The sequence below is a fragment of the Vitis vinifera genome, chromosome 6, assembly GCF_030704535.1.
Source record: "Vitis vinifera cultivar Pinot Noir 40024 chromosome 6, ASM3070453v1".
NCBI lineage: Eukaryota > Viridiplantae > Streptophyta > Magnoliopsida > Vitales > Vitaceae > Vitis > Vitis vinifera.
This window is the reverse complement of record NC_081810.1, coordinates 23,031,670-23,089,403: the sequence shown is the minus strand read 5'-3', so window position 1 is coordinate 23,089,403 and position 57,734 is coordinate 23,031,670. Positions and strand designations below refer to the sequence as shown.

General features: G+C 32.2%; 5 protein-coding genes across 6 annotated transcripts; 3 read left to right on the top strand and 2 right to left on the bottom strand.

Annotated features, from left to right (window-relative positions):
• Positions 1–10,065: 10,065 nt before the first annotated feature.
• LOC100265548 (protein TRANSPARENT TESTA 1-like) lies at positions 10,066–13,327 on the top strand. Its single transcript, XM_002277009.4, has 2 exons — positions 10,066–10,898; positions 12,471–13,327. Exons 1-2 carry the CDS (start codon positions 10,293–10,295, stop codon positions 12,906–12,908), a joined length of 1,044 nt encoding a protein of 347 aa, XP_002277045.1. The 5' UTR covers positions 10,066–10,292; the 3' UTR covers positions 12,909–13,327.
• Positions 13,328–19,591: 6,264 nt separating this feature from the next.
• On the top strand, positions 19,592–24,665 carry LOC100251949 (protein ADP-ribosyltransferase PARP3). The gene is made up of 18 exons (XM_002274561.4): positions 19,592–19,956; positions 20,199–20,497; positions 20,581–20,776; positions 20,878–20,991; positions 21,067–21,124; positions 21,211–21,280; positions 21,647–21,821; positions 21,931–22,064; positions 22,149–22,386; positions 22,496–22,623; positions 22,720–22,796; positions 22,895–23,055; positions 23,140–23,349; positions 23,454–23,556; positions 23,647–23,729; positions 23,817–23,960; positions 24,053–24,235; positions 24,340–24,665. The coding sequence occupies exons 1-18, from the start codon at positions 19,951–19,953 to the stop codon at positions 24,406–24,408; spliced, it is 2,448 nt and encodes an 815-aa protein (XP_002274597.2). The 5' UTR covers positions 19,592–19,950; the 3' UTR covers positions 24,409–24,665.
• Positions 24,666–25,916: 1,251 nt separating this feature from the next.
• On the bottom strand, positions 25,917–27,837 carry LOC100260331 (beta-1,6-galactosyltransferase GALT29A). The gene has a single exon (XM_002277096.5). The coding sequence runs from the start codon at positions 27,399–27,401 to the stop codon at positions 26,232–26,234; it is 1,170 nt and encodes a 389-aa protein (XP_002277132.1). The 5' UTR covers positions 27,402–27,837; the 3' UTR covers positions 25,917–26,231.
• An 18,068-nt stretch (positions 27,838–45,905) lies between these two features.
• Positions 45,906–49,006, top strand: LOC100246816 (UDP-D-apiose/UDP-D-xylose synthase 2). Of its 2 annotated transcripts, XM_010653604.3 has the most exons (10): positions 45,906–46,318; positions 46,421–46,513; positions 46,839–46,946; positions 47,422–47,536; positions 47,618–47,751; positions 47,851–47,952; positions 48,038–48,130; positions 48,233–48,365; positions 48,459–48,572; positions 48,846–49,006. In XM_010653604.3, exons 1-9 carry the CDS (start codon positions 46,058–46,060, stop codon positions 48,566–48,568), a joined length of 1,149 nt encoding a protein of 382 aa, XP_010651906.1. In that variant the 5' UTR covers positions 45,906–46,057; the 3' UTR covers positions 48,569–48,572; positions 48,846–49,006. The 2 variants fall into 2 exon arrangements, with proteins under 2 accessions (XP_010651906.1, XP_010651905.1); XM_010653603.3 differs by lacking the exon at positions 48,846–49,006 and having other exon boundaries at positions 48,459–48,779.
• A 1,024-nt stretch (positions 49,007–50,030) lies between these two features.
• Positions 50,031–52,889, bottom strand: LOC100241698 (uncharacterized). Its single transcript, XM_002274625.4, has 5 exons — positions 52,537–52,889; positions 52,262–52,368; positions 51,121–51,628; positions 50,487–50,605; positions 50,031–50,396 (listed from the first exon to the last, which is right to left on the bottom strand). Exons 1-5 carry the CDS (start codon positions 52,798–52,800, stop codon positions 50,195–50,197), a joined length of 1,200 nt encoding a protein of 399 aa, XP_002274661.1. The 5' UTR covers positions 52,801–52,889; the 3' UTR covers positions 50,031–50,194.
• Positions 52,890–57,734: the final 4,845 nt, after the last annotated feature.

Here is a 57,734-nt window from a genome sequence, read left to right as displayed (position 1 = left end):
AATTTTCTAAAATATTTATTTCCCAATTGGAAAATGTTTTGATGAATAAATTATCTTCTTTTAGAATTTTCTAAAATATTTATTTCCCAATTGGAAAATGTTTACATGAAATTTTTAAAATTTCCATGATAGTATGTTATCAAAAAATAAATTTTGATAAAATTTCTACTATCAAATTTTAAAATCTATTTTCATAAGATTTCTCCTTATTTACACTATTCCAATTAATAAATATTTTATCTAGGAATCATTTTTAAAGAAAATTATTTCCATCAAATTACTAGACTTTTTGGTAATAACATTGAATCATAAATTATTTCTAATGAAAATTTTCATCATATTTATTTTCCAAATTGGAAACTTTAGTGTAATAAGGAAACTTCCAATTTAGAGGTTTGGATAATTTTAGAGCATGCTATCCTAATAGAGGAACTTTAGTTCTCATAATCAATATTTCTCATAAATTTAATTTCCTTTTTCCTATACATTTCCAATTTAATAAATATTCTTTGACATGAAAACTAATTTTCATAATAATTCATTCTAGTAAGCACTACTGAAAACACAACCTTTAATAGTTCTAAAGGGATAAAATATTCTCTATGAAAAACTTCCAAAAATGTTTATTGCCTAAAAGAAATTAAACACTCCATTTTGGACAACACTTTCAAAATATTTTATTCCCATTAAATTACTATAACTTCCAAAATATATTGGTAACATTTCTTAAAATAATCTATTTTTTATGAGATTTTCTAAATCCTTTATTTATTTCTTAAATTGGAACGCTTGTGCTAGAATAGAATTACTCTTATTTTCCGTCCTTTAACTTTCCTTATCCAAACATAGTCTTTCTTTTATCAAAAGAAAAGAGCCTAAAGGACTTGGTGCTATTCTCCTCTTAAAGTGGGAGAGCCTAGAGGATTACTATAGGTGTTGTTCTCCCTCTCTCAAGATGGGAGAGCTTGGTGAACCACCTATCCTATAACAAGAGAAAAGTTTCAAAAGGAAAAAACAATTTATAATTAACATCTAATTTAAATAAATAAAACTTGGAAAGAATCTTCTCATGAAAATTTATTTTCTATAAGAAAATCTAAAATATTTTATTTCATGTCACATATGCAATAAACAAAATAGTATAAAATAATTAAGAAAATAATTAAACAAAAATTCCGCCATGACCTTTAGGGATCTTGTTGAATAATTGGTAATAAAATTGGATAAAATCCAAATTGTTAAATTACTAAAAATTCCTACAACCAAAAATAGGGTTAGGAAAATAGAAAACAAGCCTTAAAATACCCTAAAAGCACCAATCTGTCATCACTTGTGCTCAAGCAACAATTTTTTTTTTGAAGAGGGCAGTCAATATAACTTGGAGCAATTAAGCACTCCACTTGAATGCTTGAAGCACTTGAGCATTGCCATTGCTTGAGCACTAATCTAAGTGCTTGAGCGTTGCAACCTACTATTGTGCACCAAGGTTGCTTTCTCCATTTTTTTTAACCATTTCTCCATTGAAAACTCATATTTTTTTAATAGCTTTTGCACCATAGATATCCTTGAATGCTTGAAACCTTTGATCTACACTTTTGGGTCACCATAGACAAATAAAAATTCAATTTTTACATAAAAGGAAAAAAAAACCTATGCTTCGTTGAAACGAAGCTTACAATCCATTTATGAACAAAAAGGATTTTTACATATGAAACTAAAAAATCAATGTTCCTAACCACAAAGCTTACATTCCAGTTTCGAGAAAGCATAGTTATTCATTCACAACTAAATTCTTAATCAGTATATGAAATATTAATAATTTAAACATCTATTCTTCCCTTTAGGCCATGAGATGAATAAACACACTACAAAATAGATGTCACCTAACCTAAGGCTATGATACTAGTTGTAAAGAACTTTAGATTACTCTGTTCCTCAACCCTAGATCATTAGGGTGTATGCAATCCTATCCTAGGCTCTCTAGATATAAGGACAACAAAAACATGGTATTCAAAAACCAATACTAAACCACAAATATAGAGAATAGTGGCATATATGAGGTGTGGATGTTCCCAGATTGATTCTTGTTGGTATAGGAAGCTTCGAATTTGTAGAAATTCTCATAAACACAACAATCTTCTACCCCATGACTCCTCCTTAATTAGGCACTAGGATGGTGGATATTTCCCAAATTTTAGAGGCTTGGCTTCTTTTTCTCTTAGTGAATAGGAAGCAAAATTGAAACCCTCACCCTTAAGAGAGATATTTATAGATTTCCTATTAAGCTTAAGTGACTTGAGCCCACATTGGGTTTGAGTCACTTAATCTAGCATAAAATTTCTAATAAGGCTTTAATTAATCAATTAGCCTAGTCTAGAGATTTTATTCACTAACTCATGTGCGACCTTATGCATATAAATGAACTAAGAATCAATCCAATCCTTATAAATTGCACCATTAAAGTATATGAACTCGAACAAGGACCACTAGGACCCATAAGATGATATTGACTTCCACATAATCCAATTTTAAAGTTAACTCAACATACCACTATAGAGAATCAACTTCATTCTAATATCCTATGTACATTATAACAAAACATTAAGTGCTCGGGTCTGTGACTTGCTATTCATTATATACAGACTCCCTATGAACTGGTGTCCCTATGACCTGCTATTCACTATATACATTATCAGCCTCTCAAGATTACTTCTACCATCCTTGAATTACTAATCCTCTTATTATGTGATCAAATGACATATTTTAGCTCACCAAGAGCATATATCAAAATTCACTAAAGGAATTTCTTCAACAACACAAATTTCATCATCACACCTATTTAAGATCACCTAAGGTGACACACTTTCTCAAAGTTCACGAGATATCATGGTGCCTCTATTGAAAATATTTATTGATACAACTTTCATCAATAGTAATCGAATCCAAATGGGATATATGGTCACTTTAGAATCTCACCTTTAAGTCAAAGTCATTGCCAACTTTAGTCAAATTCAATATTCTTTGAAAGTTGAAAGACAATATAGTACAACAACTTGGTGAAGTCATGATTACTTGATAGCCTTATGTCATGATTCACCATAAACCTTGTTCAATGTCTAACCATACACATTAGTGCACTCATAATGGGAAACTCGTCTCGATGGCTAAGACTAGTTGTCCCTCCAATTAGGATGTAGTGCACTACAACCTCAAATGGATTGCCCAAGTCTATGAACGAACTATGAAAAAATCATCTACATGTAAGAAACCTATGACCTAGATCTTTCATGCAACTTCTAATGTACCCAAGTCATGTACAATGCAAGAAATACTAGGCAAAAATGCTCATAAAATATAATAAATAGAATAAGTATAAATAAAAGTAAAATTGGAATATCATTAAATGAATAATTAATTCTAAATTTGTTATATCATATCATGCTTTTAAGGGTTCTATCATAACATTAGGGGTATTTAAGGGTTTTTGTTATTTCTAACCTAATTTGTGTTGTAAGGGTATTTTGGTAAAAATGCATTTATGATAAATCCAAATTTTGGACTTACCAAATATGTAGTAAGATCTTTAAGGCCATGGGAATTTAATTTTTCCATATTTATTGTTTTTTCCTATTTTATGCAGATATGGCTTGAAATTATGGGTAAAATAAATCAAAAGGCAATTTAGATTTTCTTATGGAAAGTAAATTTCATGAGAATAAGTTTCCAAATAAAATATTTATTGAAATTAGAGTTTGCCTTTAATAAGAAAATTTTATATAAAATGAATTTTGAAAAAGATTAAGAGAATCTACTCTCTTTTTCAAAATATATCCTTAAAGCTTGTTTTTCCAAACTAATACAAATTTGAGATCTTTAATGATCAAATCTTTTTAACGAAAGTTTCTCTTATTTTAAAATCTCTATAAAATGATATCTTCCTTAATAGCATAAGATTTCCAATTTAGGAAAATAAATATAAATTTAGAAATTCTCATGGTGAAGAATTTATTCTAAGAAAGTTGCGGAAAGTTTTTTTTTTTTTCAAAATGTAGAGTGGGAGAGGGTTTTGAGCAAGCCCATAGTCTCCATGATCATGCCAATCTTGATTTTGGTTTATCAGCATCCTAAATATAGGTGTAAGAACTGGAATAAAGAGATATGAACCTTCATAAAGGGACTAGACTAATATGTTGATAGTGGAAGTGGCCAATCCTAAAGATGGAACTACTCGGTTGATAACATTGATGTCAATGATCTTGACTATACACTTAACTTAGATATGAAGTGGTAGAATCTCCTAAAGAGAAAAAAACCATCCATAACCATAGTTCTAGAGATAAAAACCATACTTGTGACCTAGATATTCCCAAATCTATTCTAGTTAGTGAAAAAACTAGTGTAGATCATGAAAACCAATGGATATTCTGCTCGATAAAAGTTAGTTTTTTTCCTTAGATATAGAACTTGAGAGTAGTAAAATCCTCTCAAAGGAGTGGAGGCTAGGGTTCCTTTCTCTAGATCTTTAAAAAATTGAAGCCCTAACCTTTAAGAAGGTTTATATAAGTTTCCCATGGGCTTAAAAAACTTAAGCCCATCTTGGGATTAGATTACTTGATCCAATATACTTAAGGCTTAATCTATTAATTGGTCTTATTAGGCTTTAGTTAATCAATAAGCTCAGTCTAACGATAACATTCACAAGCTCCTGTGCAACTTTATGTATTTACCAAAACACTCTTATGCAAACATGTGAAAACTAACTTTCAAAACTTGTGCCATCTAGGAATATAAGATCAAGTAGGGGCTTATGATATTAGAATCCCATTATGAAGTTGAATTAACATTCCATTATAGAAGATCAATTGCATTGTAGTATCTTATGATATTAGATCAAGATAGAAAACTCGGGTACATGACCTATTATCCATTGCTTCCAAACTCACCATGAACTAATGCATATAATTTAATAAGGTAAATGCTATTAACCTCTCAAGATGATCTCTCCAATCCTTAAATTACATCCTCTTATTATGTGATCAAATGACACACTTTAACTCATGGAGAGCACATGTCGAATTCCATTAAAGGAATTATTGCAACACCACATATTTCATAATCATAAGTCCTTAGGATCACCTAAGGAGACACATAATCTCAATCCTATGAGAGAGATATCATGGTGCCTCTATTAAAAATACTTGTTGCCAACAACCTGTATCAATAGTGACTAAATTTTAAGGAATATATGACCACCTTAGGGTCTCATCCATAAGTTAAAGCATTTGATGACTTCAATACATGCTCAATATCCTCTCAAGATTGGCAAACACGCAATATAGTAGCTTAGTGAATCGTGATTACTCGATAGTCAATGTTATGATTTACTGTAGGTTCTTTCCAATATATAACCATACACACTATTACACTCACCATGAGAAACCTATTCTTATAACCCAGACCAACCATTCTTCCAATTAGTAAGTGGTGTACTAAAGCCTCGTATGGATTGTTTAACTTCATGAATTGATAGTGAATAACTCATTAATCTTGTAAGAAACCCTTGATTAGGATCTTTCATGTAACTTCTAATGCACCTAAGCCATGTACAAGGCAAGAGATGACAGGCCTTAATGTTCAACACGACATCGGTGCAAACAAGGATAGTAAAGTGGAAAGTTAAGTCTAACTTTGTTACATCATGTTTTATTTTGAAGGGCTCAATCCCAATATTAACTTTATTTTGCAAGGTTATTTTATTTATCCCATGGCCAAAAGGGATGAATATATGGATTAGTTGTTCTTATTTGTTTGGTTGAATGGATGTATGGTTTTTATATTGGATGTATGAGTAAAGTTTTTTTATGATAATATAGATAACATAAGTGCCAAATGTATTCTTGATATGCTTTAAGGGCTAGTTGAAAATTGTTAGGAAAAACCCCTTAAAAACATGACATGATATAACAAGAATGGATTTATTATTTATAATATTATTCTAGTTTCCCAATTTATCTATCCTATTCATGTATTATACTTTTTGAGCATTCAAGTTTGACATCTCTTGCATTGTGACATAGGTGTATTAGAAGTTGCACAAAAAATCTAACTCATAGGTTCCTTGCAAGTAGATGTGTTATTCACAACTAGTTCATGGACTTAGGCACTCCATTTGAGGTTATAGTGCACTGCCTTCTAATTGGAGAAATGACTTGTCATGGTCATAAGGATGGTTTTCCCATGGTGAGTGTACTAATGCGTATGATTATACATTAGATATGACTTATAATGAGTAATCACATTGGATATCAGGTAGTCATGATCTCATCAAACTACTATACTGTGTAGACTCTCAACCTTAAGAGGATACAAACTTACCATAAGTGTCTTCAATGACTTTAATCTACGGGTGAGTCCTTAAGGTGGTCATATATTCCTTATGTATTAGGTTATTGTTGATTGAGGTAGGTCGCAACAAGTATACTCAACATAGACCCCATGTTATCTTATGGGTTTGTGATAGTGTGTCATCTTGGGTGATTTTAAGGACATGTAGCTAGGAAATCTATGGTTATAGTAATTCCTTAATTGGAATTGGACATATACTCTTAGTGAGCTAGTGTACATCAATTAATCATATAATAGAAGGATTTGAGACTCAAGGATTGAAGAGGTTTTCCATTCTTAAATTATGATTACTAGTTCATGGGAAGCCTACATACAATGAATAGTAGGTCATGAACCCGAGGTTAGCATCTCATTATAATATTATAGGATATTAGAGTGTAGTTAACTCTCTCCAGTAATATATTAAGTCAACTTTAGAATTAGATTCCGAGGCAACTGATATTTTCTTGAGTCCCAATAGTCTCTACTCGAACTCATATTCCTTTATGGTACAGTCATCGAAGGATTTTTGGATTCTATATTCATATGTGCACTTTGTTTGAAAGCTTTGTTTGCAGAACTTATTATAATTTTTCTTGGCTCTTCCTTTTTAATCTCTCTTTGTGAGCTTGCAGTGATCTCATAAGTTGATCAATGGTTATATAATCTAAATCTTTAGATTCTTCAATACCCACAACAATATAATCAAACTTCGAATCTAAAGATCAAAGTATTTTCTCAATCACACGAGTATCATTTAAACTCTTGCTATTTATTTTTAATAAATTCACAATAGCCAATACTCTAGAAAAATAATTGGAGATTGATTCTGATACTTTCATATTCAAACTTTCAAATTCTCTTCTAAGAGTTTGAAGACAAACTTTATGTACCTTATCAACTCCCTTGTGTGTATTTTGTAATATCTCTCAAACTTCCTTTGAGGTGGTTGCACTTGAAATCTTCTCAAAAGTGCTTTCATCCATTGCCTGATAGATGATGGTGAGAGCTTTCTTTTCTCTCTTCCTCATATCTTTCAAAAAATCCCTTTGATTTTGGGATAGAGTGATCTCATCTTGTGGCTCTTAGTAGCCTTTTTCTACAACCTCTCATGCGTCTTGTGAACCAATTAAAGCCTTCATCTTGATACTCCAATTATCGTAGTTGTCTTTGGTGAGTTAGGGAACTTGAAATGGATGCATCCCATTCGCCATCTTTTTCGTATGGCTTTGATACCAATTTTTTGGGAATACGAAAGCTTTGATAACACTTTGGTTGGAGTAATAAGGTTGATACAGAAAAACACACACAATTACAAAAGAAGATAAATTTGGGAGGATTAAAAATTTATTTCATTCTACAACTCTTACTCTTCGATTATTCAAATATCACATAATCTCCTATTTATAACTACTCAAAATAAATAAAATAGAAACTTCTAATTCTAACCTATGGAAACTTTCTAATACTTGAAAACTCAAAAATGGAAACTAGAATAACTATTCAAAAATAAAATATTCTTCTTAACCTTTTAGAAACTAAATCGAATTCTCATATTTAATAGTTTCTAAATAAAGTTTAGTTTCCAACATCGTAAACCAGAAGAGTGCAATGGAAATTAGAGGAGAGTGGATTGTCCATCAAGTCCAAGGAGATCCCTAGCGAACAAATTATGCGCAGATCACTGTTTGCTCCTTGATTCATGGAGTAATGAGGACATATGAGCAGATGAAGAATCAGGCCCTTTGAAGTTTTTATTAACGATTGTAAATTTGTTATTTATGATCAATGTGGGGGGGGAAGTATTAAATTAAACTCTAATATTTATCATGTTAAATCCTTTTAAAATTTAAGCATCGTACACAATACTTTATACGGACTAAAAAGTAAAAAGCATTAATACTCCAACACTTACAATAAATTCTTGAAATTATAATTGTAGACGTACCCCACACGGATAGAGGAGAATGACATTAGCTGTAATGAAATCCTTATGGATAGTTGGATGCTCCAGTGATTTATTTCAATTTTTAATGAATCCCCCCTCAAAATATCTGAGTAGTGTTATATGGATTCAAGAGGAGTTTGAGGTCCACCATGCATGCCTTTTCCCAAGTATAACAGTATGAAAACAAGAGTAAAGGTATGTATGCTTGAAAAATCAGTGGAAAAAGAGGGAAGGTGGTGGTGGAGAATCGCTCACAGTACAAGTAGTATACAAAAGAAAAGAGTTGAAAAGAAAGAGAAGAGCTTTGTTTTATATCCAGAAAATCCGCTCAGGATCTTGTCGGCAAGTTTTCTAAATTTAAGCTAGCCCCAGCTCCCAAAGTACCAAGGAGAGTGTTTTATGATTTGAGAAGTGTGGGGTCATCGCTCTCTCATATCTTTGTCCAGACCTCAATTGCTATGGGGCTTAATTGGAGCCAACGATGAGCTCTCAAGTGCTGGCCTTCAGCGTCCATGCCCCACTGCTATTTTACCTAGCTTATCAACTTTCCAATCGCATATATACATATGCTTATGTGGAACTACTATACATAGAGAAATCATATATATACTGATCACCATCATTATTATTATTCTGTACCTGCACATAGCCAACTCCACATGTGTTGTGTGTTCAGTGTCTTATCTTTTTGCATGTTTCTAAGGTCTGAACATGAAGTGGGTCGCTCTCAATCAAAAATTATAAGGTTCTGTTAAGTTGTGTTGTCGTATGTACTATAGTACATAGCCAATTTTATATCTTCATTGAAATGGGATTTACAAGCTCTCATAATATTTCCTGAAAATAAGGATGAGTTCATTAACTTTGTCGGTCTGGGACTGCGATTAATGTTGTTTGGAATAGTTGATCTTGGTGATATAATAAATGTAAATTTGTGATACTATACGGAAAGTGGCTGGATTTATGAAAGCACAGATGTGGAACGAGGATCTCTGACCAAATGGAGTATTCTTCTGAGCTGGAAAAACACCCAGGGAATTGGTAGAAGTCGATCAATAATACAAAACTAAATTCGAATATCCCATCACGTTTTTTTTTTTTTTTTTTGTCAAATTGGGGATACAGTATGATATCCCATCACTCGGATCCGCAGCTTATATTGAAATTAAACGCGTAGACCCATCACCTTGCAGGTATATTTGGACCACCTTTGCCCATAAAATATAGATTATCTCGTCGAAATGGGGCTGTTCTTACATTCTGTGCAAGTACCCAATGTTTTTCTTTTTCATTTTTCATTTTTATTTTTTATTTTTATAGAATTCTTTTATGGGTTTAGGTATCTAAAATTGAAGAATGCTTTCTGACCTATCCTCTCTCTGACCCCTCCACATCTCACCTTAAACCAAAAATAATAAATAAATACATAAATAAATAAAGATAAGTCCCTTTCAGCATTTGAGTCCAGTGGCACGCAATGACGGTAGCATGTATAATAACAATTGTGTGCATGTGTGTGTACAATTTCATCATAAACAAGGAAAGGAATTGAGTGGCTTTGTTTGCTTTGAAGAAGTCTAAAATTTCAGGCTAGGTCATGGTGATGCAAGAATTAATAGGCTGAATTTTGAGTATTTGATTTGCTATTTTGATTTAAGACCAAAAGAAAAGAAAAGAAAATGTATATATATGTTAAAAAACAAATAGTGTGAAGACTATTTTGGGATTCCCTCCACACAGTGAGTCTGATTTTTGCATGTCATTTTCCAAACCCCACCACTAATCCCCTAATCTCTCTTTCTCTCTTTCTCTGTGTGACCAAATGAACGCCCAAGGGAAAAAAAGTTCCTAAAAGACAAACCAAACCACCTTTCATAAATCAACCATAAGTGCAAGCTTTCCCACAAAAGTTCTGGATATAAACCAATCTGAGCAGAGATTTCAAGGAATCCCTCAGAAGATGGGCATAAGGAACTACCATGTAGGTGATATGAATCTTTGCTTTCAGCCTCCAACCTTCATAGAATGGCTCAAACCATCATCCTCTATCCCCCCTCCTCCTCCTCCATCATCATCTTCATCTTCTTCTTCTTCTTCCTCCTCTTCTTTTTCTTCTTCTTCTTCTGTGCCTCTACAAGTTCATCAGTTCACAAACTCCATGATCAGTTCCTTGAAACTGCCTCTGTTTTACCAACAACAGCAAGAGTTGGCTCAGGAAACAACCCAGTGTTTGCCTCTTCTAAGCAGGTTTACAGAAACAAAACCCTTGAAGGAGGAAGATTTTGGAGTTCAAAAGGAGAGCGCTGGAATTAAAGAAGAGAAATTAGAGAAAGTTACGGTGGCCTTGCACATTGGATTGCCTAGTAGTACTGGAGATTCAGATGCTCAGAACAAGTCTTTTAACTTTAAGGAAGATCAGGAACCCACGAAGACGAGCTTTCATGGGTATTCTTTCAATACCGAGAGTAGGTTTTGGATCCCAACGCCAGCACAGATCCTTGTTGGGCCGATGCAGTTTGCTTGCTCCATATGCAGCAAGACCTTCAATAGGTATAATAACATGCAGGTTAGTAGAATCTTCTTGATCTCTCAACTTCCTATTCTTCTTCCTCCCTCTTTTTGTTCCCCTGGCTTCAAGTGAAATTTAGCTACAAACCTTCAATGGATGTCCATGCATGGCCCAAAATTCAGAAATTAATTATTAGATCTTGTTTAACTATTGTTTGTTGGTTTAAAGTTTTTTCAGTAAAGATGTCGGTAGGGTTAATACTCTCACTGTTTCTTTTGCAATGATAGTACTAGAGGTTAATGCAAATAAACCTCTTTTTACACATCTTTTCCCCTTCTCATAAGAGACAGACTGCCTCTATAATGGCATTAATTCAGTTGGAGCTTTTTTACTTTTTGCTTTGTCAGTTGGACAGCTTCTCAATTAAGTTGTGCATTCTGTGAGGATTTTGTGATGAAAATTCCATTAACAAAAGTTTTTGATATATTTGGTAAGAGGCATGGAAACAATTGGTACAAAGTAAAAGTATGTATCTTCAAGGAAATGTGTACTAAATATATGGAACACACAGATATCAAGCATAAGCACACACAGATGTCAGAAACATAATTAGCAGATAATAAGTCCAGCAAGAAGCTTCTCTTAAACTCAGTAAGCCTTAAATATCTCTCTGAAGAAAATGTATACCGTATATATCCAGATGGGAATAAACATCCCTCTCTAGATCACCAAGCAAAGAAAGAAAACTCCGCTCTTTGCAGTTATGAATGCTAGTGGGTTAGTCATTACATTTCAAGTCAGCTCCAGTATAATAGCTTCAAGATGTTTCTTCTTCCTCACTTTCATTTAGCAAGGTACTGTTACGTGCCAATTTGTAGTTGGTCTTCTGCACTACAGTCTAAAATATTTAATGGGGTATAATGGTTCGCTCTCATGTTTGTTTCACAGGGGTGTGCCTAAATTGTAACAATGAAAGAAGTCCATGTAGAGAGCAAAACTATTAGTCTACAATAAGCCCTTTTCCTTCCATTGATCAGAACTTGTTCATATAGCTATGAAAAAAAGACTAAATCTAGCTAGCCTCTAAAATTTGGAATGTAGTTAATTGCATATTTACCATAACATCCATGTTTAATTAATCTTCTTTTTTTTTCTCCATCGTTTTCCTTTGGGTTGAAGATTCGAGCAAGCAGGTAGTCTTGGAAAGGAAGGTTAATGGTGCATACATCTATAATGAATATAAATGGGATGCACAAAATGATTAAGGGTAGAAACAAAAACATAGACTTGCCAAGTAGTTACAGGCTTCTGCCAATCCCTATTGAGGGACAGTTGAGTATTATGCCAACCAAAATAACCAGGAATCCTTCTAGTTCGTCTTTGATAGTCCATTTTCTTGATCATACCCTTTTCCTATTGTTAATTACCCTCCTGAAATGAAAATTTCTTCCAAATCTATGTTTGATAATGTCGGTTCATGGATCCCTCCATTAGTCCATGTTGCGGAACAACCAACAAAATTTAGAATAAAGTTAACTGAGACATCATTAACATTTTCTTTTTCAGTTTAAAAATGATGTTGATTCTGCTAGATGTTGAGCACTTACCACATTCTTCTTGTGGTTACAGATGCATATGTGGGGGCATGGATCTGAATATAGAAAAGGACCAGAATCCCTCAGAGGGGCACAACCAGCAGCAATGCTGAGGCTACCTTGTTATTGTTGTGCTCAAGGTTGCAAGAACAACATCAACCATCCTCGAGCAAAACCATTGAAGGACTTCAGAACACTTCAAACCCACTACAAAAGAAAGCATGGAGCAAAGCCATTCATGTGCAGAAAATGTGGAAAAACATTTGCCGTGAAAGGAGATTGGAGAACACATGAAAAGAACTGCGGAAAGTTATGGTATTGCACTTGTGGTTCTGATTTCAAACATAAAAGATCGCTAAAGGATCACATAAGATCCTTTGGGAAGGGTCATTCTCCACATCCTTCTCATGAAGGCTTTGATGATGAGAAGGAGTGCATCACTGGGTCTGAAGACGAATATGTTCGCCTGTGAAGATTGCAGCAGTACCTTTTATTTTAGGTTTATCTAAAGATTTTAAGTATAGACACTGAAGGTTGAAGGGCTTTAAGCTTATGCTCAGTAACAAAAAATTCTCAAGTGCCTTCTGTAGGGAAGCACAACGGGAGGGGTTTGCTACGGAGCATTTGCTGGACAAAGAGCTATTAGTAGTAATTTTACGGTTTGTGTGCGAAGTGGTTTGGCAATAAGATGATTACCCCAAAGTCATGAAGTAGATGAATTTTCTTCTCTCTTGGCAAGGCCAAGTAGCTCCCCACTTATTTTTCAAGCTTTTGTCATCTACCCAAGGGAGAAAATTTATCCACTTCATTACTAAAGTAAGGGTAATCTAACATAAGTACTGTACTTCTCATAAAATATATATCAGTACTCTTTCTCTTTTCCTCTCTCAAGATCAAAATTTGGATGATCAGCTATATATACCTTATGTTAGTTTTCTCGTAATTAAGGATAACTTTCCGTAAGCATGCTAGACGGATGATATCATCCCTTTCATAAAACAGCTAAGAACTGGATAGTCATATGATCTTCAAACGCGGACACACACACACCCACGCAACTATAATATTGTCCTGTGACGAGAACTTGTGCTGAATGCATAAGCCTCTTTGAGAAGTACACTCTGATCAGAAGGGAACAAGTGATCAGAGTGAACTCTTTCTGCATACTTTTGAAGAAAGCCTTTTAACTAATCCCCAAAAGATGAAGCCAGCTAATTTAGTGACAGTAATAGCAGCAACAGTAGTAATACCAGTTTCACATAATGATATGTTCACAGTTATAAACTAAAGTCTCTGCACAACCAAAGAAAGCAAAGTTATCTTCCTACAATTGTTTAGCAGTTTCCCAGATATATAATTATGCAAATTTTGTTTTATCAGCTAGTCAATACACTCAGTATGAAAAAATAATCATGTGATACAGACATCCATGCTACAGTGACATGAATGTGAACGTTAAAACATATGTTATAGTATGATATAATAATTGACTGCAAGTAAAAGTCCTTCAATTATATTTCTATACATTATTTCCACTCTGAACCTAATGCGCCGCTTGTTTCTCTAGAAGGTCTCCGCAAGGAAAAGAATAGGAATATCGCTGTTATGTATGCATTTCTTTCTCCATTCAATTCTTTGTGCTAACAAAACGAAGCACATAGCAAAATATATATATATCATATTTGATATAATATATGCTTTCCAACCTTGATGATAGGATTGTCACGGCGGAAAATGAATAAGGTGGAGACTTTTGTGAGAGTCCAAGTTGGAGGCCATAACAAACCCACCACTAACTGATCATTAACATAAACTAGAGACTGCTTTTAGACTTACATTAAGGAACTTGATCCAATATACCTAATAGCTTGAGAAGCCAAAAGGGTGTGTTCTTGCTGGTGTGAAACGGGCATATGCATTATGATCCCCCCCCATTTTTTTTTTTTCTATATGAAAGCATAAGAGAGGGTGGGGCTGAAATGTGGTTTCTTTTGAGGTAGGCTTGACCAGCAGAAAAGGTATTGGAAAAATGTGAGAGGGGGTTTGATCTTTGAAGATAAAGGTGAAGAGGAGGGGGATCCGCCACTATGGTTTGTCGGAAGAGAGAATTTTAAGGTGAAAGGAACAGCCTCTGGGTTTAACTCAACTCGAATAGGCTATGTGGGGTTGCACCCATGTGGGGAAGCTTGTATGAGCCAATAGTTAGTTTTTTCTCAATCCACCGAGGGCGTCTTCCAGGACAAAAGCTTTGCTAGCTCTGAGTGCAATATGAGCCACAAACAACAGGAAAAGTACATTTTCTGCATATCAGCAACAATAACTTATTATAAGCTTTTGTGAAAACTCAATAACCTAGATCAGATTTCTGCTTGTCTCTTGCCTTACTCCCAACGACAGAGCCCAGCCTCACCAGAGTAGTTTGAGTCATGCTTGGTATCATTTAGAAAATCTTTGGTTAACCGAAAAATTGAGGCAAAATGTGAGGGTAAGAAAATGAGGAAAAGTAGAAAGAAAATAAATTTAAAATTAATAAATTATTCTTATATTTTATTTCAAACTCATGTTACTTATTTTAATTATATTAATTATATCAATATTAAATAAAATAAAAATTTGCAACCTTTTAACTAATCTTAATTATATTTTATTTTCTTTAATATTTTTCACGATAAAATCAAATTTAAGAAAATTATATACATTTTTTAATTTTTTTTTCTTTGATACTTTCTTAAAATTACCAAACTCAATCTTTAATTAGCATGTGGAATGGCATTTTTCATGTGATGCCAAGCATACGTAACACAAGGTATAATTAATTTTATACGCAACAACTATTGCTGCAAATCATCATAACACGATGAACAAAAAAAAGTCCTACAAGATTGTCATAGTTTCTTGGTATAATAATTTTTTTAGAAAAAAAAAAAAAAGGAAGGGGAAGTTACAACGTTAAGGAGTTTTAGTTTTTTAAAAATAAAAATAAAAATATTAAACAAATGTGAAGAGTCTATAGAAGAGAACCAAAGAAAAATGCTAAGAGAGAATAGAAATTAGACGTGGAAAAGATACTTTTTAGATGTGGAAAAGAAATTTGTTTTTGTTCATCCAACTAGTAGATGGTTAGGAAGTCAAGAAAAAAAATGGAGAGACTTTTTAATTGAAACACATTAATGGTAGTGCGACAAGTGTAATTTAATGATTAACCAAAACAAAGTCTTTGTGAGTGAGAGTTTTTATTATTATTTGAGAGAAATTTACATATAATAAAATTCTAAAATAAATATAAATATTTAGTTTGAAGAAAAATTCTACATATTTAAGAAGTAAGGTTTTGTGGAAAAATATAAATATAAATAAATAAAAATTAAATTTTAGTTGTTCAGTAAAAGAATGTTGTACAAAATGGAAGGGAAAATTAGGGGAAAATAATTAGATAGAATTTATAATAAAATGAAAAAGTTTTAAGAGCAAAAAAAAATGGTGATATTTGCTATGGTTAGATAGGTCGGCAATGATTGAAGCAATAGAACAAAAAAAAAAATAATTAAGATAGTTGGAAAAAAAAATAATATGTTGATATAATTGATTAAAGCCATACTCTGCATAAAAATAGTATCAAAAATCGCATCTTAAGTTTGAGCATATCAATAAAAGCATCATTCAACTAAGCAATTATATGACATCTTGTGTATGCTCAATTTTCTCATGTTTTCTTTTAGTTTTTGATGTTTACAACCATATTTCATGAATAATGATGACCTTAATATCCTCTTGAGGCATACTAGATGTGAGAATAAACGATAAATTGAACCAAAAAACCGAAATTGCAAGGAGTTCTCGGGTATAGTTTCTGTCCAACCAATAAAATGTCTTGAGGTGGTTGAAGAGACTAGACATGTCCAATCAAGCTAAAATAAATTTTGTTGAATTTTTCACTTTCCAAACTTAAATCTCATCAAATTTCATAATTTTAAGAGGTCAAGAGGGTGTCACCAAGGGCCCCATAAGGGCACCACTCCCTAGTAGTGTCACCCTCTTATTTTAAGGAGCGCATCATTGCAACCCATAAGTGACCTTTTTTATGTTTAAATCCAAGGAAATGGGCTAGGCCCAATGGCTTACTAATTCCAAATCATCCTGGGGCCTTTTTTATGTGAATGAGAGGCTCTCACGTGGGGGAACTTAGGGCTAAATATAAAAAGAGGAATAGGTAGCCATTGAAGGGGTTCAAATCTTCTGCCTTAGGGGGAAGTTCTTGCACATTCTTGCAGTCAACCTTGGGAAGAGGAGATCTTAGATACACTTTTGTTTTTAGGTTTCTTTTAATTTTTTTTGGTCTTGCTTTAGATTATTTCATTTGTCTTGATTTGGTTTTATTTAAGGTGTAATTGAATATTTTCAATAGTCTTGATTATTGCAATTTCATATTTGATTTAAGATTTCAACTTTCAATTTCTTATTCTTCATTTCAATCTTTCAAGTTAATTTTTATTCTATGTCTATTGAGTAGTCATTTAAGGTTGAGGAAAGGGAGCCTTAGGGCATCCCTTTCCACCAGTGGAGTGGCTTTGCTCATAAGGTATTTATCGTTTTAATTTACCTATTACTTGAATCCTTTTTATCTAAATGAAGGCAATATTTCTTAATATTTGACAATTGGAGTTTAGGGGTTGCTTTAGGGTATCCCAAGTGTTTAAGGGTTAAACTCTTTTGACTTAGAATGATCATTATTGAGCCCTTAATGCTTAAATTTAACAAATAGAAGAATATAGAGCCTTTTTTAAATCACCAAACTTTTATATATTTGGAAATTGAACTTAGCAGTCTCTTTAGGGTATTTCAAGTGCTTAATAATGAAGTCATCTTAACTTGTAATGATCACTATTCAGCCTTGAATGTTGTGATTTATAGATGAGATATTGGGCTAAATGAAACCATCAAATTTTTATACCTAATTAGAAATTGGAGCGTAAGGTCCTATATAGTATTCCAAGCACTTAATGAGAAAGTCATTTTGACTTGAAACGGCACTATGTAAGCCTAGGACAATAATTTTCAAATCACTAATTTTGTAGGAAAACTGGGATTATGTAAAGGGGATCCAATTGATAAGTGAACACTTCTAGTTAAAATATTGATAACAAAGATCATTCCATGGTAAGGAAGGGACCCTAGGGAATTACCCGTCATTAACTATTAGTTACAAATTAGTTAAGATTATATTTAATCGATTCTTGTTTTTCCCATAACAACTTTCCAACAACTTTCTTGCCCAGAGCAAGAATTTAAGAAAAAGTTTTCCACCATTCCACCACTGCTTTTTTCAATATCACTTCCCTAAGGTTCAATACTTGACTCACTAGGTTTCTAAAGCTACAACTGCACCCCTATGCTTAGGGGAATGCCAATTTATACAGATTTCAAGGCATTCAATAATACTATAAATCAGGATGAAGAAGAAAAATAAATAAATTCTTAAATATAAAATTAATTATTGTAGGAATATATTAATAACATGTGATATAAAACTCCTGTTAGGTTGAAATAGGTTTTTATTAATGAGATTTATCTTATTTGTTTAGGTAAACTCTAAGTTTAATCAACTTATTTTCTCTATTTGGCTTTTTACCTTTACATCAAGTAAGAAATTATGACCCTTCAATATTTTTTGAAATGTTATTTTTCTAAAAATGTAGGAAAATATTTTTCCATTATGAAGTCAATAAGATAGTCATCGACTTGATAATACCATCTGATTTGCTAGTTCCTTCTAAATTGAAGGGTCATTTGTTTCCAAAGGTCCCACTAGTTTAGGAAAAATTTGTTTATGTTTTATACGTTTGAAGGTTATGTTATGTATTATTTTACATTTATTTTCATAAGATAACTTCTTAGTATATTCTTTATTAAGCTAAAGTTTACTATCTTTGCTTTTGAAAACCCCTTTTAGGTAACCTAGATGTAGATGACAATGAGTGACATCAAGGTTAGGAAGGGTTCTTGTTAATTTAATTTTTGTTTGACCTTAAAGCCTTTATTTAGACATATTGATTTGGATTATGTGTTATGTTTTAATTATCATATTAACTTGATCTAAATTTAATATTTTATAGTTATGTCAATTATTAAACCACCATCTTAGAAAGATACTTTCAACTCTATGAGTTCACTATAAAAGGAGAATATGTCTTTTGTTTATTTTGACTATTCAGTCATTTTGCATAATTTACCTTTTTGTGTATATTCTTTGTCTTGATTCTCAATTTTTCCTAAAGAGAATATAAAAAATTATTGATCCACAATAATGAAGTTTCATATTTGAATATATATATATATATATATATATATATATATATATATATATATATATATATATATATATAAAAAGCTGAAAAAAACATAAATTGGACTTTTAATTAGTGGTGTACATATGATGCTAATATGCCTAATGCCATGGCCAAGTGGAAGCCATGTCCATACCCTCAAACTATAATACAGGGTGTTGCCACGCCCAGCAGCAGACAAACTATTATGCAACTACATGATATTGACGCTTCCGGCTTCTCTAACCTTTAGTCACAGCCATTGGCCGCTGCTAAAAGGCCTTCTTCTTGTAGTGAAAGTGGACAAGCTCTGTTTAATAAAGGTTAGGAGTGAAATATTCTGAAGGACCAACAGAGAGATAGCAAAATGATCTTATCCAATAAATTGTAGAATCTTTTTTTAAGTGTAGGCGTTACATGGTAAGTAGATTGGTCATGTTAAAAAATAGTTCAATAGAACGAGATCCAATTGGTCAATAACTTGGACATATTTGGTCACAATTTTAGCTTTCTCTAGGCAATTTTAGCCAAAAGAATATCCAAATTTTATGTTGATAACGTGATTATATGGGGCCAAAGCCGGAGATCAGAATTCAAATTCTCAGATGGACTGGTGTTGTCTGGAAGCAATCCCATTCCCACCCAAATACAGCCAAGAGAATGAGAGACAGAAACCAAAATTTGCAACAAAAATACACCAATCTCCACCACCCAACCCCAATTCCAGAATCCACCTTGCAACCCACTACCTGCCGACACTCACACACACAATAATTCAAATACCAACCCATTCACACTCTCACACGCAGTTTCCCTAATTCAACATCCCTAGTGGAAGGCCCGGTCACCCAGCAAGCTGCCAACTCACACCACCAGCTGTCACAATGCAAGGCAGTGAATATTACCCAGTTGGCCACGTGGCATTCCTCCACTTCCATGCATGCTAACACATGGTGTTTCCTGGGCAAGACACAGGAGCCGAGCCGTTTTTACAAAAACTATCTACGTGTCCGTCCATGGAGGTTTGTCATCACTCCACCTTCATCACCTTTCTACTAGTTATATTCCTGTTTATCTACAGCTGCAATCTTGGAGTCCTTAACTTTGGTCATCTGTTTCGTTTCTTGGAAAATATTATTCACCCCATTTTCTTTCTGGAGAGACCAAAAGAATAAACACCCACCTCAGAAGATGAAGGTTTGTTCTCCTTTTTTAGTCTTGTTTGCCCCAAATGATGAGTGTTTTACAAGCTTTCTTTGGTTTTTACTAATGTTGAAAATTTTAACTTATTTTCATTTTTATTATTATTACCTAACTAAGAGGTGTGTTATTGAGATGGGGAGGGTTTGTGGGAGGTTTACCAACCAAAAGAAAGATAAAGGTATATTATTTCTATGAACAATCACGTCTTAAATGGTGGGTGCTGTGGAAACGTGAAGGTTCATGAAACAAGGCCCCAAGCTCATGCAAATGCTGAGGAGGAGAAAGCAGGAGGGAAGAAGCAGAAGGCAGAGAACAAGACACATGAAGCTGAGCAAGCCCAGAAGAAGGCCAAGCCCGAAAAGGAGGACAAGGACAATGGACAGAAAAATGGGAAATCTGCAGCTGAGATTGCTAAAGAGTTTGAGCAGTTCTGTAAAGCTACCAGTCAGCACCTGTCCATCAAGCAGATGAGGGAAATCTTGGAAGCTAATGAGCAGGACCATTCTGGGTCTGATGATGCTGTTGTCCCCAGATGGTTAGTTATCTTCCTGTCTCTACCATGCAAAAGCTTTATTCCACGGAGTACTTGTTGATGCTCTAAATATCATGTTTGGACAGCCAAGACATGATGTTTTATGGGGCACTGGAGAAATGCCCAGCCTGTGATAACACTTTCGAGTGCACTGGCGACAACTATGTCTGCACTGGAGCCTTTAGTGAATGGTCTTCATGCACCTACAGCACAAGGGACCCTGTGAGGAGGAAAGAACCAGTCAAATTACCCGACTCGGTCAGGGAGTCCTCTGCTTTTGAGGTGATCATCAGCCTAATCCATCTTGGTTTCAGCATTGATTAGCCCAATGAGTTCAGGGATTTCAATATTTCATTGAACCTTCTTTCTCTTTACTCTCATAGTTGATAAAGAACCATCAGGAACAGGGTAACTTCCCTCGCAGGAATTTAAATCCTACGGGCAAACCTTTCACTGGAATGCTGATTTGTCTCTCGGGTCGTCTTTCTAGAACACATGTAAGTAGTCCCCTCTGCATATTCTTTGGGCATGATACAATGTCTGTATGATATAATGTTTTGTTTTGTTATAAGCATTACTGGAGAACAAAGATTGAAGAACATGGAGGGAAGGATGCCAACTCTGTCCTTGGTAATTTTGTCTACTCTTTAGTGACATTTCAATTGATATTTGTTCACTGGTTTTTATTACATGCACTGTTTTGACCATCTCTGCAGGTGCGACTTGTCTGGTTGTCTCGCCTGCTGAGCGAGAGCGGGGTGGCTCTTCCAAAGTTGTGGAAGCAATGTCGGTATTAAGATGTTTAACCATATATATGCATCCAGTATTAAAATCTTGTCCAAAGTTGTAAAAGCAATGGCATTATCGTTTTGTATACATCTGCACAGGCAGTCATATGCGTGCATATAAAAGACATGTTTATTCTACTAGATCATGAAATATCGTTGTTGCTATGGAATCTGTATGTGCATAAAACAATTACTTTTTCTGAGTCCTCGCATATCAAATTTTTAAGTGTTGATAGTTGGTAGTTGGTTCCCTCTCAAACTGTCTGTTAGTTTGGTGTAAATTTTCCATGGAAACCCACAGGCCATATGATCCTCATTGCTGATACAGTACTTGAGATTTAAATACCATTTAAAATTGAAACAGGGAGAGGGGAATACCGGTGGTAAGGGAAGCTTGGTTGAGTGACAGCATTGAGAAACAAGAAGCTCAGCCTCTGGAAGCTTATGATGTTGTCAGTGACCTGTCTGTTGAGGGCAAAGGAATTCCATGGGATAAACAGGATCCCAGTGAAGAGGCACTGGAGTCTATTTCAGCAGAAGTAATTTCTCTCAACTAGTTACATGTTAGGAAACATTTAGAAATTTCATCCATTCCATATGGAGAGTGAATTCCAGGATTTTTAGTAATGACTTGATCTGTGGGTGCAGATCAAGCTATATGGGAAGAGAGGCGTATACAAGGATTCCAAGTTGCAGGAGCAAGGAGGAAAGATCTTTGAGAAAGATGGGATATTGTACAACTGTGCCTTTTCCATTTGCGACCAAGGCAGAGGAGTGAATGAGTAACCTATATAAACCCCCTTTTTGGTTAACACTGTTTTCTATTATATGACTTTGCGTTCAATTTCTAAGTTAAATTGGTTCAGCTACTGTATTCTGCAACTGATCATCGTTCCGGAGAACCAGTTGCATCTGTACTACAAGAAAGGGAGAGTTGGTGATGACACCAGAGCAGAGGAAAGGGTGGAAGAATGGCAGAATGTGGATGCTGCTGTGAAGGAGTTCGTTAGACTTTTTGAGGAACTAACTGGTAATGAGTTTGAACCATGGGAGAGAGAGAAAAAGTTTCAAAAGAAGCTATTAAAGTTCTACCCAATTGACATGGTATAATGTTTTGTGTCCCTTAGCAGTGTAGTCTTTTAGCTTCAGCAGAGGGCGTATTGCCCTCCTCTCAAAAGTGTTGCACTAATATGGGGCTTTTTTTATTGAATAGGATGATGGTGTTGATGTGAGGTATGGAGGGCTTGGCCTTCGGCAGCAAGGGGTAGCAGTCGCACACTGTAAACTTGAGCCATTGGTCGCAAATTTCATGAAGGTTTTGTGCAGTCAGGAGATCTATAGGTATGATCCTACTCTAGATTGTTCCTGGTTTTTCCCTTCATTTCTGTTTTGAAAGGGTTGCTATGGTCAGTGGCATATCATTATTTCTGAACCCAGATATGCTATGATGGAGATGGGCCTAGATTCCCCTGACCTGCCAATGGGGATGCTCTCTAATATCCACTTGAAAAGATGTAAGAACTCCCAAACCCCACCCCACTGCATCTTTCCTCTCCGTTTTTACCTCCTGTGGTCCTTTCTCAATATTCACAAGATTATCTCATGTCATCAGGTGAGGAGGTTCTCCTAAACTTCATAGAAACTGTGAAATCAATAAAAGAGATGGACATAAAGGCCAAGGCTACTTGGTCAGATTTCAGCCAGAGATGGTTTACTCTCTTGCACTCAACTAGACCTTTCATCTTTAGAGATCATCAAGAGATTGCAGATCATGTGAGGGAACTAGGCTTATCACCAAGTCACATATGACATCATGATTCCCTCACCTCTCTATTAACTAGTCCTCATGACTTGTAGGCTGCAGCTGCATTGGAGATTGTTCGAGACATAACAGTAGCTTCACACCTTGTTGGAGATTTGACTGGCTCTACTCTTGATGACCCATTGTTTGATCGGTATAAGAAACTAGGTTGCTCAATATCCCCACTGGAGAAAGACACTGATGACTATAGGATGATCCTCAAATACCTGGAGAAAACTTATGAACCTGTCAAAGTTGGTGAAATTGTAAGTTGTACCTTTACTCTAATGCAAGATTAGTCAAATTCCTTGTCCCCAACAGTCATGACCCTCTTTCCATTTTTGTGGTTTTGGTGATCTCTGTTTTCCAGAGCTATGGAGTATCAGTTGACAACATATTTGCTGTTGAACCGAGCGCATGCCCTTCCCATGATGAAATGAAGAAGTTACCAAGCAAAGTCCTGTTATGGTGTGGTAAGATTCTGCATTTTGGTTCATATTACTGTTTCCTTGTATTTCATTTTGGCATTATTTAGTCTTCAATATCTATTTATTCTCTATCAGGCACCCGAAGCTCAAATTTGATGAGGTACTTGAATAAAGGGTTCTTGCCAGCGATATGTTCTCTCCCAGTCCCAGGTTATATGGTATTTATCAGTGATCAGAAACTAAAGCTTTCACTGCAACTGTAATTTTTCATAGTATATATGCTAAGTGTATGGGCTTTCTATCAGTTTGGCAGGGCAATTGTTTGTTCTGATGCTGCAGCTGAAGCTGCTAGATATGGGTTTACAGCTGTGGACAGGCCAGAAGGTTTCTTGGTTTTGGCTGTTGTTTCTCTGGGAGACCAAGTCAATGAGTATAAGAATCCACCTGAGGTATGTGAACTTGGTTGCCAAGCTATAGAATGAACGAAATATTTTGCTCTCCCCATGGAATCCTGGAAAGCCTTACAAATTAATAAAAGCAGGAGACAAAGTCATTGGAAGAGAAGCAGCTAGGGGGGAAAGGTTTGGGGAGGAAAAAACCAGATGAAAATGAACACACTGTTTGGGAAGATGACGTCAAAGTACCTTGCGGACACCTGATCCCTTCAGAGTATAAAGACAGCCCTCTTGAATATAATGAGTACTGTGTCTATGATCCAAAGCAGGTAATTAGGTTCATGGCAGGTTTTGGTTCAATAAGCTATCCTAAACTCTGTAGGAGATATTCCAACTGAATTGGACTGAATTGGTTACACTTATGTACTTACAGGTGAGCATAAGGTTCCTGGTGGGAGTGAAGTATGAAGAGAGAGATGTTGAGATGGACACAGCAGAATGAAGAAGTTACATGGATGTGGTAAGGAAATGAAGCAGCACTAGAGCATAAAAGGGTTTTGTATGGGTCTTTCTGTCTCCCATCTTTGTGGATGGCGGATTGGTGACCCCCTTTCAGTTTCCTTTGGAGGGGTTAACTTGTTATTTTGGTTTCAATCATCAAAACCCCTCTGCCTTTCACTTTATATCCTGAGCCCAGTAAATTGACTTGTTTTGTTGTTTATAATCATCAACATTCCTCTGGCTTCAGCTTTTACACAACACCATCTTCTAAATTTCTTTTGTTCAAATAATTGGCAACTCATAGGAGATTGAATCTAAACATGATTTCACTGTCCTTGATGACCAATGATGGTTCACCCCGAAAGAGCTTTCAAGGGACCAGAATGGCTCCTCATATGGAGGTGATTTGAGAATGCTAAATGCTACAAAGGGATGGTTCTTATTTGGACCTTACAGGAAGGGTTCGGGGATTTCAGAATATCTAATGCTAGTTGGGCGTGGGGGCTGGGCGATTTGTTTGGTAGGGACGATGTTGGTAAATAACAAATTGCTACTGGGTATCTCAAATTAAGAGGGGCATTCATCTAATTATTCATTCGAGAATCAGTCTCACAGTCTCTCTGGTGTCCAAGACCCTCCACCTAGTAGCGGGCCAAGAAAGGAGTGTAAGGAGGCAGTAGGAACTTCCCTGGAGAGAGAAGAAATAACTTAAACCTTCAACTAGCAATCTGACTTCAGTAGAGAATGACTCGGAGCCAAGATTAACAGCAGCTACCTCATGACAACCTTTATGGCTGATGAGGAGCCAAAACAAGCCAGAAAAATGTGGTGCTTTCCAAAGTATCTGAGGCAAGAGAATCAAGTGGAAGACGGGGGAATCCTTCCTCTGCATAAAATACTAAATCAGCCCTATAATCGCATGGAACTCTTACACTTTTCATATTTTCTGTTACCTACCACTCAAAACCATCTTATAATCCTGCTGAAAACAAATTGTTTTTTTCTAGTTGGTTTAAGGTATGAAACTTAAAGGTAATCATATAAAAAAAAACAGTTAACAAAAAGTTGAAACAGTTGATAAGCTGTACAAGAAGACAAAAGGCAATTAGTGAGAGGCAAGAAGCAATCACAATCAATTGATTAAATTCAAATTTCAGCACAAGCAATGAGCTAGTATACAGTCTGCAGTAACTTATTTCCATTCTTGGTATGCATGTCATATACCAAACCATATGAACAGGTCATCACCTCTGAGGCAACACCCATCCACTGGGCCATACTCAGGTTCTCTTTAGTTCCCAAAAGGATCTCACTTCATCAAATTAAAAAATAAGTAACATTACTTGATCAATGTAGCTTGCATAAACAACCTTGCAGTTTCTATTACTGGTTCAGTAGGACTCCAAAAAGCTGCTAAAACCAGAAATGAGCGACTTTCTAACTTTGGCTAGTCCATGAATAGTAACTTCGCCAAAAATGGGGGTTATAAACCTCCATACAAGAAACAAAGATACAAAATAGGTACCCATAAAACATTTAAAAAAGACAAGAGTTATATACATCAAAAGCTGGAGAAAATTAAGAAAAATTCAACCTGAAGAAAAACAGCACAGAACCCAGGTCCTGAAATCATATCCCTAGATTCAGTTCTACATTGGGTGATGCCCAAACTACCTTGGGTAGTACAGGGTTCCAAAATGAAACAGATTCTTCTACAGTTTTGTACCTTTCTATCTGTCTCGTGGAAAACTAGTAGAATTACATGAAAAGGAAAATAGGAACTTCACAAAACAATTTACCAAAACCACAAGCATAGAGAAAATTTCAATGATATATGAGCACAGGAGGGATGTTGAACTTGCTGGAAATGAATGGAATTACCTGGGGTCTCTCCACCAAATCATGATAAAAATCATACTCTGCCTCATAATCATGCAAAGGGAGCTCTGCCTTTTGAGTGGTGTGATAATGGTGCTTGGCTGATGCTGATTTTCCGAATCCGAATATACTGACTTTGTCGCAAATTCCCAAAGCAAGCATGACAGCCTGCATACCCGAAGAGTAGTGGAACATAGCCCCATCATGGGCAGAGCTCCATTCGTCCACAGGCTTCTTCAACACCTCCACAAAGCGTTTCAGTGAGTAATACTTCACAATTCGGGCACACAGCATATCAAAGCGGGGATCAGTGATCAGCAAAGGCGCCTTGTGTGATGAATTGCAGAGTGCGTAGTCCAAGAAATGCAGGGGTTGACAAATGTACATTATCATTGGAACATTCACCCCATATGGATGGCAAAAACATCCTTCTCTCCGGGCACACAGATGCAATATATTGCTATTTATAAAAGAAATGCTGGTTTTGGATCCTACATTGTGCTCAAATCTATCAAGTCTCGCGTTGTTCAGCCGAATCACAGCCTCGTGGCTATCAATCATCTCTCCATAGTCACTTCTCAGCAAAATCCCACTATTCCCCACAACCGCACAGGAAGAATAACGCTTCCCCAATCCTACTAAACCATTGTGCTCATCGATTGGATGCTTCACTAAGCGAATCAAATCCGACATTATCTCCGGATGAAACCTCTTGTTTCTATACCAATCGTTCAAATTTCTCCGGAACTCCAACCAATACCGATAGAACTTGGGTGATCGGAGCTGGATAGGGACGCCTCTGGAGGACCTGGCATGATCGTCGATGTGGTTGAACCGCCGCCACGACGCGAAGGTCCGGTACCGGCCTTGCCCGGCGAAATTGCCTTCCAACATCTGCTCAATCTCATGCTTGGACTGAGCCTCACTCAAGTCAACGGCGGCGATTCTGAGGAGGGTGGAGTTGAACACGGGCACCACCCGCCGGGGTCCGGCCAAATCGTCGGTTTCGAGGTGGAACGAGGCGAAGCCGCGGCGGAGCGCCACCCTGAAAGTGAGGGTGCCGGCCGCGGCGATGAGCAGCAAGATGCTGAAGAGTGGCCGAACCGACCTTTTCATCGGCTCAACGAGGGTAAACGGCTTATGGGTATGCTAGAATCGATGAAAACAAAAGAAAAAACGGGTGAAAGAAAGGATTTGGATTGGATTCATAGTGGGTGTGGAGATGTTTGCAGGCACAGAAGACTTTCGAAAAGCAGATTGCTGGGTGGTGGGACTTGGGAGTTGGGATTTTGAGGTGGCCACAATACTGCACAATGTTGGGCGTTGGGAGTGGGAGAATGGAGAGTGTTGAAATGCTGGTGAAATCCCTAGAGCTCTGGACCAGGTCACCAGGGTAACCTCTTGACTATTGGGTACCACCTATAATCGCTGGATTTCGATTTATTTATGCTCTTCTTGTTTTGGATCTACATCTCAACCTATAGAAATTGAAATAATATCTTCTTCTTTTCTTCTCTTTTCTCTCTCATGAATCTACATCTCAACCCTATAGAAAAAAATAAGATCTTCAGTAACTGATTTAATCGATAAATACAACTTTTGGAAAATATCTATAAATAATTAATTAATCATATTTATATATTTTTATATTTATTTAATTTATTTTACCATATCAAATCATTTTAAAATATAAATATATCTTTTGGAAAAATCATTTTTTAACGATTTTTTCTAGTTTTATGGGATAAAGTAGATAGTCTCATACTCACAAATTTATCTATATTTTGGGTAAATAAGAAGCCACTAATTTATCTATTTTATCCTGATAAAATATAAGAGATAATTTTGAATTTAATTAAAATTTTAAAAATAAATCATAATCATTCTTATTTTTTACAAAAATATTTTAAAACATTACTTTCAATAATAGCAAAATAGATACTTAAAGTTCCTTCCGGGTAACTATTTTTCGAAAACAAATCTAAAAATTTAGTTTTTGAAAATAATTTTTTAAAATTGTTTTTTGTTATCTATTCGAAAATCTAAACTATTTTTAAATTTATTTTAAAAATTATTTTATATCTAATATTTTATTTTTAATTATTCTACATGTTTATATAATTATTTTTTAAAATAGTACTTAAAAAACAAGTGGAAAAAAAAAAACAAAGCAAGTAAAAGATGTTCTCTAATAACATCGTGTTTTTTACTCTTAAGAATAAAAAAAATATAAAATAATTATTTATTATAAAACATGTGTTCTATGTTTTTTTGTTTCAAAAAACAAAAATATGTTTGGTTAGCCTTCTACTTGACTTTTTCTTTTTTCAAAATAAAAAAAAAGTCAAATAACATTCAAAATACACCCTTATTGATGCCCCAATTTCGTAACAAACACACTTAGCAATTATTTTTCTTTCAATAAACGTATGATTATCATCTCATATATATTTTAAAAATAAATGAGTTTATCTCCGAAAGATGATTGATATGATTGAATCTGTCAAAATTTAAATGCTTGCAAGTTAAGTTCAAAATTAATTAGTTATTAGGAGTATCGTATGCAATGATGACCCAACCATCCTACAAGTCCATTACTCCTTTCAATAACATTTGAATTTAAAGGGGTGTTTAATAAATTATTTTAATAATTTAAAATAACTTAATAATTTAATTTAAGTGATAATTAAGTGTATATATATATATATATATATCAAAGATAAAATAATGATATAAATTAAAATAAAAAATGATTTTTTTTCCTAATTATAATTTATGAAAATAAATATGTCAATTTTATAATTTAAAATAATTTTTAAGTTAATTTTATCAAATAATTTTAATATTTAAAATAAAAATTAAGTAATATATAATTTAACTTAACTTATTAAATAATAAACATTAAGTCTTATCAAATAGCCTTTTAAAATCAACCTAATTTAAATCTTCAATTTATTTTTAATATAATTTTTAAGTAAATTTTATTTGGGACTTATTAATTGAAGGGTTTTAAAATAGAAAATCTTTTGTGGATGACAATTTTTTTTTTTCTCATTTCTTTGGCTCCGTTATTAACTATTTTTCATTTTGATGCAAAAGGGGAATACCTCCCTCTTTTCATTTTTTTTTTTATATGGGACCATTCATTTTTCCTTTTTTTTTTTTTTTTTTTTGTCATCCATGTAATTGATGTAGAAAGTTTGAATATTTCTTTTATATATGTAAATCAATTATGTTAAAAGGCATAAGTTTACATTAAAGAATCTTATCCTTAGGATCTATGTAGAAGAGTTACACACAAACAACCTTTTAAAGTAGAATTTGATTTTTGATTTTTAAAATTTGTTTTAATAAAATCTCTCAAGTAGGATTTAAATTAATAAAAAAAAAGGAATAAAAATAAATAAATATCATTTTAAAAAACTAATGAAGAGTGAGCAACAACCAACTTTCTATAATATTAAGTTCAACTAAAAGTCCTATTTAAGTGTTTTTTAAAAAATAAAAAATAATATTTGGTAAATTTTATAAAACACCTTCAAAAATAATTTATTATGTTGAAATATCAATTATAGTATTCTTTTTTAGAAAAATATTTAATAAGTGATTATTCTAAAAACACTTTTAAAAAAAGTATTTCTACAAAAACATTTCGAGTCAAACCATTGTCATATTTATAATTTTTCATATTTTTAAAAATATTTCTTAAATTTTGTTAAATACTATTTTAAAAAAACATTTTTTAAGTTAAAATGGTTTACTAAAAAACAGATGTCATTGAAGGTAAGATGGATATACAAAACAAAAAAAAACAAAAACACAAAAACAAAACCAAAAACAAAAAATATGATGGCTGAATTTTAAAAATAGAATAAAATAAACGAAGAAATGGAATACCACCTAAAAAGGAGAATGTGAATGGCATGTGTGGTGGTGGTGGGAATTCCGAATTCCAACAAGAATTCCTTCAGTTGTGTGAAAATGACGTGCCAAGTGGTAGATAGTGACTTATCATTATCATTATAAATAGTAATTTAAAATACATAAAGAAAGAAGGGGTGGATGACAAAGCATTTGCTCACTAGGGTTTACCTACAATCCAGCAGCCACACAATTGAGTCAACTTTGGAATCATATATTCCTTTCTCCCTTCATTGCTCTGGAGAAAAGTGGTGTCATTATTTTAAGTTTCCAAATAAATAAATAAATAAATTAAAAAAAAAAAAAAAAAAAGTGGCCCCATTGTGGATTAAATTCCAAGGATTTGGCTTGACTGCTTTTCAATTATTTGTTATAAAAAAAAGCCCAAAAAAAAAATTAATATGTCCACTACTTTAGATCCTTTCCTTCCTTCTAATAATAAATAATAATATTTTGTAATTATTAAAATAAGGTGAATTAGGATTTGGACATGAAATGACTACAACTCCATGGAGCTAATGGTGAACCCACTTTGGTAGTAGTGTTGTTTGGTGCAGATTTTATTTGTTTGCTTTTCAATTAATTTTCCATTTTTTTATTTAAATAAATTAGAATCAATAAAATATTTGTTCTTAAACCATGGTTAAGTTTACAAAGGGATAAATGATAATTAACCCTATTAGATAGTTTCCTACACACCAAAAAGGTAGTCTTCCAAGGTAAGAGGAACCTATTAGGTAAGTTTTCCACAAAAAAAAAAAGACGAAAACATAATATTGCGGGATTACTTTAAAACACTTATATAAAGTTAGAAATAAAAATAAAAATATTGGTAAATACGATATATCAATATTTGAATTTTATCAATATGTTAAAATATTGGTGAATATTTTGACAATAATATCGGTGCAATGAAAATTATTTAAAATTCATGAAAATGGTTGGAAAAACTTTAAAAAATAAAATAAAATTATAAAATAAGAAAAAATACACATTTTAAAGTATTTTATAAGTGTAATTGACATAAGTATGATGAAGGATAATATTTATCAATTTTTTTTTATAGAAAAAATTAACTTAAATTCCTTTAATATATTTATTTTTATTTTTTTTAAAATTTTAAAACTACTTTTATTAAAACATGTTTTATTAAATTTTAAATAAAAAATTAAATCAATTTATATAATATATTTTAATTAAGATTTAATTTCTAAAATTTTATTTCAAATTTGTTCTGAAATGTTTTTGTTATTAAAATTAATTTATTTAAATAATTAAAATTATTAAAAACTATATTAATAATTTATTTGATCAAATTCATTTTAATTTATAAAATATTAGAGTTTCATTATTATTATTATTATTATTATTTTATATTTTAGTAATTTTTGAATTAATTTATATTTTTAATATTTTAAAATAAAATATTTAAATTAAATAAAATTTAGAGGATAAATATAAAAAAAAATAAAAAGTGAAGTGAGAGTAATTTTTTAAAATAGGATTAATGAGATAAATATAAAAAATAATAAAATTTTCAAAAACTTTAATTAAATAAAATAAGTTTGCAAGTAGAGAAAAATAAGCAAACATAGAGAGTGTTTGATAAAACTTAATACTTATTACTTAATAATTTAAGTTAATTTTAAGTTAAATTATACTTAAAGTTATTCAATTAAAATTTATTACTTAATTATTATTTTAAGTATTAAAATTGTTTGTTAAATTTTATTTTAAATTATCATATTGTAATAATGGAGTTCGTAGTAATAGATAGTGAAAGTAATTAGGATTAGTTAAGGTGAAAAAGAAAAATAAAGATGTGAATTTAAAAATAAATTAATTATTTAAAAATATTTTTTATTTTAAATTATATTATTAAATTATTTTATCTAATTTATTTAATTTATTTAATGACTTAAATTAAATTATTAAATTATTAGATTGATTTATCAAATGCCTCTCCCGATAAAATCTCTATGTCGTGTTTGGGTAAACGCAAAAATTATTCTATTGCTCAACACACAAATTAAAAATTATAGAGTTCAACGAATTCGTGACATAAGTTGAATTGAGAGGTTGAAGAAAAAAGTGTCCAATTCAAAGGAGATCCAAATATTTTGTTCTTCAAAAATGAATTTTCAATTGAGAGAATCTTTCAACAAACTAGCACGCAATTGAAAAGAGTACGTAAAGTGGTAGGAAGATGGAAAGGAGAGGTCCAAACTCACCCGAGCTGATAGGAGGCATTGCAAGGAACATATGTTAGCTGGCAGCCTGGCCGGTGCAGTCCATGCTCATGGAATAGCATGATTATGGGTCAAAAAGTGGTGGTGTCTACACGTGGTCCATTTGATTATTCAAATCAAACAAAGTTTTTTTTTTTTTTTTTTTTTTAAACTTTTTTAATCGCATTTAAGAATATTTTAATCTAAAATTTGGTCGTTTGGTTAAAAGAGACCTTTGATTTGATTATAAATCTTCTATGGAAAACTTGATCTTTGATTATAAATCTTCTTGGAAAAGTTTGACCTTTGATTTGAACATATGATGGGCCTTTTTCCTATTCTTCTCAAAAGTCTTCTTTCTTTAATTCATTTATTGCAATATGATTTTCAAAGTTAAGAAAATAATTTAATTTGTGGGGTTAAAAGAGACCATTTTTTTAATTATAATTTTCACCTTTAAAATATTGTTTTTTAATTAAAATTCAATATTTAAAAATTTTGGTAAATTATTTCAATACTTTCTAATGTATTTATTTTTAATGATAATTGCTATTTATCTTTTCATTTATTAAATTCATCATTTTTATTTATTTGGCTAATTATATTATAATCACTTCAAGTTATATTTGGTTCGAAAGTATTAAGGAAATAAAAAATATCATAAGAAAAATGATTTTCGTATATTTGGTTTCACCATATAAAATACAAAAAAAAAAAAATTTAAAATTTGTCAAAAATTTATATATTTTAAAATTATTCAAGAAAAATAAGTAAGATAAAATTGAAAAAGTATATAAAAATAATTTATTAATTTTAAACCTATTTTTTTTATCTTTTTTTTTTTTTTTTTCATTTCTTCATATTTTCCTTCAAATTCTTTGAGCCAAATATAGCCTAAATTTTTATTTCTTTTTTTAATTTGAAGACATCTTATTGTCTTATCTAGAAATGGTATGATGACATATGTCACAATTTGATTTGATAGAATTATTATTTATTTTGTTAATTTCTTTTACAAGTCACAATTAGTACTATTCAAGTTGGATTTGAAATGAATAGGGTAACTTGTCCAAGAAACATCCTTACCAAATATTTGAATGAATCCCGAATGGAACCTTACATGTATACATATGAAGGAAGTACTATTGCTACATTTGCTTTGATGTGATTCACGAAATGGATTGACACTATTTGTCATGCCCTAAAACCCACTTCAAGGATATGACGATCATTTCACACCTTAATCCCAAAGTTTCAAAATGAAAATGACATAAACATTCGTATTATAACTGAAAATTTACTAATTACTAAATTCCTATTCAAAGTAGTATGACAAAATTCTAAAATCCTCAAGTATCAAGTTTTAAAAAAAATTAGTACATCAATTAAAGTATTATTGTCTAAATAACTCCAAACTCAAAATAATTCAAATGAAAATTAAGTTTTAACATCTAAACAATATTTATAATAAAGAGAGTTTAAACAAATGTCCTAATAAAGCCAAATTTCCCTCCTAACGGTCACTCCTCGCCTGAACTGAGGTTACTTGAAAGATTATCAACAAAGATGGATGAGTTCAAAACCCAATAAGGAACATTAATATAGTTTCATAGATCAAATATTTTCAATCATATTTGCAAATAGGAGATATAACATATACTTATTTTCATAAAAACTTTTGAATTCAAAATACTAATACATTCAAACTTTTCAATAAAACTGTCTCATATCCATTTCAAAATAATTTCTCATCAAAATCAAATCAAATACATTCAAAATATCTTTACTATGGTTATCAAATAACAAATGGTGACTAATTAATTGGACTTCACAAATGAGTGACTAATTTCAAATTTGTTCCATTTAAGGTGAACAAAACCAAATGTCAACAACTATAACCTGTTGACTAGGGTCATAAGGTCAACTATTATAACTCATTGACTAAAATCATATAATATCAACTATTATAACTCATTAACTAGGGCTGAAAAATGTCAACGATTATAACCCGTTGACTAGGGCTATATAATCTAGAGTCAAACGTTTTATTTCATTAATTCAAACTTACAAAACAAAATATCATATCTCAATTTTCTATTTTTCATAAACAAAAAAAATTCTCAAATATACTTTCCATACAAAACACATATTTGATCCATGCCTAACGATAAAAATAATATTTTTACACATTTCAAAATACAATATAAAAAGGAAATTATTTTCTTTTATAAAAATTTGCATTAATTTCCCTTACCTTGAAGAAGTACTTAAAAGCTTGAAGTATTTAGCTTGACGAATTTACTTTTCACTTAACATAATATCATACACAATTATATAAAGGTAAAAATTTGACAATCCTAAAAATATTTTATTTAGTATTAGAGATCCTAATTAATTTCTCATGCTAATATTATTACTACCTAATATTATTTTCAACTTACTAAACAATAATAAATTAATTTATCGAGTTTCCAAATTATTGTAAAATTTATTTTATTTCCTAATCTTACCCTCACTATTTATTTCTTTATATACTTAAATTAAATTAAAACCTATACGAGAAATTATTATTATTATTCTCATAATCCAACGGTCACTTAACCACAATTCCACCCCCACACCCCATTATATATATATCTATTACTTTCAAGGACTGTGCAACACCCTTACTCCAAGCCACTAACTACATCTATTATTATTATTATAATAATGACACCTTTTTTTTCTTCCTTATTTCCTGGATTTTCTTTTCTTTTCTTTTAAACCCCTTGCTATACAACATACATCTACATTATTATTATTTTTTCTCTTCACCGTTCCATAAAATCATACTACTCTTATTTTATTTATTTATTATTTTTTTTCTAAATCTATTCATTTTAGTAATCAAAATCTGTCGATCTCTCCACACGCATCCTTGTTTTTTTTTTCTTTTAAACTCGACTACACGACACACATCTACATTATTATTATTATTATTAATTTTTCTCTTCACCGTTCCAAAAAATCACGCTACTCTTATTTTATTTATTTATTTTTTTTCTAGATCTATTCATTTGAGTAATCAAAATATGTCGATCTCTCCACACGTATCCTTGTTTTTTTTTCTTTTCTTTTAAACCCTCTGCTACACGGTACACATCTACATTATTATTATTATTATTTTTTCTCTTCATTGTTCCAGAAAATCACGCTACTCTTATTTTATTTATTTATTATTTTTTTCTAGATCTGTTCATTTGAATAATCAAAATCTATCGATCTCCATTAATAAATCAAACTATGTTCATAAATTTTTAATCTTTTTGACCTATAAATTAATTAAACAAACTCTAATCAAAATTGAGATATTTCAAAGAATATTTAATGTGTTCAAAACTAATTAACGAATATAAAATATTAATTTAAGAATTAAAAGTTTTACCTGAAAAATTAATCTTCAAACCCTAAACCTCTAAATCTTCATTTATGATATTTCTAATATCTATGTAAAAGAGTTTTCTAAAAAATATTACAATTTTTTTTTAGAGCTATTTTAGTTTTGTTTGCATTAGTATAGAACATAATTTAATCATCAATCATCCAAGTGGTCTCTGTTCCATGTTATGAGCTTGAAGTCCAAGGTTCAAGTTTCCTAGTCCTGTGACTCTCTTCTAAACTCTTCATCATCTCCATCCCACATTAGATTTATAAAAATAATTTAATTTGAAGACATCTTATTGTCAAATGGTATGATGACATATGTCACAATTTGATTTGATATAATTATTATTTATTTTGTTAATTTCTTTTACAAGTCACAATTAGTACTATTCAAGTTGGATTTGAAATGAATAGGGTAACTTGTCCAAGAAACATCCTTACCAAATATTTGAATGAATCCCGAATGGAACCTTACATGTATACATATGAAAGAAGTAATATTGTTGCATTTGCTTTGATGTGATTCACGAAATGAATTGACACTATTGTCACGCCCTAAAACCCACTTCAAGGGTATGACGATCATTTCACACTTCAAGCCCAAAGTTTCAAAGTGGAAATGACACAAACATTCGTATTATAACTGAAAATTTACTAATTACTAAATTCCTATTCAAAGCAGTATGACAAAATTCTAAAATCTTCAAGTATCAACTTTAAAAAAAAAAAATAGTACATCAACTAAAGTGTTATTGTTTAAATAACTCCAAACTCAAAATAATTCAAATGAGAATTAAGTTTTAACATTTAAACAATATCCATAATAAAGAGAGTTTAAACAAATGTCCTAATAAAGCCAAATTTCTCTCCTAACGGTCACTCCTCGCCCGAACTGAGGTTACTTGAAAGATTATCAACAAAGATGAATGAGTTCAAAACCCAATAAGAAACATTAATACAGTTTCATAGATCAAACATTTTCAATCATGTTTCCAAATAGGAGATATAACATATACTTATTTTCATAAAAACTTTTGAATTCAAAATACTAATACATTCAAACTTTTCAACAAAACTTTCTCATATCCATTTCAAAATAATGTATCATCAAAACCAAATCAGATACATTGAAAACATCTTTACTATGGTTATCAAATAACAAATGGTGACTAATTAATTGCACTTCACAAATGAGTGGCTAATTTCAAATTTGTTCCATTTAAGGTGGCCAAAACCAAATGTCAACAAGTATAACCTGTTGACTAGGGTCATAAGGTCAACTATTATAATTCATTGACTAAAGTCATATAATATCAACTATTATAACTCATTAACTAGGGCTGAAAATGTCAACGATTATAATCCGTTGACTAGGGCCATATAATCCAGAGTTAAACATTTTATTTCATTAATTCAAACTTACAAAACAAAATATCATATCTTCTCAAATTTTCATTTTTCATAAATAAAAAAATTCTCAAATATACTTTCCATACAAAACACATATTTGATCCATGTGTAACAATAAAAATAATATTTTTACATATTTCAAAATACAATATAAAAATGAAATTATTTTCTTTTATAAAAATTTGCATTAATTTCCCTTACCTTGAAGAAGTACTTAAAAATTTGAAGTATTTAGCTTCACGAATTTACTTATCACTTAACATAATATCATACACAATTATATAAAGGTAAAAATTTGACAATCCTAAAAATATTTTATTTAGTATTAGGGATCCTAATTAATTTCTCATGCTAATATTATTACTACCTAATATTATTTTCAACTTACAAAACAGTAATAAATTAATTTACCGAGTTTCCAAATTATTGTAAAATTTATTTTATTTCCTAATCTTACCCTCACTATTTATTTCTTTATATACTTAAATTAAATTAAAACCTATACGAGAAATTATTATTATTATTCTCATAATCCAACGGTCACTTAACCACAATTCCACCCCCACACCCCATCATATATATATCTATTACTTTCAAGGACTGTGCAACACCCTTACTCCAAGCCACCAACTACATCTATTATTATTATTATAATAATGACACCTTTTTTTTCTTCCTTTGTTTCTTCCTTATTTCCTGGATTTTCTTTTCTTTTCTTTTAAACCCTTTGCTATACAACATACATCTACATTATATATATCTATTACTTTCAAGGACTGTGCAACACCCTTACTCCAAGCCACCAACTACATCTATTATTATTATTATAATAATGACACCTTTTTTTTCTTCCTTTGTTTCTTCCTTATTTTCTGGATTTTCTTTTCTTTTCTTTTAAACCTTTTGCTATACAACATACATCTACATTATTATTATTTTTTCTCTTCACCGTTTCATAAAATCATACTACTCTTATTTTATTTATTTATTATTTTTTTTCTAGATCTATTCATTTGAGTAATCAAAATCTGTCGATCTCTCCACACGCATCCTTGTTTTTTTTTTTTTTTTGTTCTTTTAAACTCAACTACATGACACACATCTATATTATTATTATTAATTTTTCTCTTCACTGTTCCAAAAAATCACGCTACTCTTATTTTATTTATTTATTTATTTTTTCTAGATCTATTCATTTGAGTAATCAAAGTCAGGCGGTCTCTCCACACACATCCTTGTTTTTTTTTCTTTTAAACTCGACTACACGACACACATCTACATTATTATTATTAATTTTTCTCTTCACCGTTCCAAAAATCACGCTACTCTTATTTTATTTATTTATTATTTGTTTTCTAAATCTATTCATTTGAGTAATAAAAATTTGTCGATCTCTCCACACGCATCCTTGTTTTTTTTTTCTTCTTTTAAACCCTCTGCTACACGACACACATCTACATTATTATTATTATTATTATTATTATTATTATTATTATTATTATTATTTCTCTTCATCATTCCAGAAAAATCACGCAACTCTTATTTTATTTATTTATTTATTTTTCTAGATCTGTTCATTTGAATAATCAAAATCTGTCGATTTCCATTAATAAATCAAACTATGTTCATAAATTTTTAATCTTTTTGACCTATAAATTAATTAAACAACTCTAATCAAAATTGAGATATTTTAAAGAATATCTAAAGTGTTAAAAACTAATTAAAGAATATAAAATATTAATTTAAGGATTAAAATTTTTACCTGAAAAATTAATCTTCAAACCCTAACCTCTAAATTTTCATCTATGATATTTCTAATATCTATGTAAAAGAGTTTTCTGAAAAATATTACAATTTTTTTTAGAGCCATTTTAGTTTTGTTAGAATATAATTTAATCATCAATCATCCAAGTGGTCATTGTTCCATGTTATGAGCTTGAAGTCCAAGGTTCAAGTTTCCTACTCCTGTGACTCTCTTCTATTTAAAATTTTTTCTTAAACTTTTAATCATCTCCATCCCACATCGGATTTATAAAAATAAAAAGGGCCTTAAAGGCCCAATTTGTTCAATCATTTATGTCAGCAAATGTGGGCCTATAGTGGAGTCAACTAAGGGATCTAATGGGTTGGGCCATGACTCTTTTTCTTAGAGGAAAATGAAAGGTATAAAGGCCATCAACCGAGAACCGGCTGGTCTGGTCTAATCATCATTTTATCCGGTTCGGTTTGGGTTGACCACTTTAAAACATTGGTTAGAAAAGTAAAAAAAAAAAAGGTTTAAAATAAAGATTTAAAATTAACAAATTATTTTAATATGATACTTCAAACTCATTTAATTTATTTTTAACCTTTTTACACAAATATCAAATAATTTGAAAAGAAGAGAACTTTGGAACCATTTGTATTATTATGAGTTGGAAATATAGTTGTAACAATAACCAAGATATCGGGATATATCGGTGGATATTTTGACATGAAATATCGATAAGTAAAAATTGATCAAAAATCATGAAAATTTTGAAATTTTTTTAAGAAATGATATAAAAAGTAATAATAGATATTTTAAAATTATTTTATTGAAAAATTTGATATATATATTATAATTTATTATATTCCATAATAATATTATATTCATCAATAAGAAAATATGAATTTTATAAGTGCACATTCATTATTAAATTACATTAATTATCATTCTACAATACTATTTTGATATTTAATAATGATATGGTCGACTTGAAAATATATTTAATATTAAAATTATGTTATTCAAATGTACTCAATGATATAAAATAAATGATATATTGCATACTACTTAAAAAGAGTGTAAAAAAAGTGTATTTTAGATAATAATTTTTATGAGTTTCATATATTTTGAGTAGTAATTATGCCTAATCACTCAATTAACACGTTGTTGCCATTATAAGAGTTATTAACAAGTTTTATGAAGTTTTAGAGTTATTTCAAGGTATGATTTTGATAAATTGGTGACAAAAGAGATGAATCAAATTGAAAATAACAAAAAATGTTGATGATGATACAAATGCATAATGAAAGAAGTAATGCAATTGGTTTGGACCAAGATTTGAGCTAATTGGAGGTAGTTAAGGTGGAATCAAAAGAAAGAAATGGAAGAAATAATAAAGGGAAACTCAAAAATCAAATATTGTAGATTCGTATGACTGTGCGAAATGGACTAGAAGATGGATTTGTCCTATAAGTCAAGGAGAATTTGCAAGTTGATTTCGCATGATCATTCGAAAATTTCGCATATTCATGCGAAAATTTTGCACATTTATGCGGCATGGTCCAAGAAGTTGTGGCTGCTACTGCTGCTCCATTTATTTCACACGATCATGCGAAATTGGTTTTCTTCAAGTGAATTGGTTGAGCTCGTGTGAAATGATTGTTTTGTTGTTAAACTCCAAATTGTTGAATGGAAAAGCTTCCGGATTTCTTAGATGATGCCAAGTGTCCACTTGACCTTGGCTTAGAAATAAAACCTTGAATATTTCATTAAAGAGCTTTTGAACACTTTTGATTCCAGAATTTTCTATATTTTATCTTTGAATAGAATTATCTATTTTCCATCATTTTCTCACTAGTCAAATATGCCTTGTGAGACCAAATCTCCAAATATGAGCGGCTAAATCTCCTTTTTCTTAGAGAAAGGAAGATCTAATGGCAAAATCCATGGTGAATTAGAGAAATAAGCTTGAATTGCAAATGTAATTTTGATCCAATTGGTTGATTATTTGAATTTTGAGGATTTTTCTATTCAAATTATCTTGAATGACTATTACATTACAAACTAGATAGATTCATTAAATTCTTAAAGCTAGATTTAATGAGATCGAATAGTTGCATTGTATGAATCATTGGAAGATAATTTAAGATGAATTGAATATATAGTTTAAATTGATATCTTGCATTAAATAACCTAATTTGAAGAGAAATTAGATCTAGACTTAAAGCTAAATCTAAAATAAGTTTAGATGAGAATTTAGGTTTTTATTCTAACTTGATGAAAAATAGATTTCAATATTTATTCACCATGGAAATTGTTTTCTAAAATATCCTAACTCCAAAAGCTTTTTTTTTTCCCCTCCTTATTGATTTCCTTTTATTTTACATTTTATTGTTTCTCTCAATTTGAAATCATTGTTATTTTGAACTTTTATCATGAATTATCAAATCAATTTCACTTGATCACAATCATTTCTCTTCCTCCCAATCAATCAATCATATATATGTATATATACATATCTTGATTTTGTAGTTTTTTTTAAAACAACTAATGAAATGAAATTTTAAAATAAAATAATTAAAATTAATAGAGATGATTTTAATTCTAGCAACGTTAGTTAAAAACTAAATACAAATGATCAATGGAAAAATAATCTATTAGGACAAACTTCTAGCAAAACTATAAGTACACTCATTAACCAAATTTGTTCAAGAGCCAATCAAATTGCTATAAAATGTAGGCAAAATTTTGATTTTACTTATCAAGCTAGCTTAGGATGTATCACCAACACTTGGTAGTCATAGTTTAAATAAAAAGGTACAATCTTATAAGGAATGAAAAAGTATTTACATTGGTAATGACAATTGTCTTAATAGTTTTTGTATAGATAATAGCAATTGACATATGAATTTCAAATTTAAAAATGTGTTTATTATTCCTAATTTGAAAAAGAGTTGGTTATTAGTTGAATTTTAAAAATGATTATGTATGCACTTTTGAACTCTGATATAATGGTTTTGTGATAAAGGATCTCAAACAAAGAATTTTCACAAAAAAAAAAAAAAAAAAATGTAAACAAAGACAACTATTTGTTTTAGATGGAGAATATCATGAGGGATTTGTTAACCTAGACAAAAACAAACAAAAAAACAAATAAATAAAATAACGTCTCGTAAAAAATATGACATCAATGCATGGCTCATCCTCACTCAAAGCTTTTAAGGTCTTACAAGAAAAATAATTGGAAATTTTTTATTTATTTATAAATTTATCTATTTATGTTTATTGGTTTCTCGTTATTATCCCATTTGCATTAATTGATTATTTGAATATACACTCCCCACAACTCTTACATTGTACATGACTTGAGTGCATTAAGAGTTGCATAGAAAATCCAAGTCATGGGTTCCTTGCATAGTGATAAGTAGTACATAGTCGATTCATGAATTTGAAAAATCTATTTGAGATTGTAGTGAACTACCTCTTAATTGGAGGGATGACTTGTCTTGATTATCGAGATGGTTTTTCCATGGTGAGTGTGCTAGTGTATGTGATGCACACTAGACAAGACTTATGATGAATCATAACGTAGGACTATCAATTGTCATTATTCATTAAATTACTACACTGCATAGACTCTTAATTTTGAGATGACATTGAATTTGTGCTAAATTTAATAGAAGACTTTGATCTATGACTGAGACCCTAAGGTGGTTATATATCTCTATAGATTGGGTCACTATTGATGGAGGTTGGTGATAACATGTATTTTCAATAAAAGCGCTATGATATCTCATGGATTGAGACAATATGTCCCATTGGGTAATCCAAATGACATGTGATTTAAAATACTATGACTATAACATTTCCTTTAATGGAAATTTGACATATACTCATTGGAGTTAGAATATGTCAATTGATCACATAATAAGTAGGATTTGTAATTCAAGAATTGAAGAGATGATTTTGATAAGTGATAACCTTACCTTGTTAAATTATGAACACCAATTTATGGGGAGTCTACATATAGTGGATAGTAGGTTTTAGATCTTAATTTTGTCTTATTGTTATTTACATAAGGTACTAGAGTGTAGTTGATTCTCATTAGTAGAATTTGAATCAACTTCATAACTAGATTATGGGGGAATCAATACTCTTATGGGTCCCAGTGGTTCTTGCTTTGAGTTCATACACCATGATGACATGATTAATGATGGTTGGATTGACTCTAGGTTTACTCTTGTACCTACATGCATTTTGATAATTACATACGATTGCATAGAGGATAGTGAACAAGTTATTTGGATCGTGTTAATTGATTAATTAGATGATCTTATGTGGTAATCAATTAAAACCCGTTTTGAGCTACATTAAGTGATTCAAACCTTGGTGGGCTTAAGTCACTTAAAGCCCACTAAGGAAATCCTATAAATACCCCCTTAGGGGTTAGGGTTTCCATTACTTGTGTAAGATAGTTGCCTTACATCTTTAAAGAGTGAGAGAAAGAGAGAACCAAGGTGTTCACCCTTCCAAAGCCTACACTTTGGAGTGCCAAGAACCATGGTTCAAGAACATGGTTCAATTTGACCATAATTCATTGTTTTTATATTATGGTCAAATTAATTCTAAATGTATTTAATATATTTTTAACATCAAATCCAAGTTAGTTTCAATTAATTTTAAAAACAAATTAAACTTAAGACCCAATATAAACTCAAATTAATATGATTTGGGTTCAAATAAACACAAATCTATAATTGGGTTGAAGACTAAAAAAGGTTATTTAGTTAGGTCGAAACTGATATACGAAAACCAAACCAAACCAACCTCAAAACACTTGGTTTAGTTCAGTTTTTCACTAAAAAAATTTGGTTGCTTCAATTTTTATTTGATATAAAACCGACTGAACCGACCTTATTTACACCTTTAGTCACAAGTTCTTTGCAAGTATATGAATAGTTCACAGTTGGATTAAGATGAACTTATTGATCGAGTTATTTCAACCTATCTTGTACAAGTGAGAGAATGTTGGAAATGAGTTTTGGTGGCCAAGTGGATTGATTTGACTGGACCTAATAATGTATTTTTTTATTTTATAAAAGCGGGGAGTATTATAACTACCTAGAATTGCCATTGGAAAAAAATTAAGAAAATTTTTCTAAAGTGTTGATTCTCTCTTTAAGAAAATACAAAACATTGTTTTTCCATATAGAAAAATAATCATTTCTTAAAGTATTGATTGTCTTTGTGAAAACAAAAGATTGAATCTTGTGCAATGAAAATAATAGTTATCATGTTCATAATTTTATTTAAGGTTTGAGGTAGAAAATTTGTTACATAAACAATCAAACTGTGATTTTTAGGCATCTTAGAAGGTAATTCAAGGAAGTAATTTAATTTTGATTATATTTAGTTTCATTTTTGTTTTCATAATTAAAAATTTGAAATAATTTTTTAAAATTATATTTTGATAACTTATTTTTGATAACAAAACTTGAAAAACAATGCGATAAACATATTTTTATTTTCAAATTTTTTAAACAAATTTCAAAATTTACCAAGCAAACAATGTTTTAAATGAGGGAATTGCAGTTCACCTTCCTACTGTGTTTGCATCAATATTAAACATGCTTGCCTCCATTTATTTTATTTTATTTATTTATTTTTTTTTTGGGATTAGATAATGAAATTAAAATATTTCAAAATTTAGGGATTGAAATTAATTTGATTTTTCATATGATGCCACTAAAGGCAAATCCCCACAATACCATAGAATTTTCCAAAGATAGGAATTATTTAATGGGGCAACTCATTTACGATGGCTGTATTTGCAATCATCCTTCTTATCCATTCTCTCATGCCATGTAGCAGAGACTGGGCTTAAACCCCTTTAAGCTGGGCTAGGAGTGGGCCTCAGGGTAAGGCCCAAGCTCATTAATTTTCATTTTTCATTTTTTTTTCTTACCATTTTTTTAAAATATGGATCCTCCTATATCATCAACAACCAACACCAACACTTCTAAGGATACCAAGGAGATGGGTTTGAGACATTATCCCATCCAACCTCACTATATAATATAATTTCATTTCACCCAACCTCATTATATAAACCGCCTATACAATTAGACATCCAACCCGTAATCACAACAACCCAATATTAAGAGTAGAGCTCTACCAATTGAGCTATATCCCCCTAAGCCAAGTGGAGCGTGCATGAAGGAGTTAAATGCTTCTTCTATTATTTTCCCTAGTATAACTTGGTCATCTTGGACTTGAACTAAAGACCTTATCCATGAAGTGAATTATCGCATTTACAATCCAATCAATTGAAAAAGAATCACGCAAAACACAAATGAGAACAATGTCAATATGGGATGCCGACCCCATTTAAATATTTTTAATGATTTTAAAATTTTTTATTCATATTAAAATGAATTCAGCTCATTAGAAATTAAATTTGATTTATTTGTATATATAAAAAGGTGGTATAGCACAACACCTCAATTAGCACTAGGTTAAAAATTTTATTTTACCAAACTTATTATGAACCCATTTGTGTATATTTCAAATTCACTCAGGGGTAGGACAGATATCCGAAATTACTTATCTCATTATTGTCCGAATTTGAGCAATGATTTTCATTTGAATTGATACACATCATAATATTCCGATAGAAGACAAATATTTTGAACATTCTTTTATAATATTATGGAAAATACAAAGATTGTGATTTGTTGTAAACATGTAGTAAAAATGAAATGTAGAACAAGAGATCAAAAAGGTTTTTGAACATCTTACTGTCAGGTGACATTTGGGTGAAGAGTAATTGTTAGAATAGAAAGGAGAGAAAATCCAAGTATTAGTGACAAAAATGATAGGCCTCAACCTCAATAGACTTATTTGTTCTCCTTCAAAAAGTAGTTAGAAAAATTTGAGCCAACGACTCAAAAAACCGTTACAAAATCTAAAGCAACCCACCCTTTCTTCTCTCTCTTTCTCTTTCCTTTTTTCTGCAACTCCACCGTTTCTCCATTCTTTCTTCAATGGCGAGGCTCGATTTGGACGGCAAAGAGATCGCTCCCCTCACCATCTGCTTGATCGGCGGCGCTGGCTTCATCGGATCCCACCTCTGCGAGCTCCTCATGACCCATACCCACCACTCCGCCATTGTTATCGACGTCTCCTCTGATAAAATCACCCGTCTCTTGGAGAAGTCGTGTTCTTGGTCCAACCGCATTGAGTTCCACAAGATCAATATCAAAAATGATTCTCGCCTGGAAACCCTCATCAAGTCTTCTGATCTGGTAAATGGGTTGTTCCGTTTGGTGGGTTGTGTTTGAAATTTTTGGGTGGTGTTTTATTTTTGAATGATGATTGAGGGGTTCTTTTGTGTGCGTGTGGTGTAGACGATCAATCTGGCCGCGATTTGCACGCCGGCGGATTATAATACACGGCCGTTGGACACGATTTATAGCAATTTTCTTGATGCAATTCCAGTGGTGGGTTGTTGTTTTTGTTGTTGTGTGTGTTTGTGGCCTGTTTGGTTGCTGGAAAAACTGGGGAAAAGGGAAAGAAAGTTATCGCATTTTGAGCAACTCTGTTTAACTAGGACAAGTGATTGTAAAGGGATTAGTTGAGTGTGGACTTTTGTTTCTCGTTCCCCAAATAATGGAAACAATTTCTTTTCATTTTCTTGATCTTTCCCAGCAACCAGACAGGGAATTCGGGTTTTCTTGATTGGGATCTCTTCAGTTCACTTGTTATTCTTGATCCTTGATTTCTATGCCCATCATCCATGGGCTGTTTTTTATTTTTATCTGTTAGGTTAAGTACTGTACTGAGAGCAATAAACGTTTGATTCATTTCTCCACATGTGAAGTCTATGGAAAGACTATAGGAAGTTTTCTTCCAGCCGATCATAGCTTGCGACAGGTTAGAATTCCCTCATTGCTCAATCATTCGTTTCTTTATTCAAAATTTGCTCTATAGAGATCAAATTCTAGTGCTGCTAGTGAGTTGTTTGTGTAATTTACTCAAAGACAAAACATATTTTTGAAACTATGTTGGGCGTGGTCTTTATTCAAGTTGTAAGATGGGCGGCAATGTTGCTCATTCTTAGCTTTCTTAAACTATGATGTTTCTTCAAGAGATCAGCCCCAGAGTTCAATGTCTGCTCTACTAAACTAGGGCAGAAGATTTGATATCAAAGAATAAATTTTCATCTTTTTTATTAGCTGTTCACTGCTCATGTTTTTCCCTTCCAGTTTCCCCATATCGAAATATTGCTTTCGGTGTTATAAGAACATATGAGCTTTCCTCATTCTCTACTTTGTTCAGAATACATTTTTTTTATATTGAGATCATCAATCAGCCAATAATTCATAATGTTGTTTATTAAACTGAGCAGGACCCGGATTTCTACATCCTTAAAGAAGATGTTTCCCCGTGTATTTTTGGGCCAGTTGAGAAACAGAGGTGGTCCTATGCTTGCGCAAAGCAAATGATTGAGAGGCTAATATATGGTACAGTGATATTGGGGATCAGTTAATTTTTTCTCTTTGTATTTACAGTATATGTCTGACCTAAACTAATTGTCAATGTAGCTGAGGGGGCTGAGCATGGCCTCAAGTTCACCATTGTGAGGCCTTTCAATTGGATTGGTCCTAGGATGGACTTCATTCCTGGTATTGATGGCCCAACTGAGGGGGTCCCCAGAGTTCTAGCTTGCTTCAGTAATGTAATTTGTGGCCCCATAATGTAGATGCCCTACTGTTTATTCTATTTTTCTGTAGTAACCCTTTTTTTTTTTTTTTTTTGTCATTTGCCTGTCTCACAGAACCTCCTACGGGGTGAGCCTCTCAAGCTTGTTGATGGAGGGAAGTCCCAGAGAACCTTTTGCTATATCAAGGATGCCATCGAGGCTGTTCTTCTAATGATTGTATTTCTCCATCTTCTTTGCTTCTGTTTGTACTACATGTGAGAATGGCTATACAAGCTAGCCTTACAGGACTAAAATTTCTCAGGAGAACCCAGAGCGTGCAAATGGCCAGATTTTCAATGTGGGGAATCCCAACAATGAAGTTACAATGAGGCAACTAGCTCAGTTAATGATAGAGGTATCATCTCTCTTTTGCTTTCTCTTAAGATTAATTGCTGTTGGGGTATTATTCTGTCCAATCTGCCTAATACTAACACATGCATCTTGTTTCTCCCCCAAGGTCTATGGGAAGATATCTGTTGGCTCCTCTGATCTAACGACTGTTGATGTGAGCTCGAAGGATTTCTATGGTGTAGGTTATGATGACAGTGACAAGCGTATTCCCGACATGACAATCATCAACAGGCAGCTTGGTAAGGAGTGATTACCAGTTCATTTAAATTCTTGCAACTAAGGCATAAATGGCTGTAAGGTCTTTTGATGTTTGTTTCTGTTGTGGTGTGTAGGATGGAATCCAAAGACACCCCTCCAAGATCTTCTTGAAGTTACTCTCACATATCAACACCAGACGTACTCCCAGTCAATTAAAAAGGCACTGTCGAACCCAACCTATTGATTGGGTATACTCTTCTTCCCCTCAATTCAATTTGTTTCTTTTGTACACAAATTACACCCATGTAAGAGGCACTCATGCCAAATAAAGTAAATGAGATTCAGTAGATAAAAATTGAGCCTGCATCTGTATTCTTTCTACCCTTCTATCATTCTTGTTGTAGTGTTTATGGAATCAATTTTGACAATGAATGAAGTAATCAGTTTTTGATCTACTCCTATTATGTCTTAGTTGGGAGTTTTTCTTCTTTCCCGTTCCTGAATTAAGCTCACTGATACAGGATTCAGAGATAGAGGTCACTGCCGTTTGCATTTGTCTGGTACACCAGTTTTATTTTCCTTTTTTCCTTCTTCAGTTGACAGGTTTGTAAATGCAAAGGTGTAAAACATTAAACGAAACCTTGCCAAGAGTGTAGATACAATAAAATGGTCTTAAAATGAATTGAATCTAGTTAATTCTTGGATTAACATTGCTGACTATTGCTTTTTACATACTTGGTCTTGATGTTGATGGAGTAGGTTATGTTGGAGAAAAATTGTGGGTGTAATAATAGTTAAGGCTTCTGCAATTCTTGGCTACCTATAATTTCCCAGAGCTCCATTTTTGTCTTATAAATGAATAAATCACTGAAATGTCCAACATTTCCCAATTCTTCAACTCAGGAGAAAGAAACACCAACTCAATACTCAATCTGATTTGGACGCTCATCATAAATCCAATAAAGTAAAACTTCTTGCATAAGTAGGAATTCAGCTGGCTTCACCAAAATCAGAATCCTTTGTATAGTACTTCATCGACAATCTAATTACAAGCATAACAGCATGAAGGAGAGAGCTACAGGACTTCTGTTTCATTCTTGTGTTATTTGTTCAAAAAGCATCCTAATGTATACTCTAGCAATTTCTGACGGCAGATCCTAGAAATAGATAAAAGGGTTGGATCTTATAACCTATTAAGAATGCCATCTACATGGGTATTGGGTGTTTGACATGGTCAGGGAGCTCATATGGTCATCTTTGAACCTACATGTAGGCTCCATAAATGGAAGGAGAATAAATGGTCATCTTTGAACCTACATCTTTTGATACCATGTTACTTACCAATTATCCTAAAAGGTCCAGTTGTTGGGTAATAGTGGACCAATAGTCTTATGTCAAAGCTCATTTGGGCGACACTGCTAACAATTACAAAACAAACTGCATGCAACAAGGTAGTATTTAGCAATGTATTACCTTGTCTGGATAAAGAGAGGAGGAAAAAGGATTGGGGAATAAAAGGATAAACTGGAGATGTAACTATGACATTGCTTGGTAGCTCTCCACTAGAATAAAAAAAAGCAGCAAAGCTATATATAATAGTTAATACTACAGGATCTGTTAAGCTTCATTTAGTCTATAGGTAGCATTAACTAGTGGAACTGTATGACAAGATATAGGAATATGTAAGAATCAAAACTCAAGTACAGTTAAAAGGAAAATTTTGGCAGTGAATTAATCATTCAAATTCAACAAAAGTTTACAATTGTGAATATACCTCTGATTTACCAGGTTTTGAGATCATTTATTCTTTCCACTGCTGTTAGAACCAACACGACATCAACCCAAGGGCTATCAGATAAAATCTCAAGAATCATTTTACAACACCCACAATATATGCATTCCATGCATCTTGTTGCTGAAAACTTGCAACCTCTTCATATTTCACATCTTGCCCAATACCAAATCCCTCCGTGCTTCTGTTTTCTTCAGTATCGGGCATTTGTCGAATCCAAAAATGGACGGAATGAAATCCAGCCTCTTCTAAGCAGTCTTTAATCTCGGGCAACGACCACCTGGTCACATGACCATCATCAATATCAATGAGAAGAAAGCATGGCTCAGAAATGTCAAAAGTAGAACAGATCTTAACGAAGACAACTTACAGCCTCCAGCTGTATGAAAATGCATGGCGAAGTTTTCTCTGCTGTTTCTGGAGATGAAAATGGAGGCTAATTCTTGTCTTGCGTTGAATGATGTCAAATTCAGCTTGCTCCCAGTAATACTGTAAATGACGATAAGAAAGGTAAAATTTTAATTGATCAGAATCATTTAAAAAAGAAAAGACTCCTGTGATGGATGAATCGATATGATTTTCCATGGACTTGAATACACTTGTATTGGGAGAACAGGGAACGTGGGGGCCACAGATTGAACTAAACTAACTTTTCTATGGATAAATCTGGAAAATAAATGAGACTCTAATAATATGCTTCATTTCTCCATCCAGAAATGGAAAGGACTGAAATGGTAAAGGATGGTGCTGCATGCATGACGAGAAATGGAAATCAAATATTATTATACCAGTTGGACTACTACACAGATAATTGAGAATCTGTTTGACAAGAATTGTCTTATATCAGTTTGTGCAATGCTATCTTACTAAGGCTTGTTATGGAACTAAAAGGAATCGGCCACACCCAATTTGATCATAGCCGCCTTTTGACCATGAAATTTTGATTGACACAGCTGAAAAGCGACAGTAATATCTTGTGAGTATTCAAAGCAGAAAGATGATACCGTAAAATTGGGAAATCTCCTCTGAAGCCTCAGCTTGCACTCTGATGATGTGCCTCCATACAAGTCCATCACAAATATGCCACCCTTTTTGGATAAGACATCAAGGACATGCTTGAAATACAAGACCAGCTCTCCACGTTTATGGAGACAACAGCAGCTGTAGTTAAAAGCACACACTATGTCTCTTGCAGGCAGTCCGAAGTTTCTTTTTATGATCTCACCATCGGTAGAAGCATTAGGGCATGCTTGTATGTTAGAGTCCAATGGAACAGTCCCTGAATCAGCAATGCTATCTTCCAATGTAAAGTTTCTAATGATGTCTGAAAGCTGGGATTTTACTAGCTTAGACTCAAGAGGTTGCAGAACATTCCCATGAAACAAGGATAATCGGGAGTATCCATCAGCCCCAATTTTATTCACATTGTTTTCCATGCACCAATCAAGTGCCTCAACATCCAAATCCAATCCTACAGCTGTTCGCCGTGGGTCACTCCGGAGCCATTCTGTACTGTCAAACACACAGAACATATAAGTTCACTCTTCTAGGCTGTATCTAACACTGCAATCAAGCAGCAGTCTACAGATTGCCAGTTTAAAAAGGTGGCACTTTTTACACTATTTTAAGAAGAAAGCCCGTAAGCATAAATTGTTCACCCTAATTCCAAATTAAGCCAACAGTCAGAACCATAGCCCCTACACCATTAACCATGCCCCGAAAAAAGCGAAGTCTGTTCAACCAAAAGTCATAATCTAAAAGCCATGAGGAGCATAATGCACAAATATTGCAAACTAAGATTAACAAAGTCACCTGTTTATCATTCATGACAAAACCATCCAATGGTTACAGGCGTTTTATCAAACAGCTTGCCCTCAATCTACCGGCAACTTTATAAACCAAACCCTCCCACGCCAAAAAAAGGGGAAAAAAAGAGGGGGGCAAACAAACAAAAATTCAAATAAGAACTCTAACCCGCTATACTGTGCCTTGAATTGAAACATCATATAGGATAAAATGGGTGGCAATCAATTATCATCATACACTGTTTAACCTAAAAGCTTAAACTGTTTCATAAAGGACCGACAATGTATATCCAGCGAATAACATTTGGTACCCAGAAAAAATAAATAGTTTATTATGTACCTAAGAAGAGCGGTGCCGCAAAAATCTTCCTGGAGATGGAGAGGCACTCTCCCACCCACATACATCAGAAAGAACTTCTGCAGATAGCTGATGTCTCCTTTGGGCGACTACATTCAAGGAAACCAATTTCAACTACTATGGTTTCTCAGAAGACCAAGGGTAAAATTAAACATCAAAGATTCCAGTTAAGTTCTTTTACTTTCCTTTCCTGCATTTTCCTGGCAACCAAACGGGAAGAATTTGAAAATGATTCAGTTTCATGAGTGGGTCGTTACCTGAACAGATTGCTGATAGAGTAGGAACTTGGACGGCATATCATCTGTTAATGGGTTTGGATCAGCACCATCTTCTTCTTGTACTTCATCTTCATCTTCAACTTCTTTGTCGTCTTCAATGTTGATACCTCTAGAAGACGATTGGAGAGTTTCATCACTATAGTGATAGTGATGATGATGGCCTTCATCGTCTTCTTCTTGAGGAAAGTAGGAACCTCTTGGAGGCTTCTGTTGCTGTCTCTGCTTCTTCCCGCTCTTTCCCATTTTTTCTCGGCTGCCTAACGCACAAATTCTACCTGCTGCTATTTGACCAACCCTAACCTTAAAAAGGCGCACACTAATACGTAAAAGGGTTAATTTCACTTCCCTTCACTTCCCTTTTTATAGAGATTTTTGGTAAAACATTAAGATAGGTATGTTTAGCAATTTTCATTTTAAAAAAAATAAATTATATTCTCTAAATTTTTTTATATATAAAATAAATTATAAACATGAATGAAAATATCCGTAATTATAGATATATTGATACTTTGATTTTACGGATATGTGAGTATTTAAGACAAAAAGTTAAAATTTTTAATCTTTATATGTAGAAAAAATATAGTCACCAACTACGGTTTTAACTTAAAAATTTTTAAGTAAATTTTTTTTTATTGATAATTAAGTAGTTTTTGTACTATGGTACCTCATCTCATCCCTTATGGAGAGGGGAGTCTGATAGATGTCATGTAATACATTGGTATCACTTCATATATGGATCATGAAACTCTTCATAGTACCCATTGTTGGTGGTGCATTGCAATTTTATTACTTTATTTATAAATTTATATTTTCCTTGTATTTAATCAATATACAAAATATATAATAAGATAATAAAATTAACTTATTTATAATAATTTTATTTTAATTAATTTATACTATAATATATAAAATATATTTATAATTATAATTTATAAAAAAATGTATATAATATATATATGTATATATATAAAAGATATGTATAATATATATATATATATATATATATATATATATATATATATATATATATATATATATATATATATATATATAAACTGTTATATGGATTTCAAACAACAATCTAGGTGGTTCAATGGCACAACTTGTTTATTATAAATCCATGTGCTTGGATTTGAACCTTGCTCTCGTCATCTATTTGACATTTTTTTTAAAGGGTAAAACACTATCCCACATCGATAACTTGAAAGAAAATAAAGCACCATTTAATAGATGGTGCCTCTCTTCACGTGCATGATTGGTGTAATGGGTCTAGGCGAGGCTGTCGTGTGTGTGGTTGATGTGGTAGGCTTGAGCATGGCTAGCACCTTCCAAGCCTAATAACAACAATGTTAAAATTTTGGCAAACCTAACTTGAAAAGGTGTTGACGTGGTACCAACACTAATAAATTGACAAAAAATGGGGGAAAAAGTGGAAAAATCAAGATGATGAAATTTCCATCCCATTATTGTATCGATTGTGTTCGAAACTCAATATATCGGTGATATTTATTTGAAATATCACAACATTTCAATCACTACTTATGTCATCCCCCCCTATTTGTGGAATGTAGGTCTTTCTCTATTGAACAAGATGGGGGTATCATTTGTTGGAGGCTAAATTGTCACAGTACTTCCTCTGAGTGATGCCACTTAATAATGTCCCAACAGATAAGAGGTGACATCATCTGCTAAATCTCTTGATCTACTAGAGATATCCTTGGAAGATGGAAAACCAAGTTTCCTATGCAAGGCTCCCATAAAACCTATAAATATTGACATTTTACATCAATAATGTTAATGCTTACAAGGTTAACAATAACACATTACACCTTATATATACCTGGTCCTAGGTTTGTGCATCTAATTGGTCTCAATAAAATGTCAACATACATAATAGGTTATAATCCCATGATAAAAGTACTTTCCACCTACATCCCAATGGATTAGCTAGTAAAGCCTGGTCTAATAATGTCCCGTCTTGTAATTCCTAATCCTCAATAAGAAAATTATCGGTCACATTATGATCTAAATGATAAGCTATTGGAGGGCTACCGTCAACCCACGTGGGGTCTCTTCTAAGACTACAATTGGATAAAATAAGACATTATAAATGTTACACAAATTATAAACTTAAAGTACTTATAAATTGTTATCTACTATGAACAATTAATTATACTTGTAATAGTATGACACATCTAGCAATGTTGGTAGCACCATCCAAACTCGCTTGACACAACTCCTTATATAGGCATGGTAGGACTATACTACCCTAACTATACATAGATGTTTGAGTCAAGTCTTTAAGCAATGGGAGATAATACATACATGCATGCTTTTCTTGTCTATGAATAGTGTTGAACCTAGTAAGTAATGCTAGTATGAAAGCTTGTCCATATTGCTCTAGTGTGGCATCATCTATATCTATTACTGGATGGAAGAATTGATGACATAGTCATTGTGTCGATATTGTTGACCTTTTAATCTCATATCTAGGTAAGATCACACTTAAAAGCTTATAACATAGTAGTGACCAATTTAAGTTACATGTGCTAGTGAATACAAAGTCTTTAGATACAACAACATCCTATAAAGTAATGGTCATCTCCCTAATAGGTAGGTGAAATGTGCGTGTCTTAGGATGCCATATGTCAACAAGACTTGTGATAAGTCCCCAATGTAGTGTTATGTGTCCAATACAGTAAAAGCTAGACCAAATAACATAAGGGTGAATATGAGGATCTAGCTCTTGCTCCCACATAAACTTAGATATATGTTGTTGACAAGTTAAAACTAAAGTACGCTACAAAATACAAATAAATCAATTAGATAAACAACTTAATTTTTGTCATTTTTTAAAGAGATATTATGTGCTTTCATGTACATACTTAACTAGTCTCAACTAAATGAGACCTATGTCTATCATACAAAACCAAAATAGACCTATCTAATAGATTTGGATCAAAACTACATCATATATACTTCATATCTATAACACAATTAAGAAGATAAATGCTAAAATAAAAAAATAAAATTAGAGATACAAATTTAATAAACAATACTTCATTTTTTTTCATGGACATTGTCTTCAAATAGAAATAACCTAATTATGCAAATTACATTAATATTAATAATCAAATCATCAACAAAACCATCATATATCAATTTAATAAATTTAAGTATTTCAATGCATTTCTAACTAATAAACAACCCATACTAGTCCAATTTAAAATTTAAAATAGAAATTCAATGATTCATATTGTTAATTTTTATAATAGAAAATTTAAAAATTTTGACAGAATTTTCTCTATATTTGAACATTATTACAAATACAAATAGCTTGATTACACAAATTACATTAATATTTATAATCAAATCATTAATAACCAAACCCAATAATTGCATAAAAATAGTATTATAGTAGCTTGCAACATCATAATATCAATGAAAATTACACACATACATCACATGGTTTTATCAACTTTATTCCTATTTTGACAAGATCGGCGATTGTGGCCACTTTGTTTGCACAACCCACATACAATAAAAGTCTTGCCATTTCTAATATCCATTTCATTATGAAAATGACTTGATTTAGGTCGTCCATTGGATATACGTTTCATCGACTCAAAATGCACGATAATTGAACCATTATAAAGAGACCACTCATACATATTGAAGATGAAATGGAACAAGGCTGCTTAAGTATTATAATATGATAGTGTATTGTAGTTGTGTTGAACAAGTGATCTAAAATCAATTGAATGAAAATGACAAGCTGCTAGGATATAACTGCATGGGAATCCATATATGAGTGTTTTACCATATGTGTATGTATGCTCATGTAAGTTGACATGAAATGTTTGACCACCACTTGAGCTATTCTTAGTACTCTTACTAGTTTTTTTTTACCTAAAATCGTCTTTAAATATGATAATATAAAATAATCTCATGAGATCCCACCTTAACCACGTTTGCCTGAAATTTAGCATCGACATATGGAGTGTATTTCTCACCCAAAGCTAGTCAATCGACAACTTGTTTCCTTTTTACAACAAAGTAACTATTTATCCAAAAAAATATCAATTGAACCAAGGTAGTTACAAGTAAGCTACAATCCCTTTTAAACACATTATTGAACACCTTCGACATGTTTGTAGTCATGATGTCATATGTTCAACTTTCCTCATGAGAAACACCCATTTCTAAAAACGGATTTGTCTCAAACCATTTTTGAGCTTTTGAATTAATCTTCCTAATTGTGTCCATATATTTATTGAATTTTTCGATCTTGGTTTTTAAGGTTGCTTTGCACAACAAAATTTTCAAATATTTTGTTCTTGAATAGGTCATAAAATTGTTGGCAAGATGATGCATACAAACACTAAGATATGTGCATGGCTAGACCTACCAAGATGAGCATTGCTCATTGTAGCCATAATGGCCGAATGTCGATTTAATATAACACAAAGTCTCCTCCTTTGAACTACTCCAATTCTAATACATGCTAAAAACCATCCCTAACTATCAATATTCTCACATTTTGTTATGGCAAAAGATAGTGGAATAACTTATTATTTCCATCACAACCCATAACAATCATTAAAGTGCCTTTATACTTCTCATACAAATGTGTACCATCATTAACATAACTTCAATGGATGGATGAAATACCAAAAAAACTTACTAAAATATTTCTTCATTCTACATATTACCAGAAAATGACTTTGAAATTACAACACATCTCAAATTTGTTTGCTCTAACACATCTTAGATTTGTTTGCTCTAATGCAATGAAGAAATGTTGTAATTCCACGTATGACTTATAAAATTCACTAAATAAGTTAGTAAGTGCTTTCAACTTTACTATAGATGCCTTTTTGTATGACATTTGGTATATAAATTTCTTCATAATACTTGCTTGAATAGTAGCCATTGACAATTTGAACCATGCCTCAATCATTCCCTAGATATGAGCAATAATCAAGTTGAAGTCTAATTATTCATGGTCTTGATTCAAGTAAGGATTGACACATTTGTGTGGATCATTATATTTGTTTATTGCATATAAAAATGTACCTTTCACAATCATAGCACAAAGTTTCCATGGGCATTAAGATTTCCCAACCTTTTTCTATATTAGGAATAACAACTTTTTAGTCGAAAAACAACAATGTACT

Coding starts and splice junctions, on each gene's coding strand:
- LOC100265548 (XM_002277009.4), top strand. CDS start 10,293: ATGGGCATAAGGAACTACCATGTAGGTGATATGAATCTTTGCTTTCAG. Junction 10,899..12,470: donor ATAGGTATAATAACATGCAG/GTTAGTAGAATC, acceptor TTGTGGTTACAG/ATGCATATGTGGGGGCATGG.
- LOC100251949 (XM_002274561.4), top strand. Junction 21,281..21,646: donor TCCAAAGTTGTGGAAGCAAT/GTCGGTATTAAG, acceptor AAATTGAAACAG/GGAGAGGGGAATACCGGTGG. Junction 24,236..24,339: donor GTGTCTATGATCCAAAGCAG/GTAATTAGGTTC, acceptor ATGTACTTACAG/GTGAGCATAAGGTTCCTGGT.
- LOC100260331 (XM_002277096.5), bottom strand. CDS start 27,401: ATGAAAAGGTCGGTTCGGCCACTCTTCAGCATCTTGCTGCTCATCGCC.
- LOC100246816 (XM_010653604.3), top strand. CDS start 46,058: ATGGCGAGGCTCGATTTGGACGGCAAAGAGATCGCTCCCCTCACCATC. Junction 46,319..46,420: donor TCATCAAGTCTTCTGATCTG/GTAAATGGGTTG, acceptor CGTGTGGTGTAG/ACGATCAATCTGGCCGCGAT. Junction 48,131..48,232: donor TAGCTCAGTTAATGATAGAG/GTATCATCTCTC, acceptor TTCTCCCCCAAG/GTCTATGGGAAGATATCTGT.
- LOC100241698 (XM_002274625.4), bottom strand. CDS start 52,800: ATGGGAAAGAGCGGGAAGAAGCAGAGACAGCAACAGAAGCCTCCAAGA. Junction 52,369..52,536: donor TCTATCAGCAATCTGTTCAG/GTAACGACCCAC, acceptor CCTTGAATGTAG/TCGCCCAAAGGAGACATCAG. Junction 51,629..52,261: donor TGCGGCACCGCTCTTCTTAG/GTACATAATAAA, acceptor TGTGTTTGACAG/TACAGAATGGCTCCGGAGTG.